This window comes from Hermetia illucens, chromosome 2, assembly GCF_905115235.1.
Source record: "Hermetia illucens chromosome 2, iHerIll2.2.curated.20191125, whole genome shotgun sequence".
NCBI lineage: Eukaryota > Metazoa > Arthropoda > Insecta > Diptera > Stratiomyidae > Hermetia > Hermetia illucens.
Genome location: NC_051850.1, coordinates 55,980,838 through 56,052,926, shown reverse-complemented (window position 1 = coordinate 56,052,926; position 72,089 = coordinate 55,980,838). Strand labels below are relative to the sequence as shown.

Below are 72,089 nucleotides of genomic sequence, written 5' to 3'. Positions count from 1 at the left end.
ACCGAATTGGCTATCGCTCGGCGTATTAACAACACTAGATTCGCCTTCATTGCCTTATCTAAAAGCTAGCAATGTAGTTATCTCAACACCAAGATCTCTGAGACTGCCCAAAAGCTCAAAACCTTCATAAACACCTGTTGCGACATATCATTGGAATTCTCTGGCTTGACACTATTTCAAACAAAGAACTTACTCGGCGCTCAAGCCAGTTACCAGTAGGCGATGTGATTGGAAGGCCGAAGTGGCAGTGGATAGATCACACATTAAGGAGGGCTACAATTTCATTGCTTCATCATGATCCCTAAATAAGGGAGGCCGGTAGGTAGGGCGATACAACAATGGATTAAAAAGGTTTCAACCCAGCCACAACGACAAAACAAACTACTTTGACTTGTTCTGGTAGAAGCAGGATTAAAACTCCATCGCCCGCAAAAGTGAGCCCAGCATAGGCCCCCCTGCGAAAGTGAGCCCTGTATAGACCCCTTCCGGAGGGTTCCTGGCTGAGATACGGTAGTGGGGAGTATTCATTCAAATAAACGCCGTTTCGATGGACTACCAGGGTGGCGAGAATATTACACAGATGGTTTGGAATCCCTAAGGCCTTCTGCAGTAACGTCTACAGCATCTACCCATCTACCCCCACCCTAATTGCATCGACGCAATAGGAGTCACTGCTTTGTTCCGGATAACATCAAGTCTCGCCGCTCGCTTGTTGGGACAAGGTATGTTCTCTGAATTGGATACTTTAGTTGCTTTAACCACTAAAGTTTGCTGTCGGACAACTCTTCCCCTAGTTCACGGTTAATTCAGACGGAATTTATCATCAAGACAAATGCATATTTATTGAAAGAGTTATCGTTCTATTGTGCGCAGAATCACAATGGCAGATTCTGCGCCATATGCGGGCTTTGACCGCAGGGAACCCACCACACACCCGCGCTCATCAGCTGCAGATAAACAGCCCAACAACTACCAAGTGGAGGTGAAGATGAGGTTTGGTAACAGAGCTATAGTTAGTAAACCAGAGTACATTTCCCAGATTTTATCACAGTATGCCGTGTCGTCAATATGTATTTATGCCTTTCTTCCAAACTGTGAATAGGCAGGTGTTTGCCCATCTCTAGTGCATTATCCCAAACAGTTCCAATTCGTCCATGATCCTCATTTGCCATGCCTCGGTGGGGGCACATTAGCCGCCCTAACATCTAATACTGCTAGCAACATTGAAATGTTTGTGTTTGACCAAAGTACGTAACTCAATAGAATACCAATAACAATGGTCCAGAAGGTTATGCAAAGGGAAAGTCCTGAAAGACACAATAGTCGTAGGGGGTACTTTATGGGCTGAATTCATTTAAAAGAAGCTCATCTATTATCTGAAAGTCTTAAGAATAGACTAAGGTCTTCCTTGCTTATCGTAAAAGGCGACAAAAAGGGACGGAAATTTGCTGGCTAGCTACGACTATTAGCTATCGAAACGAACTATTATATGACACGTTCTTCGACAAGCCATTAAGGGAATACCCTGATGGAACAAGAACATAGCCAGTTTGGGAACGGGTGTCAGAAAACTCTTCAACTCAGGGCTGGCAAAGGTACAAAATTGTACTGATACCATCAGGGAAGCGAAACGAAATGGCTTGAGGGAGCATTGTGAAAGGGTCGAACAAACTACAGAAGCATCCAGGGTACACAAGGCTATAGCCAAATAGCAATGCCTTCTATCTGTTTGAGGAAGGAATATAGAGCATTTACCGAGAATGAGGAGGACAGGGTACATTTGCTTATCAGAACTCACTTCTCGCAGTTCTACTGCACAACAGAAGACAACAACATTCAGTCTGACACCCAACCAACAACAAACAAAAGGGGAAAAAAGGTGAATTGGAAACTATCAACAAAGGTATGCTCAGAAGCTAGAGTGCGGTACACAGTGGGAACATTTTTTAATCTACTAAAATCAGCCAGAGTAGATGACATTTTCCCAGCAATACTCCAGAAAGGCCTAGAGATTATCTTAGGATCTCTCTTCTAAGGATGATAAGGAGCAACATGCCCTCGGGATATATACCCAAGGCATAGAGGCAGGCAAAAGTGGTCTTCATTCCGAAAGCGGGTAAAAAGGTTACCCTAAGTCTTTCAGATCTAGCCGACATCGTTTGTACTCAAAACGATGAAGAATGCCATAAACAACTATATTAGAACTTATGCTCTAATGCGTAATCCCCAACATGTCAACACACTTACCAAGCAGAACGGTCAACCAAAACTGCCCGATATCAGCAACTGGCTGCATTACGGAATCCATAGAAGCAAAGGAAACAGCCGTATGTGCGTCCTTGGATATCAAGGAGGCGCTTGACAACACATTGTCCACAGAGATATGAGATGCCCTAATACGCGAGGGAGTAGGAATCCTTGCCTTCCGGATGCAAGGATGTTGGAGAGTAAACAAATATAAGTGCCAACAGACACAACTTCTATTGCCGTGAACATTACTCTAGGTTGTACACAGGGCGGGGTACAATAATCGCTAATGTGGAGCATGGTGTCTGACGAACTCCAAGAAGAGTTAACAAATACTAGAATAACAATCCAGGGTTGCGCTGACTACATTGTTTTAATCTGTTCGAGCAAATATGAGGATACCCTATGTGGCAGAATTCAAACCGGGCTGCGAATCACTAGTAACTGGTGCAGAAAGGCGGAGCTGCGCATAGATTTATCCAAGGCGAATATAATACCATTCACTGAAACCGTAAGCTTGATCACATGAGAGCCAGACAGAAATCAAATATTTAAAAATCGTACGAGACCAAAAACTATTCTGGATATTGAAAACATATGTCTGGTGGCTACAAGCGATGGCTTGCAGGTCCGTAGCAGGAAAAAAGTTGCTCTATATACACACTGCAATAATAAGACCAATGATTACCTATGGAGTGGTAATCTAGGCAGACAGAGTCGAATTCAACACAAAATCCAGGAAGTTACGCCAACTTCAAAGATTGGCTTGCATGTGCATCAGTGAGACAATGAGGATGCAATTCACTTCTTTCGAAGAACACCGGCAGGGAAGGGGCCTACCTAAATCGAGAGAAGATTGATATTCATTCTAGGCCGTATCCCGAATTACTGATACCAAAGAATAACATGACAACGTGGTTTCATTTTGACAAGTTTGAAACACGTTGGAGGAGCAGGGCAGATTGAGAAAGCGTGACACTGACATACGGCCTAAACCCTCACACCGACCGATCCTTCAAAGCAGAGAGAGTGGGCGCCGAGGTCAAGGAAAATGTACTTGAAGCCAATGGGTAAGCAATGGTGACTGTGACATACAGCTTAAAACCAGCAACTGATTACTTGGTATACTGATGGATCCCTCACAGCGAGGGAGGGGGTGTCAGGGCCATTGGCCCAACGAAAACCTACTTTGAACCAATAGGTAAGCACGCTAACATATTCCAGGCGGAAAAATACGCCAACTTCGAAAGCAACTGTAGGGATCAGAACATTGCTACTCTAACCAAGAGTCAAGCGACTACTAAGGTACTTAGATCCTACCACGTGATTTCCAAACTGGTATGGGAATGCCTTAACAGACTGAATGCACTCGGCTCGCTCAATAAGGTCTGGATGATCTGGATTCCAGGCCACATTGAGTAAGACGGCAATGAGGCAGCGAACGAACTGGTCCTTTACCATGGATGCCATAGCTACGACACTGAAAAACGAAGAGGAATGACCGAAGGAACTGTACTGAGCGAACTTATCAAGAATGAAACAGTCCTGAGTGCTCATTGGTGGATACGCACCTAAGCGCCTGCTAGATTGTTCAAACTTCAGCAAGAAGAGTCTCCGGATCATACTCACTGGTCACTACAAGGTAAATTATCACTTGGAGAAGCTACGGATATCTATGAGCGCTGCCTGCAGATTCTGTGAAGAGAGTGAGAAAAGCTCCACATATGTTCAGGGTTATTGTCCGGCACCTGTGCAAACTAGATTGTGGCACCAGCGTGAATGCTATCATCGGTGGACGGGTGGCGAGTCGTAGAAGACTTCTCGGCAAGTGATCATCAGTACATTGCGTTCGAAGTGTTTGACGCTACTTGCGGGCGAGCACCAACACGACGTTCCCCCTGCGTGTGGAATGTCACTAGGGTGAAAATCGGAAAGTTCGTCGAAGCTCTTGGAGCAGGTAGGGCCGCGCTGGGGGGCACTCCGGGGGGTGGTAGTGTCGCAGCTAACACCGTCGTAAATTCAGTGATGAATCTGATAACGATGGCGTGTGAGGCTTCCATGCCCCAGGCGCGACAATTCTTCTATGCACTGGTGGACGGCAGAAATTTCCGACCTACGGAAGGAGTGTCATAAGCTCCGCCGTTTGGCACAACGTTTGCACCCCAACGAGGAGGCATGTGCCATAAAGGCACAATATAGATCAGCAAAAAGGAGACTCCACAGCGCTAAATAAAAGCAAATCTCGCAGCTGGCAGAATCTTGTTAATGAGGTGAATGAGGACCCGTGGGGACTTGGCTATAAGCTTGTCACTCAGAAAATCGGGGCTCTGCAGAAGCCCTGCATACTGAGCACCGACCAGATGGACCGCATTGTGCGGGCATTATTCCCCAAACACCCTGTACGGATTGATGTAAATAGCGCGGAAAGCGTCGTGGATTGCCCCCTTTTCACAATGAGAGAGCTCGAAGAAGCGGTTCTCACTATGAAAAACAGGAAGGCAACAGGTCCTGATGGCATCCAGGCGGAAGTTTACAAACTGGTGTTCCGCCAAAGGCCAGAATTGCTGCTTGGAGTGTTCAACGCGTGCTTGAAGGAGAGCATTTTTCCTTGGCCAGACTCGCGTTGATCAGTGAGGGTAAAGAAGACCCAGAGCTCCCGTCTGCATACCGACCGTTGTGTATGCTTGACACGGCCGGAAAAGTGCTCGAGAAGCTCGTCAGGGGCGTCAGCGATCCGTGCTGCCGGGGACTTATCCGCAAGGCAGTTCGGGTTTAGAACATGGAAATCTACAGTGGATGCTGTTATGGAGGTCGTAGATACGTTTAATCGAGCCGGGGCACACAACCGCCGATCTCGACGGAAAGTGCTCCTCATAATGCTTGATGTCACAAATGCCTTCAATTCCGTAAGATGGACGGATAAGCTAGGCACACTAGAGAACTCCTTTCACGTGCCAAGCTATATCTTGCGGATATTGAGGGATTATCTGAAAGACCGCTCCCTGCTCTATGAGACGCTTGAGGGCCAGAGGAAGATGGAAATCACGTCGGGACTAGCACAGGGATCCATCCTAGGGCCGGACCTCTGGAACACTTCCTACGATAGTCTACTGAGCCTCGATATGCCCGAAGAGTCTCGCCTGGTCGGTTATGCAGACAACGTTGCGGCACTTCTTGCCGGAAGCACTGTTGAACAGGCGCAAAGCAGACTTGGCATATTGATGCGACGGGTAAGCGGATGGATGACTGCTCACGGTTTCAACCTTGCGCTGGAAAAAACCGAAGTAGTCATCCTGTCCAGAAGGAGAATCCCGACCCTGCGTCCCATGTCGATCGGCGAGTTGACTATAGAGTCAAAACCTATGGTTAAATACCTTGATTTAATGCTCGACTCGAAGATGAGCTTCTTCGAGCAAATCAAAGCAGCAGCGGACAGGGCTGCAGCTGGAGCCGCGGCCTTGAGTGGGCTAATGGCGAATATCGGGGGCCCTATATCAACTAGGAGACGTCTCCTCATGGGAGCAACGCAGTCCGTTCTTCTCTATGGTGCGGAGGTATGGGCTGATGCCCTTGACAAGCAGATACATCGTAAACGCCTCGCTCAAGTGCAAAGGCGGGGAGCTTTGCGAGTGACATCTGCTTATCACACCGTCTCCGAACCGGCTGTGATGGTGATTGCAGGAGTGATCCCCGTTGCCCCCCTTGCCAAGGAGCGCAAAGCTATCTATCGCCGTAAGGGCGAAAACTTAAGAGAAGTGGTTGCCCGTGAAGAACGTCAACGCACCCTTAGCGAGTGCAACTTTCTTGGCAAAATGAGACAAGGGGCTTGTGGACTTCGCGGCTCATCGACAAATTAGACCCATGGTTGAACAGAACGCACGGTGAGATTGATTACTTCCTTACCCAACTTCTAAGTGGGCATGGAGGTTTTCAGTCTTGCCTGCACAGGATTGGGAAGGCGCGATCTCCTGATTGTGTGTTCTGCAATGGAGTGGCGGATGACGCTGAACACACCTTTTTCTCTTGCGAGAGGTGGGACGGCCTCCGCCAGTAGCTTTATGCAGACGCAGGGAAGCTCTCTCCAGACAACCTTGTCAGAGAGATGCTGAAGAGCGCTGGCAGCTGGAATCGTATTGCACATTATGTTCGGGCTCTTCTTATTACCGAGAAGATTGAACTCGACCGGCGGAGGGATCGGACGGTAAGGGGTTCCCTGAGCTAACAACAACTCCCTTCCTCCCCTCCCCTCCCGTTGGTGAAAGGAATTCCCTGACTTGAAGGCTCCCAAAGCCGGGAGAGCGGGAGGGCTAGCCCGAAGTAATGTGTCAAACGGTTCCAGGCTAGTTCTCTGATGCCAGGGAGGTGTTTAGTTGGTAGTCCGCCAGCGTGCTGTTGCGGGAGTCCAAGACTCTGTGCGTAAACGCATTCACCTACCCTACTCCCACAAAAAAAAAAAAAACAGCGTGAATACTTAATATCAGATGGCAGTTTCAAATACTTGGAAATAGAGAACATAATGAAGCTCCTATCGGTTTTAGCCTTGAACGACATAAAATAGCCAACAGGTGAACTATAACAAGTAAAAAGGCATACGACGCAATGCGACTCCTCTTGGCAATATTATTATTAAGGCGGTCCCAGCAGTTGCACCGGGGGCGCCTGGTACCTTGGGGTCACTGTTCACCAACAGATTTTGAGCCTTGCAACTGAGCCCTCGTAACTACAAACTGATTTGAGATTTGGATACCTTTTAGCGCCACGTTTCCCCCTTGGTTTCCCAAGGAATCTTCCTTACTGAACTCCCTCACTATCCAAGCTAATCGTCTAAGGAATCGGTTTGTCTTTAATAAGCAGCAAAAAGAATATTTACGGTTTATAACTTTTAATAAACTTCACAGAACTCAAAAGAATTCCAGAAATTTGGTACATTAGGGAAAAATTCACTCAAAATAATGAAGCATATAATCTCTTCCTTTTGTGAGGGAGGAAACGTGTAGGACGCGATGCTCCTGAATGGCAAATACAAGAACTTTTCCTAGAAAGTGGGAATACAGGAATTCCTTACTTATTAGCTAATTGTCATTTCCAGCAAATTACAGTTCCATGAAGTATGCCACCACCATCAATTAAATTCCTCGAAATATAGAATGTCAATTACCACGAGAAAATCTTGAAGAGCCTTCCAAACTCTGGGCGAATTCGAAATATTTAATTAACGCCTGAGAATGGTTGGAATTACTTCCCTCCATGTAATTTATACCGCATGATATTTTCACTTTCCACTGATTGCTTGCTCCTTCGAATTTATCTTTGCCATTAATTTATTAGAGTAATAAAAATAAAATCAATAAAATTTATTGAAAAACTTGCCTCCACTTGATTGCTGATGGCGGAGCTAAAAGTATTTGTTTTCGGGGTGGTGGTGGCGATGTTAGAAGACCAAACGATGCCATGACACTTCTCCCCCAGCGATTACAATCACATTTATATATCTGGAATTCAATTTAATCTGTAAGTGCGGCTATAAAATTGAAAAGCTGTAAACGCAGAAAAACCAGGGAATTTAGCACAAGTGGATGCGGCATGCATACATGGGTGCTTAGGAAGGACTCAGGTAAGAGTGAAGATGAAGTGGAGTCATTAAGTCGATCCTTAATCGATTCGGGGACTGGTGGGAAGTGGTTAAACACTTCACATCAGTAATGGGATCATTACCAACGTATCCTATTACTCCCGCTTCAGGAGGTGAGCCTCCCTGAAACCTTTTCGTGATTTCTCCCGTTTCCTAATTTACAAGCACTGAGCTCCCTGAGAAGCTCTCCCGTCGGCCTAATCTGCTGCATGTGCGGATCGTAAATGAGCCTTGTAGGATAAAAAAAACATCCCTCCAGAACCTGCTCATTCCGCGGTTTTACTTGAGCGCTTAGGCAAATTGTCGTGCGATTGTAAGATGGTCCCATCAAAAGAAACAGATAGAATTTCCGAATTCATGGCAGTCACCTTTCCATCTGCTTTCAATAGGGAAAGTTTGCAGGTGGGTATTTCTTTTCTCACCTCTCCTGCTTCCCAGTCGCGTCGTGAGCTGGTGGCAGTTTATCTTGTTGCTCGGCGGAGCAAAGAAACAATTTACATTTTTGATGGAATAACATCAATCAGGAGCTTATAATTTTGCTGGATTCATGCAATGTGTTCCTTGTAACTGTGATGATTTACGTGGGAAATTCGCGGCTTGAAGCCACAAGTAATAGCACCGAAGAATGGAAGGAGCTTTACAAAAAGGAATTAATTTACTTGCAAGATGCGAAGATAAAGTACCAAGATTCAATTTGGGTTCATGCAGTAGTATAATCACCCCTTTACTTAGGCAAGTAGATCCAGATTAAGGACGGTCAAGCTTTCATGTCCTGAACCCATCAGGGCAGCACTCATGCAAACCTACAACAATATTCTAATATACCCATGCACTCCTTCACTCAGAAATCTTCGACCTTATCGCACAAACAGCATCATTTTCACCAAATTAATTACGTCCTCATGAATTCATTAGTATGATACACTCTCCAAGGAAGCCGGTAAATTCCGACATTCCATCTCTTGCGTCCGTCCGCAGATTCGGTACATCAATGTGCTCCTTCATTAATCCATCTACTTAAGAAAGTGGAAATTATGATAGCGAAGAGCGAAAGCAACTTCATCGAATTACGAGATGGACTAGATTGCCAGTAAGTATCCTGCCATTAACCTCCCGACGGACCGGTCGGTCGGGTACCAGAGCGTGGAGTTTAAAAACGTGAAAATGCTCTGAAGCCGGTTCAATGTCTAAACTTATCTGTGATCAAAAAGGTCTAGGAAACACTTAGCGAGCGAATGTGCTAAGATGAAAACGATGACAACAAGAAGGTGGGCACGACCTGTCTCTAACGCTCGCTGAATGAGAAAAGTCAGAAGATGTTGATGTGAAAAATCACCTCCAAGGATAAAAGGGTTCCCCAACCCTCCCTCTCGTCACACTTCCACTCTATCTTAGTCGAGAAAGATCAGAAATGGAAAAGTAAGAAGATATCCCAGGAGACTGAAAAATGAAGAAAAATTCATTTAAATGCAAATTTCCACGTTGCTTGCCGAGTCCAGAGATTCCATCCCCGTCGTCCTGCCATCACTCCAGCCCTTCATTCCACCTCTAAACAAGACACACGCTTTTAGCTAGAACAAAACACAAAACAACACAATGAATTCTGTTGCCGAAAAATGTAGGTGACAATGATCCGGAGTGACATGGAACAGCATTATTATCCTCGTTGCCGGGTCGGCCGTTTACTCTCCTTTCTGCCCGTTTGCTCGGCCATTCACAACTTGTCTGGAGTTAATTAAAATGAAGTTATGTCACGCTTTCGCTGTTTTCGAGACGGGCTCCAAGGATTGCTTCTTGCCTAGTTGCTACTACAATAATGTTTGTAAAAGGACGATGAAGCTATGGTTGAAGGCGAAAATGATTTGCATAAGGCTGATGTCGAGCTAGAAATATTCAGCGTATTATCAAGTAGCTTGTCAGATGGAGAGGACCATTTGCTGGTCTGGAAATGGGAAGCAAAGTCCTCGTCGAAATCAACCATTTAAAAGACTCTTTGCCCGCAAGCAGATATTAAAGCACTTCTTGCGCTCAAGTTTACAAGTTCAGGGACAGTTCTATGTGTATGTTTGCCGATTCGAAATCTGTGTTTCAGGATTTTTATGCAGGGACAATATTCAAATTAGCAGAGAATACTAAGGAAAATTAGGGTAGTCGTCGAGGGCTCGTTACTGAGGTAAGGAAAAATAGCGAGCGCTGAGTGTAAATGACCTAAAGTAAGGGAATTAGTATAACAATTTGCATAGCTTCTATTTGGGGCTGCAGTATCTTAAGAACCACAAAAAGCACTTTAAAACTCCTTCTAAATTTTGGAATACCTCGCGGTTATCATGACGCACGAATCTTCCACATGGGGGTTCGCTGAATGCTTTTAGGGTAAATTACATAAATAATGAAACTAACTTATCAGAGCGGTAGCGAAAAATACGCTTCCCTGGTATAATTTTATTCGAATGTTGTAGAACTCCTCTATGTCGGTGTTCTGAATTTTATGATTCCTGAATTAATAGAGATAAGAAGCTAAAGGACATCGAGGTTGTCATCCGGCAGAAGGTTGGCCTTTCAATTGATGTGTGAGTGCAGATTCTATATCCTTATCGTTAGGACAGCGCTTACTAGAAATACAATGAATAAATGGAACAATGACGACTATCCAGACAATGCCAATAAAGCTGGGACACACAGAGTAACATCTCTAGTTGGCAAGCATCCTTACAGCCGCTGGACCCTTTACAGCCATCAACCGGTCTGGTGGTGTTTTAACCTGAGCAAAAACTATGAGCCGACTTCATGTGGATATAAAATAAGAAGACATTAACATTATGCACTCGAGGCGATACCACTTTTTCAATGCATGAAGAAGCTAAAGTTTGAAAGACTTTGTTATACTAGATTGCAACAGTGTATAATATTGACATCCAATATAACCACCTATCGCGCTATTGAGCATCGTGTCTGTGAGCAAAGGACCAGAGGGAAGCCAGAACATCGGCAGTCGGAGAAGGAATACCGCGATCTTCGAAGTAGCCTTAAGAAGGCTATACAGGAAAGTAAGCGGAATTGCTAGAAGCAGTTGTGCCTTGTTCCAAATACGAACCCGTAGGGTGCTACTTATAAGGTTGTAATGAGTAAGATTCGTGGACAAAAATCATCCCAAGTGACGTGCCCGCGACTCTTATTCAAAATAATCGCAATTCTTTTCCCACAACGGGAAGAAAGTGGACCTTAACCAACGGTGCAACGGGACGTCTTCACGATTCCAGGGGTTACCAAGGAGGAACTACAGAAGATCTGTGGACAAATTGGGGATAATAATAATGGGATTTCGAACAAAGCCCTGAAATTGGGAGCTAAAATTAGGCCCGCATGGTTCATAAGTACGTCTGAATCGTGGACATTGCAAGGAGTGTTTCTCGCAGTGGAAAAAGCGCATCCTCTTCATATCGCCTTATCTGTCCTTTAGACACTATGGGGAAGATGTTGGAGAGGGTGATATACAACAGGCGGCTTCCGTTCATCAAACTAGCGGGTGGTCTATCGGAGCGGCAGTACGGGTTTCGTAAAACGGTCCAGAGTCGATGCCATGTCAACGGTGATAGACCTCGCCAGGGAAGCATCGACCACAGGTAAGAGCTGCGAAGTGGTGACGCTAAATGTCAGGAATGCCTTTAACCCGACCAACTGGGGTTGGATTAAGAGCACCCCGGCTAAACTTGGTGTCCCTGGTTACTTAGCTCGAATAATCAAGAGTTACCTTTCGAAAAGACTTCTTAGGTACAGCAGGTCCTGTACTGGGGTCTCTGCTGTGGAACATAATGTACGACGGAGTGCTTGGCCTTCGCGTGCCAAAGGAGGCAACCTTGATTGGTTTTGCAGACGACCTGGCAGTGGTAGCAGTTGCGAGACACCACCAGGACGTGAACTGTATGCAAGCGAAACCTTTCACGCCATCAAAGCATGGCTGCAAATGGTGAAATTGAACCTGGCGGAAGATAGACGGAGGCGGTCAACACTCAAAATCTGAGTTGGCAATCACGAGGTCGTTTCAAAATCAATCATTAGATACCTAGGGGTAATGAACGATGCCAAGTTGAGCGTCAAGGGGCACCTGGATTATGCGCGCGAAAAAGCAGCAAAGGCTAGTTCCTGTCTAGCAAGATGATGCTTAATATTGGAGGGCCAAAGTCTAGTCGCCGGCTGCTTATCGCAGGGGTGGTGAAATCCATCCTGCTATATGCGGCTCCTGTATGGGCGTGCGCACTAGATAACACAGTGAACCAGGAAAGGGTAACCTCGGCATACTCGCCAATCGCGCTGAAAGTGTGCAGTGCATATAGGACGGTATCTGATGGGGCAGTGTGTGTCATCGCGGGATGATTCCCTTGGATCTTCTAGCGAATTAAGCACACTGTTTCTATCGGAGAAGGAGGGCAAATCTGGCTAAAGTCGCTTCGGGCTTCCGGAAAACAACTAGGAGGGAACTGTAAAGGAGGTGGCAGCAATGGTGAGATAATCTCGAAAAAGATCGCTGGAAGCATACACTAATCCTGTGTATTGAGGGATGGGTGGAGCGCAAGCATGGAGAATTGAACTACCACCTAACGCAATCCTTGCGGAACACGATGAATATATGTAGAAAGTTCTTGCATCGCTTCGAATTGAATGAGGCCCCACACTGTCCCAAATGCGCCGCTACATCCGAGGACCCGGAGCATGTTATGTTCCATTGTCGAGATTCACGAATGAAAGAGGAAGGTTAAACGGCGCCCTCAACGCAGTTGCTGGACCCCATAATTTCATGGAGGAGATGCTGAGGTCCACAGCAAATTGGAGTGCGATGAACGCAACAGTAACTGTGATACAGGAAAAGCTGCAGGAACTGGAACGAGCCCGGAAAACCTGGCGCAGCAGCGTCTTTTTAAGATTTCCGTCTTTTTAAGATGTTAATACGTCAAGCAACAACAAATACAATACCGACGTCCGATCTACGTCAAAATGAGGACCTTGTTTTTGTGAGTGTTTACCTTCAGTTAGATCTTCTTACCTCCTCCAAATCCACTTGACCATGGTCCATAACACAGTGAGAAAGCAAGATAAGGTTTTTGAAGAAAGGTGGATGATAAACCAGGACCGTCCTCCAGCCAAGGCAACACGAAGGACACATCCGATAACGATAAGAAAAAGTTTCAGCGCCAATGTGCTACCCCGATTGACTCCGCTTTTGACCTCAAACTCCTCTAAGATTTTACGTTGATAACTTACGTGACATCTTGCACCATTACACTTTCATCATAGCTATTAGTTTCTCTTAGATGCACTTCCTGAGTCTAGCATACATACACTCCCTGTTCACGCTGTCGAACACTTTCTCGAAATTGATGAAAAACAAGTAGAGTGATGATCTAAACTCTGCAAATTTCTTCACAATGATCCGAAGGGTATTAAGAACAGAACCCAGCATGCTGTCTGTCGAAAACCCGAAATACCCCTTCAATTGTCGCACTCAGTACTCATTGGGAAAAACCTCAGACTACCAGAGAGAACGTCAAGATCGGTGACTTTCCTCCATTTGAGGACGTTGACGACAAAAAACAATTCATCAACTGCTTATCATCGGGGATGAGAAGTCTATGATTAACATCCCTCCCAGGACAATGGAAGGACTTAGAACCACCTGAAAGCTCTTTCATGATACGGTATACGGTGGCAAAATCGTTGTTACTTGCGGCAACTTCTGCTTCCCCTCACCAGCGCAATAGTAGACTTTCTTTTTTCATGCCGCACACTACGTTGATCTTCTCGCAATTTTTCACGATAACGAAGTTCCATGGTGTCTCGTTTACCTCCGCTGGAACCACCAACGCAGCTCTCAGCACCCCACCGATTGACCGCCTTCCACGTTTCCGCAGTCAGCCCAGTCTTTCGATAATTTTCGCACCACCAGAGACAAAGCCAGTTTTGATGGTGGCTCAGTGCTCATCAATATTCTCATTCGGGTTGTTGAAAGATTGTGCCGCTTGTGTAGCAAAAATTTTCAGTCTGCTGGATGACAGCGGATCGCAGAGACGGTCCCTATCGAGATTGATGTCAGCACCGATCTTGTTTCGTACCTTTAGAAGACAATTCCTAAATATGTTAGTGATCGCAATACAATCAATCTGCTTTGATCTTTGTGGCCAATCAACGGAAACCCAACCAACGTATGGCAGGCCCCGTGTTCCTATAATGCTACCGATGACGAGTTAGTGAAAGTTTCAGAAATCTACAAACCTTTCACCGTTGTTGCTAGTCACCAAGACCATGCTTTTCTATTAGCAAACATGCCCGAGAAAGCTGCTCACCTTTGGCATTCAGATCACAATGTCACCTTCAGAAAGCCGCTCCTGAATTACGTGCTGCTACGCACTGAACAATTAATCTCCAACTGGAATCCTGCAGTCAATATTCTACAGAAACCGGCCAATTAGCCGGTGACGCTATCGGATTGTACACTGGATTTGAATAAAACTTTATATAAACTGACCAAAATAAAACGGGGAAGTTCGAGTATATTTTTTTAACCGCATCGGCAACTACTTCAAAATTCCGCGCCTTGCGGTGGTATGTCACCGGATTCACGCCTCCTTCAGTACAAAAGCACAGTGCCACTCATGGCAGGAAGGAGATGAGTATTCTCCGGAGTCCCATCCTCTCAATTCACTTAGGTCTTAAATGTCCTGCTTATATCGCCGAAATTCTCGATCTAGTTGGAGAAAGCAAGCATTCTCGAAGCCTTCAATACCGTTGTTAACGCTCATTCACAAATTCGATCATAAACGGTTTCCGATAGCCAAAGGGCATAGCCGTGAGATAAGTCCCCATTTGAGGCGTTGTTGACATTTCCATAGCAATAAAATTGCAAAATTTGCATTACTTTCTAGGTACAAATGTTTTTATATAGGAAATACATAAAATCTTTCATACCTGAAGCATCTAGCTTCCGGTTCCCTGACTTGTTTGAGATAAATATTCAAATTTTCAAATAAGTAGCTGACTGTTTTGTCCAAGGCTCAAAAAAGAAAGCTCCGTGGACCACAAATGTGTAAGGAAAGTTTCTCCCCAATTAGTCCGATCCGACATCAACTGGATGCGGACTTAAGGCTCCCTCAAACCTTAAATAAAATAATTTCGTTTCGGCAGTTTGGGTCCGAATATAAAGCCGGATTTCACTTGATTATAATTCGCACTCATGTCCTGTTTATGGTTATATATAAAGGGGTGATTACAACCTGTAGCCACTTTCGCTCCCGCGGCTCTCAAGGTAGGGGTGAAGCAGCATCTGATAAGTTGCCTCTGCCCTGAACGAAGCCGTCAGTCACTCTTCTGAACTAAACTTTGAGGTCACGTGTTCATATTCAAAAATTTCGCCGACTTTCTCTTGCCTCTTCTAAGTCCTCAAATATTGTGTCGTTTTCAAGACAATCAGGAGACTCAACCAACCCAAATCGATTATCACCACAGCTTATACGAAATGGAGTTGTTGTCTTTCTCAAAGTATTACCTATCCGTACGCCAAGGAAGTTTTTCATTTGTTTGGAGAAAGTTAGCGATTTGACAAACCAAAGCCTAAAATCGAGGCTCATACCACCGTCGGTTGTCATTTCAGAGTGCTATGTAGCCGGGGGTGAAAAATTGGGAATCAAAATTGAACATGGAGGAAATAAAATGGTTACCGTGCTAACTTCAAAACTGTTTAAACTCTAGACCATTATGTTCCTTTTCAGATGATGTAGACAGTCTAGAAAGCTTAACTTCGAATTATTTTCTTTCAAGGCAAATGAATAATCATATAGAAGATAATTTCACCGGCACTTCAGATAACTTACTTCAAAAGATGGTACAAACCCGTTTGAGGTAGAAGGAGGGAAGAGACATTACCGTGTGAATGGTCATGTAGAATTGAAGATCCTCAAAAGACCATCCTGAGTGGCGGAGGCGACCAAGATGGGAGAGCTATTCCAAAAGCCTAAGCAGATGGCGAAATTAACCGCAAATATTAAAGCTTCACCAATGTACTCCGTCGACCAGTGCTTGCATGCCAGAAATACGTAGCACAGAAAAGTAAAGGAAGAATTTAGGCTTTGCGAGAAAACCTGGAGAGGGCTAACGCACATTTTTTGCAAACAGACAATACGTGTGTGTAATTAACGCCCTACACCCAATTTGGGAGATAATGGCAGTCATATACTATATATGTATGTGAAAAAGCGATGGAAAATATGCGAATAAAATAGAATATTCTCTAGGACCTCTCGGAAGAATATTTCAAGATTCTAAAATCTGAGGTATCTGAGCGGTTATACAGAGTGAAAAACGAGGGAACATACGATTATTTTAAAAAGAAAATTGCTACTGGTGTACCGCGGGATATGTTTCGGATTCAACACTTGCAGATGAAACTTCATGCAGGAGAAACTGCCAAAGGACTAAAGCTTGTGAGGAACAACCAGTTCTCTAGTAGTTAGTCAACCAAGATGCTGCTTTTGGTTAGGGTTTTAATAAGTAAAAGTTTTTTCTTCTGAAGGCACGTTAAACTTGGACTTAGACTTTTCAAAATTTTACAAAAAAAAGGATAAACTGCACACTCGGCACGGAGACACCAGTGTACACAGGATATTGGGCACTTCTGCATTGTTAATAATAAGGAAAGTACGTTGCTTCCCGATCGACGAGTTGTGACGGACAGATAGAATCATTGCTCATTGACAACTTCCGCAAGCATAGACCCCATTTGGAGCTACTCCACCTGTCGCCTATCTATTAATTTGTCCAGAATGCACCTTCTATCTAGATAACACAGACAAACCCCCTAACGAAAGTCTTCTCGAAATCGGTGGAAAGTAGCTGAAATGGAGATTTAAGCGCCACGCACCCTTCCGGAATGATCCGAAGGATGTTGATGTGGTCGGTAGAGGAGAATCCGGGGCGGAGACAAGCCTGCTCTTTGCCGATCAAGATTTTAAGGTGTTCGGATGTGTTTCAGGATGAGTTTTGTTAGTGTATTTGCGACACCAGAAAGCAGATTCCCAGCGTTTATAAATAAGGGAAAGTAACAACCCTGCATAAATTCCTTCACTTAATTTGAACGTGTTCAAAATAATTTCACTTCTACTGGGAAGATATCCACAGATTAAAGCAATATGCCACATTAGTCACAAGCGGTGGAACTAATGTTATACAATACAGAATCTAGCTGAAGTGCGAAGTGTCGAAAATCTCAAGCTCTTTCGTGATGAGATATGCAGTAGCGAAATTGTTATTTAGATCAGACTCTGCTTCTTTGACCAAAGCAATGGTGGAATCTTTTTGACATTCTGTCTCCAGCTCCTTACGTTTTTCGATCCGCCTCCAATTTTTCAAAATCGACCAGGTCTTGTAACATCCTCTTAAGATGTGGTGGAAAACTTCACCCGGGAAATTTTGAAAGGCTTCACAGCAAGAAGTAGAATTGATCGCAGTTTTAGGTGGTGATACCCTAGGTTAAAAAACTCATAGTGTGGGCAAACATTACTCCATCAGTGTCGCTGATTGTTTGGCTCGTGCCGTTTCACTTCTTTATTTTACTAGCTTCCCTTCTGATAACCATACCCTTATATTTCGGCCAATAATGCATTGAAGCTCTCCTCTTTAAGGGTTTTTGGAGGTGATGAATTTTGATTTGGATTTATATGATACCCAACGATTACTAAAATTAGACAAGTGAGTTTCCTTTTTGGAGCATTACTTACAACTTTAGTACAAACCTTTTCTTTTTAATTTTCATTTTTGACGGCTGACCAAGTTCAACGTCTTTATTAATACAGATACGGTCATTTTCTCCTTTATCTTCATCTTCGCGAATTGCATTTTTTTCTTTTCAGAGGTGCAAACATCTTCAAAAGACTAAACGTTGTTAGGCTCAGCCCACGTATCTCAATACCCGAAATGAGGGGTATTTTTCAGAGTTGTGTTTTTCTTCGTTCTTAATAGCTTTCCAGAAGTCCGTAGTTACATCAGATGAAATTGTTTTCCTTCTCTGAAAGAATAGCACATCTCAATTGCCAGATCTTTAAGGATTATTCCAACAGTGGCAAAAGCTCTACCAACTCCCATGTAGTTATCAACGCACGGTATACTGAACTCACTCTTTATATATATTACGATGGTTCGTACCTCTCTAACTTCGCGTTTGTGACTACACCTCGCTCACCAGGATTAGACACCATCGTCTCTTCGTTCAGGCGTTCTGTGGGCCAGTTTAGCCTTTCATTTCGTGATTTAGTAGTGAATATCATTGAATCCTACGAAGAGCGTTAGTTAGTTCACGGCAAATGTAATCGAGGCGCCCAAAGAGCTTTTTGAAATGCATATACTCTTCCGCCACTTTTATACTCTATATAATTCTGGGGTAACCTAAACGAACACACAACCGAAGAAATAACCTTACAGTCGACCCATCTATTTTCAATTCGCTCTACCGGGGTACTCTTATGCTCTGTCTGTTCATGAGAGCTACTTTGCCTCTCTTACCCCTTGTAAGGCGCACATAGACCTCCACACCAGAATACCTCCTACTATCACAAATGTCACAGGCTTGGGAACAGTGCACCCCGCCGTTGTGGTTGCACTAGATGCTTGGGGTATATCTATTTATTGAGGTCATCAGCCCACGCTTCAGAACCGTAGAAAAGACGGCTGCACCTATCCCAGTAAGCGTTGAGCCTTTTCGATCAATTGTACGATGACTAGTGCCGCAGCAATGGTGAGGAAAGTGCAGGAACTTTGCAGTCTTGCAGATTACTCACTAAAGAAGCTATCCCAACACCTGGCAGCTACGGATAAAATGCACCACCAAAAATGAGAAGAAGAAGAAATTTGAGGTCCGGTATGGGTAACCCGCGAGAGTCGTCTGACTTGGTGACTGGGTCGGGCTCTCGTAATGGACAGCACGGCATCGAAACCGCTAGTCGTGATGCGGTTAGAGGTATAGGCGCCACGACGACCAGGAGCATAGCTCCGCCGGCTGCAGCTGTTTCGCCACAATCTGTGGCGACCACTTCAGCAGGTTCGCGTAGGCAGCGGATGAAATGGACTGACGAAATGAACCTCTTCATTATCCGCTCCTACTACGAAATAACGGCGGGGGCGGGTACAACATCTTACCGCCCTTTGTTGCACCAGAGATTCGTCCAGCGTTTCCCGCAATTCGCGCACGTGACTGTGCAGCGAGTCGCAGACCAGTACCGCTTTATTACTCGCAGCGACACAATCCCGGCGACCATCAGGGAGCGTGTTCGACTTGAGGTCATCGGGGAAACTGGTGACCAAGAGTCGGTGGGGGCAGAGGCGGCGGCATCAACAACACGCCGCCGCACTACAGGCAACAGTTTCAGTACTCGCCGAAGCACTTTTCTCCACCGTCCAGCTGAGGTTTCCGCTGAGATTCGGGACGCATTCCAAAGAGCGTGTATAGAATTCTCGGATATGGATCCTTTGCATAGACCAGGTATTCCCAGGCTCTATGCATCTCCAGCAACTCCGGGAATTCTATCTCAAATCAATCATGAGATTGCATCTCGGCTATGTGCTGATATGCTGCTGCTGCAACTACAATCACTTGTGTATTGTGGTGCAGTTGCGGCTATCAAATTGCACGGTCACAAGATTCGCTTTCGTGTTATTTTTTTGAGTGACCAAAGAGATCCACCATGGAAAATTCATCTGGAACGTCGGCGGGACTCACTAAGGTAGGACATTGCTAGACTGATTCAGATCAGCACTGGCAATGACAGCAGACGGGTGAGAAATAAAGTCCAGAGGGTTTACCGGAACTATGCCATCCCCAGTGAGATACCCGTAGTTGAAATTCTGGACACACTAAAACAGAAACTTTCTGTCATAAGCAGTCGGTTACGACGGTATGGCGAAAGTCATTCCAGACGTGTCCAGAATGCAACATACGCGAGGAACCAGCGGAGCTTTTTCAGATCTCTCAACGAATCCCAACAGAGCGTCCAGACAAGACAGTTCTCGGTGACGGAAGCGAAAGAATATTGGAGTGGACTTTAATGGTTACCCGCCCAGCATGCTGAGCATGCTGAGTGGATCACCGCCGAAGGCACCCGCCATGCTAATACGCCTGGCATGAATTTTGCGGATGTTACCGAAGAGGAAGTTCGACGAGCCCTAAACAGCTCGAAGAACTGGAGGGCCCCAGGTCTGGATCGGGTGCAGAATTCCTGGTATAAGAAATTTACCAGCGTACACAGTCGGTTGGCACGCAGTATAAATGAGGTCATGAGTCGGCCGGAGGAATTTCCACCTTTCCTCACTGCGGGGACTACCTACCTTATCCCTAAGGACACGGTGCAGAACCCCGCAGACACAAGACCGATTACTTGCTTACCAACCATCTACAAATTCATCACATCCATTATTAGTGGAAGGATCAATGCGCACCTCGAGACCAGCAACGTTATGTCCGAGGAGCAAAAGGGCTGCCGAGTTGGGTCAAGAGGTTGCAAAGAGCAACTCATTATCGACTCGGTAGTTTTAGGGCAAGCAACTAGAGGCCAAAGAAACCTCTTTAGTTGCTACATCGATTATGCCAAGGCTTTTGATAGCGTTCCGCATACCTGGCTAATCGATGACCTACATCTGTATCGCATTGATCCGAAGCTAATAAAATTTTTGGCGACAGTCATGGAAGGGTGGCATACCATCTTATCGGTGCGTACATGTCATTGTGCTAATACCTCAGAGCCCATCCGTATACAGAGGGGCATCTTCCAGGGGGATTCGCTGAGTCCCCTTTGATTTTGTATGGCACTGAACCCTCTTTCATGGCTACTGAATGATGCTAGAGGGCATGGTTTTGCAATAAAGTATGGCCTACGTGCTAAGTGAGAACTGACACACTTGATGTATAATACTTAGATGACATCAAGCTGTATGCTGGTACTGACAACCATCTTAGAAGTCTGTTGCGAATAATGGACATGTTCAACCGTGATATTCGGTCAGTCCGGTGTCCGAATTCCTGCGACATGTAAAGCTGGTGCTGAAATTGCATCTCTCGGGGAAGAATAAAATAAGCGCGTTGAATGTATTTGCTATCCCTTCACTGGCTTATGCATTCGGAATATTGCCGTGGACGAAGACCGATCTGGAAAACGTCCAGCGGCGGATACGGACAACTATGTACAAATTCCGAATGCATCATCCAAAGTCTGCCGTGGAGCGGATGAACCCGCCTCGTGACATCGGCACAACGTTATCGCCAAGCCGACTCGCTGCGCGCTTATTTTTACACAAAGAGCAGGCGAGTCCCTTGCATGCGGCTGTCTATAAGGCAGACTGTGGGCTGATTCCACTTAACTTGAAGAATCGATCGTTCAATCCTCTGAGTGTGGTGAAGTCGGATCAAGAGCGGATCGATGAATGGAAGTCGAAGGCAATGCATGATAAACACATGAATTGTCTTTGGCAGCCATTTGTCGATTTGCATTTGTCGAACAGATGGCTGTGTGCTGGGGAGCTCTTTGCTGAGGGGTTCATGTGTGTCATTCAGGACGGCGTGGTCGCCACCCGAGCTTATAAAAAGCTCATCATGAAAGAACGGGTGGAGAACGACCAGTGCAGAATGTGTGGTTCGGCGTTAGAGACGTTGGATCATCTCATTTCTGGCTGTACTGTTATGGCACCGGTGCAATCCATCACCAGGCATAATGCTGTATGTAAGGTTATCCATCAAAACCTTGCATACAAGCATGGGCTGATCACGGGAACATGCCCGGTTTACCAATATGAGCCGCAAGCAGTACTTGATAGTTCTGCTTGCAGCATGTATTGGGACCGGCAAGTTCTAACTGATCGCCATACTGCACATAACAAGCCAGACGTACTGTTAGTTGACAAGACGGGTCACTCCGCGTATGTTATTGATGTTGCTATCCCCCCATAATAGCAACATTGAACGAAAATACGTGGAGAAGAAGGTAAACTATGAGCCATTGGGTCGGAAAATCAAAGAAATTTGGCGTCTCGAGCTGGTGGTTGTAGTTCCAATAATATTGTCAGCTACACGTATTGTACCTAAATCCCTCACGGCTTCCCTTGATGTCCTGGAACTTTCGCCCACTTTGGTTCAAACCAAGCAAAAGTACACCATTCTGCATACGTGCTCGATATTGCGGGGAGTCCTCGACGGATTCTCCCATTGACCTACCACTGGCCACCACCACCAGCGCCCCTTTAGTTTTTAAGTAGATAGGATGGTCCGAGCCTAAATGCTTGGCATTTAGTGCTAGTGTTAGGTAAAATCCGGCATCTGCCGATATTGGGATAACCCAGATAATAATCGTTGGTGCAACAATCCATATTGGACCAGGGCCTTGAAGTGTGTTAGAGCACTTCATTAAAGACCGTAACGGTACACTACAGAAACACTGTAGGAGGCAATGTGGTCAGCATTGCGCGAGATTCAATTATGTCGACCCAATTCGCACAATTGAATGAAGATAGTAAAACTGAAGCTCAGTGTTATTGAACATAAAAATATGAAAAAAGGTTATAGTTCGAAAAAAAATACTGTGGGGATGCCTTAATTACCCCAATTGAGCCATTGAGCCAATAAATAAACACACAAGCATATTTCATTCGGAATTATAGATGTGCCTCCTTCAATCTTCAACGGACAGAACATTGCGATTCCAACTGGCAGCCAGGCGGCTGGTTATTTCTAAACTATTATGGAAGTGCCTTAATAGGCTGAGTACGCTCACTCGCTGACTTAATAGGCTGAACACGCTTGCCTATGCCCTCCATGGAGTTAATCAAAAACGTGTGGTTTGGATTAACCACCTTTTAATCTGCAGTGAAGGACGGTAGTTTCTATCACTAAGTGAGCTAAAAAATACCATGAGGAAAACATGGTCGACATCGACCAAAGTTACATCACAGATTTGTATTCCTCTTTAATAAAATGGATGCCCCGGGTCTAGTCATTATTGAGACCCAAACACGCATTTCCAGCAATCAAAGGTAGTATGCGTTCCAGGGCGAAACGTGGATTGGTACTCACGATGGTGCATAAAACCTGGGAAGCGCCTGCTGAACCAACACCAACAGCTCTACTACTAAACCCTACCTCCACCTCCACGTGGTGATTGCTGGGAGTCCTCTCTTAATGAAAAACTGCAGGAGGAGAAGGATGAAGGTGAGTTTCCGGCACCTAACAATGGGACAAATTGTACAAACTGGTCCTCCAGGTTGGAAGTTGGGTAGGGCCAACAACCCCAAACGGAAAACCCAAGTCACGAAGCCAAGGAAGAAGTCTCGGACAAGTTGGACGTGCGCTCCCTGTACAGACCGAGTGTACCCTGTCCCAATGTAAGGCTGGTGTAACAGCGTTGCAAGAGATGCACAAGGTCGCTGTGTGTGTAGTGACATGAATTAATTACAGTAAATAAATGCGGGTCGAAACCAAATAGTTTAACTTTGAAGTAAACTCACTTACCTTTCACATATTTTCATTATTTCGTGTGCAAGAGCTAATTAACTGCAGCGCAAAATCTGAAGAAACACAAATAAAAGGCAACGCGGGAATTCTCGGCCAGCATCACTTTACTTCGGTTTAAAGCAGAAGCAATTGATAACATTTCACTTTCACTTGGAATATTAATCAATATTAATCACATTTCTCGCGTTTCGGATGGAACTTATTCGCGTTTAACTAAAAATGCACAAGAGAATTGCGCGCGAAACGAAATTTGCTCGAAACGTCACATCCTTAAATAATAAACTTCAACCGAGTCGAGCTTCCTATTTACGCCATTGTGAATGGACAGAGTTCCGGTTTGTGCAGTTGCTTAAGATGATTCTTTTAAGTAATCCTAATTGGTTATGTTGAGCACGTAAACATCAACTATTGTCACCATTAAGTTCAGCGGACTAAATTCCCTTCACGAAGGCTTTTGTTAGCAAAAAACAATCAACATTTTCAACATTCTGTACTCGCTCTTTGAACAATACTACATATGGCAACCCGATCGGCGGCTCCCCCTATTCCGACAATCCATGACAATTCTAATATCAAAGTGACAGCAAAGTGCACCGATCTCTCGGTCAAGTGAAATTGCATTTTGTTTGCGGCAAAATTCCTTGCAAAGTCCTCCCCGTTTTACCTGTGAATTTCGTGAAATTGTACCTATCGTGGTCGTGAGTGCTAGGAAGTGAGTGGTGTTGTTAAAATGGAGGCGGCTCCACGGCTTCCCATGCTATGGTTCCCGTTGAAATTCAGTCCGGAGGGAACGTCGTTCAATAGCTTGAAAAAGGTGTGTACTCCCCTTTCAGCGTCGCATATCTCGGCAAATTCGTGTAAATAACGCAAAAGGATAAGTGCAAAGTGTTTTGAGTTGTTCAGATAATGATTTGTGGCGATAAACAACGGCCGAGGCTGCTTATTGGACTGCGGTTGTCGCTTTGTATCCACATCGCCGTCGATAAGCAAATTTTCTTTATCGAATTTTTCCAGCCAATTGTTCGGGGACGTGACTCATGGAATGAATATTGAATGCAATTCGGTGTCAGCCGACAAATTGCGCGGAGTTTGTTTACTGTTAAGTGCCAAGACAGAGGCCTAATTGGATTACAACGTCTGCTGGCAGCTACAGGGTCGACTGGGGCTTCTGGGCTTTCTGTGGGGAGCGAGAAGAGCCGTGGGAAGATTCGGTGTCAGCTGACAAGGGCGAGGGTTTGTGTATATTTTTGGATCGTGTAACAGTCGCCGAAAGAATTACACAAAGCATAGATTCAGCGATTTTCTCACGGTGAATAATTGCGCAATGCAACAAGTGTTTATATCAGATGGATCATGTCCAAATTGGAGCGATTCATCGAGGATACTTTCTGTGATATTGCTTAAGTTATGGACAAGAAAAAATTCAATTGAGTTTTGTAGTCGCTTTTAGCACTTTACAACGATGAGGCGAACAAGGTCCAACCCCATTAAATTGTGTTATCCGCGAAACCAAATTGGTGATAGTTTGCAAGGCTAGAGGCGAACCTTCAGATGCTACCTCACCTCTGCCCTGCGAGGCAGCGTGACTGAATGCAGCCACTGGTGCCGTTAGCTCCGATGGCAATGGATGATATATTCAAAGTGGGCATGAATCATATCGAGCTACACACGGTCGCTTCTGGCCTTAGCTAGTCTAAGCTTAGGAAAAAAAATTTGTTGAAGGTTTTGTGTTGGTCTTGAGTCTTGGTGCTTGGCCTAGGGATAACATAGGGCACAACTTTAGGAAGTTTAACAGAAATCCAACTGTTATTAACCAAGTTACAGAAGGTGAAACTTTTTTATTTTGAGTGAGTTTCGTGCATTCTAAAACGTATATGACGTCATCATAACATATCAATTCTTCAATACCACAACAAAGTGAGCTCACGTGAATGGGAGGTCCCAGGGAAACATTTCGTTTTAGTTTTTTAATCATTTTTATATTAATATCAATTACTCCAGACATAAGTTTAGGTGGAGTTTAAAGGAGGGCTCGCCATACATGCATTTCACCGTATACAGACGTGTGGGATATCAAATGAAAGGTCTCCATTAGCATTTTCCGAAACTATTATTAGTTTCGACATGAATTTATTAAGATCGGTTCAATGTCTGTCTGTCTGTCTGTCTGTCTGTCTGTCTGTCTGTCACAGACACTTTTCTCAGAAACGGCTGTATCGATTTACGCAAAATTTGGTGAGAAGGTGGGAACTGTGGACGCCCAGACATGCAGTGAGTGATATCCGTATACGCTGAGATTTAGAGGAGGTCCCCATACACGTAAAAGGGGGGTATAACATTTTTTTTTCACCAAATCTAGTCATATGGGGTATCAAATGAAAAGTCTCGATTAGTACTTTTCTAAGCCAGTTTTGAGATTTATTAGAAAGGCGGGGAGTGGAAGGGGTGGAAAGTGATGATTTCTTTAACGGACCTATTCTCAGAAACTACCCAGCCTCCTCTATATGGTGCCCAGGCCTCAAAATACTCTCCATATCGATATCCGTTCAAACTAAGTTAATAATAGTATTTTATCACATTTTGGGAGAAGTTGAGTAAAACCCCCCTTAAGTGTATCCCAGAGTTATAAAAGTTGTTGGTAGTATAAAATATAATATGAAGCATATTATCCCCAAGTTTGATCAAAATCGTACTATTAGTAACAAAGTTACAGTAGCTCAAAGTTGACTTTACCGTGTAAATTTACTGCCACTGAATATCAATATCACACTAAAGTGGGTAGTCAGACATGCTAAATGCATATACATAACGGGCTACGTACAAATGGGATAGTTCTGCACTTAAATATACTCACAGAAGAAGCAAACAAAACCTTTCATACCTGAAGCGCCCAGCTCCGGGTTCTCGACTTGTTTGTATCTGCTGTAGGTTAAATTCTTCACATTTACTAATAATATTAAACTCCGGGTTTGAAGCGTATGAGGCTGACTATTATCAATACAGTGCTTTCCATCAAATGATTTATATGAAACGCTTTCTAAAAAATAGAGGGTAATGGAATTTCTACACATGGAACTGTCATGCATTCATGGTTCCTCACATAGGGAAACATAAAACCTTTTATACCTGAAGCGTCCGGTTCAGATATATATATATTTGTACATTGAATAAGCGGTATTGAATATACGTACTTTATATGTATATGTATATATGTTATGCACGAAGTAAATCGAAAATAGATGTACGTTCAATTTATGTACATGCATATAGCAATGTTTGTTTATTTTGCATGAGCATAATATCTACGTCTGTAATATGTACGCATTTCTTGTAGGTTGAAAAAAATATTATGGAATATTTTGGGTTTTTACGCATATACTAATGGGAAAATGTGCATAGAAAGAGAAAGATGAACACAAAACCGGGTTATTTTAACCCGGTTTTGTGTGAAACAAAATTTTATTAAAATCGGTTCAATGTCGGTCTGTTTGTCTGTCACACCTGATTTACTTGGAAGCGGCTGAATGGATTGTAACGAAATTTGGTGGGAAAATATGGGCTGTGTGTCCCTTTACATGCAGCGAGTGGCGCCTTTTGTATTGAGTTGAGGAGGGGGCTCTTCAAGGGAGTGTAAATGTTGTTTCACCAAATATGATCTTGTGGATTATCAATGAAAAAGCTCGATTAGTGCTTTCTGAAACTGATCGTCTTTCTTATATTGGGTGGAACATAGGGGAGATATGGCTCAAAATGTGTGCCCCAAAAAGTGAAACAGGTCTCGTTCTCAAAACCTACCCAAAAGAAAAATCTGAAAAAAAACACAGAGGTGTATCTAAACGAAATATAAGCCTCAAAATACATCCCATTCCGATATCTACGTAAATAAAGTCAATAATAGTACACTACCATGTCGTTGATATGTATGTACATATGAGTATCTTGGAGTTTGGCAAACTATGTCGGAATATTTTTTATTCGAGCTTATGTACAAACGGAAAAACATGCATAGAGAGTTTCTCACATAAGATGAACACAAAACCTTTATACCCGAAGCGCCCAGCTTCCGGTATACCGAGTTTTTTATGTAATAAGATGGAAATCTTGAAGAGATACTGGCCAACGTGTAGAACTTTTACTCACTAAAACCATCCATGACTCCCCCATGCCCCGTGGAAGCCACCCACGTGAAGTCAGATCACTCTAGCTTGGTCACCTTACGTCTCTACGCGTAAGTAACCGCGCTTCTCGTTTCCTCTGCCTTTCGAACTTTGGTCTGGACAGATGCGAACATGGAGTCAATAGCATCCAATTCTAGAACCTCCTCTAGCATCTTTCTTCCTTCCACAAAGTTTGTACCATCGCAGTTTAGACAATGGGTCTTCAAATCTAAAACACTTATGCCACCGTAGCATATCGAGGGACGGGGAAGCCCGCTTACTCACTCCCAAAGCCGCCGGTACTGGGGTTCCGAGCCCCTGCAAAGTAAGTTTATTCCTCCTCACTGTTACAATCAAAATAAATAGATCGAAATTGAGGCATGTTAGGTGCAAGACAGGCAGTGATCTGTGGATTCCGTGAGAACATTGCGTTCCACACGTTTATTCGACACTGCTGACTGCATGGAAGTATGCGTGGAACACTATGTCGGCAATAATTATGTATCTAAGCGGCTGATCTGCCCGGCTCCTGACTATTTCGAGCTTTTCACAAGCCTTAAATCTAATTGTGGACGCACTTTGTTTGCCCCTTGCAGGGAACTACTTCCATATACACATTGGTTGGCGGTGGTGTAGTTCCCAATCAAAAGGCTCCAGCATTGTAGTTATCCTATTTCGAATACTGCAATTCCTATTCTTTACCCCTTACCATGGTGTTTTTTATAAAGGTTACCTTAGATAGGAGTTGGAGCGGATGTATTCACTCTTGGGCTATAGGAGCCATAATCCCTTAGCTTTGTTTTCCCATATTTTCTCTCAAAATATAATATCACTTCCATGATTTTATTTTCTGGGTGTCCTTCCCATAGTCATTTTAGTCCACGTACCAGAGATGAACAAACACGTACCCATGCACAGGTAGGAAAGAAAAGTATGGGAACACATATTTACAAATCATTAGGTATGCCCGTCTCCGCCAGAAGATCTAGCAATTCCTCACAGGTCCGTCTGTCTATCTGTCTGCCACACGCTCTTTTCGCGAAAACGGTTGCACACATTGACACTATAGTATGTCAAGCAAGCCTATAACCGTCAGGAGGTTTAATCTTTTCATTAAATGAACTTGCCCAGGTGCTTCGAACTATTTTGCACTAGTGCCGAACTCTGTCCCAGAACGTGTATGAAGGTTTCAACATACTTCGCACAGTACCTGCGGGCGTTATCCCTAGCTTCCCACAATAATCCCTATTTTATTTTTTGTGAGGTTCAAATAGTCCTATGTGCGCTTAAGTTCGTGTTCCACTTATTACTTGACTATCTTAGCCGGACAGCTGGCCTCATATGCATCAGTGTTGACGCTGTTGAGGCCTTTCACCACCATTTCTGGCTCTATTTTGCTCTTGACGGGGGGGGGGGGGGGTCTAGTATAGGGATTTCAGTCTATTCTCCTGGAATTCCTTATTATTCTACTTCCGAGTTGCTCTCAATGTTGGAGCTGATTATTCTGTGATCTAACATAGAAGGATTACCCGGCACCGTCCAATTCTTGACTAAGTCGCTCATGAAAGTGTTTCCTTTAGTTATGTCAGGTGTCTCTTGCCTGGCGCTAGTCACGAATTTTGGCGTATTCCCTACACCATGTATTACTGACTTATTACTGAGAACGTAGATGAATTCCGGAATGTATTCAAGCCATCAATTAGTGTCGCTGCTTCGCCAGATTTCGTGATAGCCATCGGCATCGCAGCCGAGGAGAAGTGGTAGCGCCTTCCTCTCACAAGACTTCATCAAATTAGTGAGTGGTTTAGTGGGATCTGGATGTCGTCTCCTGGGAAGTATCCGATGCCACGACTGCCTCCCGAGTTCTCCCCCGGGTTTGAGTGAAACTTGGACCGCCACAAGTTCTCCGGTCAGGAACTCTGAAAAACATCATACTTCAAATTGATTTTAAGAATAATGCAAGCTCTCAACTTTTCGCAAGAGGAGTCCCAAATTATCTACATATTTCAACTTTGCAAACCACGAATTTGCCCCCGTTCTCCCAGGGCTCTTGAGCCAGAACTATTTCAGTGCTGTCCTTGGAGATTGTCGAGCAATCATTGCAGATGCAGTTCTTATACTTATTGACAGCTATTGGCTCCGTGAGTGTCTGGAACACTTCTCGCTTGTCGACGTATCTCCTTCCTCCTCCGGGATGGTGCTTTCCTGCATGTCGCTGGCCACCCTGAGCCCTAGAAGAACCAGGTCTAGGTTGCCCAGCTTCTCCTCAGTGGCCAACAGGTATGTTTTCTTATATGCTTCTGTCCTTTCAGCCTCTATGGCCATCGAGATTCCTCTAGTAGCTTCGATAGGTTTTCCACCCGATGTTTTCTCCTAAGTGTCTTTCCTCGGCTTCTTCCTTTGCGCATGCACAGGTATATTGCCAAATTTATAGTTGATATAGCAATTTTAACGTTTGCCTCCAGGGATCAGTCACCTAACCTAATCATGAGGAGTTTGCTTTTGCTTTCCACACCGCGTATGGAGATCATCATTTCGAGCAATTAGGGGACCCATTAGAGCATCCGCACTGCCGCTTTGGGAAGAAACACTGTTACTACCATATATGCCCCTGACATATCATCCGCAACACAACTCGACAATTCTGCTCCTTTTCAACCTAGCAATTTAGGGACGATAGTCCTAAGCCACTCTGCAGTTTTCTTCGTCGCGCAGTCCACAGTATATTCCTTGCACATCTGCCTGACGATACTTGCCTTTCTTTTCAGAGCAGATTGTACCTATTTTTGGTGAAAGCCAGGAGACTGCTGTGGTTTATCGTGAAATTTCCTGTTCACACTACTATTTTTTTAGACTCAGAGATTGTTGTACCAGCTCTAGGATCGTTGACACTTTCCTAATATCCAACGTCCAGCGCCCTACACACTGCTTTATGCAGATGATGTTTTCCTAGCATCTGATAGCAAAAATGATCTCGAGCAACTTGTTCAAAAATGGAATGATCGCCTCATGCAACACGGTCTCAGATTGAATTTAAACAAAACTGAATTTTTGACGACCGATCCCCATGAAACAGGCACAATCACTGTCAGCGGCAGTGATCTGCCCAGAACTGAGCGATTTAAATACCTCGGGTCAACGCTATCAGCCAATGGAGAACTGCGTTATGAAATTGCTTCACGCATTAACGCAACCTGGATGAAGTGGCGTTCCACAACTGGTGTCCTTTGTGATCGACGTATCAACGAACGTCTCAAATCTAAAATTTACCGCATTGTCGTCCGTCCAGTCGCTCTCTATGATTCTGAGTGTCGGCCGACCATAAAAGACGATGAACGGCGTCTTGCGGTAATGGAGACGAAGATGCTACGTTGGACTAGTGGCGTCACACGTTTAGATCACCGATCGTGGGAAAGTTGCGAGAGAGGCGTCTTCGATGGTATGGTCACGCAATTCGTGCAAACGAGAATTCTCTTGCCAAGATTGGTCTGAACATCGAAGTCGATGGTAAACGACCAAAAGGCAGACCTAAGCAACGGTGGCTTGATACGCTGTATGGGGATTTGAAAGCCTCGAGATTGCACCCAGATCAGGCATTCGATAGAGCCAAATGGCGAGGCCGATCACGATGAGCCGATCCCGCTTGTGAACGGGACAAAGGCTGAGGAAAAAGAAGATGAACTTACGGATGCCATCACCATGCTCTTGGGCCAATACCGCACTCCCTTCAGAAAGACTAGTAGTCATTCCTTACCAGGTTCCACAATAGAAACGAAGTAAACAGTCTTGTCATACAGATGTGCTTGAGCTAACCTTTTCTGCCATACCTCTTGGCGAATGAAATCATTGATCCAAAGGAGTTATTGAAGGCGCCTGCTATATTCATCATTATTACCATGTAGTCCTCTCCCTCATGTATCTGTCAACCTGTTCCCAAGAGTCTTAACAAGGAAGAAGTTGAGATATATTGGGCTTTAAACTTTAGCCTATGTTTGATCTCGCCCTGATTCTAATGCACCTCAAAGTTGTCGGTATATAGCCCAATGCAAGTGACTATATATTTTCACCAAATGTATGTATGGTCATCATTTACCACTTTATGGTGGATAGCTCGTCAACCACGCTAGCGCCACTGTTCGCGGTTACCTGAAGACCCAAGACGCCTGTACTCGTTCTCCCTTGTTCTGCGCCTAGTACTCTTGGAGCGACAGACCCGTCGGTCATCTTGGGAGAGTGGACTCCACTGCATAAAGTAGCCAGCAATGCAATTGTATTGTATGATGCATGGTCGACAGCCTAGTTCTTCGTTTGTGATAGTGTTAGGCCAGCGTATTCGGATGAGCCGTCGACAGGTGTTCATGAAAGCTTGGAGCCTTTGAGTGACAGTGCAGCAACATAGAAAGAATACTAGCACAGACCAGTCTCAACTTGATTTTGGTGTTGAGATAACTGCATTTCCAGATTTTAGACAAGGCGGCGGAAACGGATCTAGAACTGTTAATGCGTCGAACAACATTCAGTTTGGTGTCACCGATAACAAGAAAAAATACAAAATACCGGGACAGGATGTGAACGCACTCCATTTTGGACCTCGAAATCCTCTGAGATTTTACCTCGGTGACATTTTGCGCCATTATACATATGTCACTCTGACAATGTTTATTAGTTTCTCCAGAATGTCCTTCCTGTGTAGGGCAGATGCACTCCCTGTTGACACTATCGAAACCTTTCTCGAAATCGATGAAGAGCATGTCAAGCGAAGATCTAAACTCCGCGCACTGTTCCAAAACGATCCGTATGGTGTTGATGTGGTCAATGCAGGAGGATCTGTAGGGGAAACCAGTCTGTTCTGTCGATGAAAAGTTCCAGAATTATTTTAGCTATCAACTTTGTGACGGCAGGGAGCGCGCAGATACCCCTCCAATTCGCGCTCAAAAAATGCTCCTCTTTGTAATCTTGTCAATCATTATCTTCTTCCGCTCCCTGGGGAAGGAATTGGATTATAAAATTTCCCTACGAGTGGAAGTACCAGTCTATAATAACTGCAGAGGGCCCAACTTCACTGGCTGTGATGCGGTTAAGAGCTTTAGTGAAGTTTTCTTTCAACCTCCTGGATGCAACACGCAAGGAAACGTAAGCCACCATTAGATGGTGATCCCTTTCCAGGTCGATATCACCGCCTCTCTTATTACGCCTATCCGGGAGACAATTTCTAAATCTACTGCTGATCGCAATCAATCTGATTGCTTGTGCGGTGTCGGTTAGTTGAAATCCAACTGACCTTATGACAGGTTCTGTACTGGAAGCATTAATTATGCATTATACATAAAAATCAACCTTAAATTGAAAAAAAAAATAACCTTCAAACCGTGACTTAACACTTTAAATGTTCTTAGCATTTAGTGATAATTGCAATGGGATCTCACCTCTGGAGTTTCATGACCAATAAAAGATATGTAAACGTGATAACACAACACCAATGACGAGGCAATGGAGCTGCAGAAACCCACAAACCTGCTTCTATTATCGTTACGGTCGCCAAGATTGCGTTTCTTCATCCCAGCTTCTAGGTCAAGAGGGCAGGCCTTGCAGTAGCCGTCAGAAACAAAACCAGATTCGCTCTGCTAGCACTCGACTTTCCAGAGTACGAAAACACATTGCCACAAGAGAGAGAGGATAACTCTCCTGAGTCCCAACAACTTGTTTCACTTAGGCCCAGAATGTCCAGCTTATAACATGGAATTGCCGCTCTAGTTGGAAAAAGCGAGCATTCTGAGTACCCTCGCTGGTTTTCTTCATGAGGTCAGTCTCTATGCGAGGCGTTGTTGACGGTACCAATAAAGTTTTAAAATTTGTCGATTGCTAACCCATAAATTTATATCCCTTTTAGTCGCCTCTTACGGTAAGCAGGGAAGACTTTCAATATATTCTTAATCCCCAAAAACAGACACCAACTCACAGAGCGAAAATGAAAGCAAATTGGAACCAAAAAACTCCAAATGAAACTGAAGGGAGAAAATCCACAGTTGCTATTTGCGAAAAACACGAAGAATGCTTTTGAGTTTCCTGGTTACTCCTTTGTGGAGTATAGGTCATCAGTATATTCGCTGTTACTGTATTTTTTCCGTATTTTATTTTCATTGAGACTTTGCTTCCATTTTATTATTATCGACACTTAATGCTGTACAAGGGATTAACCTACAGCAAGGGAGACAACTTCAAAGAAGAACACAACACATCCTGTATGGCCGGGATTCGAATATGGAGCAACGGGATCGAGGGGCTAACGCTCTAACCCCTTAGCTATCGCGCCGTTATAATCAAACCGGAACGGACCTTCGGTATTCAGATTTGGGGCGCAGAAAATCCCACTACACACTAATCGTACAAATCATCCAAATGAACTGACCTAATATCTATTACAACCTCCATCTCACAGGCGATTCAATAGAAAATATCCCGTTGATTTGCGAGTCCATTTAGAACTAGACTACGCCACCGTTTGTAAACCTCGAACAAATTGATTTGACCTAAGCAATGGCTCAAGATCAGCCCATCCCGTGTAAATTATAAGCTTTGTTCCTTTCTGTATGTTTTTTTTGGAGAAGATTCAGAAATTATTGAAATATCGATAAAGAAGTATTTGAAAATGTGCATGAAAAAGGCTTAATTGTAAATAAAATAAGGATTTGATGTAGGACGCTAAATGCTAAATAATCTATTTATTTTTCGCACCCTGTTCTGTATTTATATTTTCTCTTTTACAGTACATTGCAGAATGCTACCAAGAAAACCCAGATTCATTCTCCAAAGAAGTGTATGCCCTCGAAACCCTTCGAAATGCAGCCATGCATCCAACAAAAGATGTCGCAGGCTGCGCCACACTCAAAAGATATTACTGTCAACTCCATTCACTCGCGAATCGCTTCCCCCAAGTTCTAGAGCGAAATTTATTCACATTCACATGGAAAGATTTGTATGTTAACAACGCCTACGAAGTATCTGACTTTCGCTATGAAATGGCTGCAGTCCTGTTTAATATCGCCGGCCATCACACACAATTGGGAGCCTCAGTGAATCGATCGGATCCGGATGGAATGAAGTTAGCTTGCACACATTTCCAAATTGCCGCTTGGTCTTACGGCGAACTGCGCGAGAAATATCAAGGAATTAATTCAAATAATGATTTTATGACTCCGGAACTATTGCTGTTTATGCAACAGGTTTCATTTGCACAGGCTCAAGAGTGCATTTTAGAAAAATCATTGATCGATAACCGGAAACCGGCCATTGTAGCTAAGGTGACTGCTCAAATCGTCAGCTACTACGGAGCGGCACTGGCTGCAATGTTGTCAGGTGGCGATGACGGAACCATTGGTGATATCGTAGGCAGTAGTGTTTTCAAAGACTGGAAGAAATATGTTCGGTTCAAAATTGCTTATTTGAATAGCATCCTCTTTTTATACCAAGGCCAACAGGCAGAGGAACAGCAAAAAATGGGTGAACGAGTTACATTGTTTCAAGCTGCTTCCGACAACCTAGAAGAGGCTCGAAAAGAAAGCAAAGGATTGTCCGATCAAAAGGAAATCATTGAAGCACTTACATTCACCACCGATGTTGTAGAGGGCAAGCGAAAAGCTGCCAAAAACGAAAATGAGTATATTTACCACGAAGCTGTACCTGAACTGAAGGATATTTCTGCCGTACAGGGAGCAAATTTAGTGAACGGAATCAATTTCAGCGTTACAGATCCAGACGTTGCAGGTGAAGATATTTTCGCACGACTGATACCCATGAAAGCACATGAGGCGAGCTCAATGTACAGCGAAGAGAAAGCTCAACTACTTCGCCAAGTAGGCGGCAAGGTAACTGAAAAGGATAACGAGCTGAATACTTTCATGAGCTCGCTTAACGTTGACAATCTCAATGTGAGTGAGGAGCGTGCAAATAAAATCCCTCAAGGGATAGTTGATCGTTGCGCAGCGATTAACGCAAAACCTAACGCCATTCCTGATTTGATTACTTCGATGTCGAGCCTTGCTGAAATTTGCGCCGATGTAGAAACTAGTCTGAAGGAAATCAAGGAACTGTTGAACAAGGAAGACATAAATGAGAGGAAATACCAGCAAGAGTCTGGAGTTCATAGAACTAATGCACATTTTACAGAGCTTTCAAGAGAATTCCAGAAGTATATGGAAGCGCATCAAAAGGCAGGCGATAGTAATGATACTCTACGACGGGCTATGGAACTCCACGTGAATAATCTACGTATCCTGGCCAAACCTTTACAGGAAATACAACAAAGTGTGCCTAAGCTTAGCGGTGAAGTAAATGAGAATGTATTTCACGATCTAAAATTGATTCTTAACAAGGTCAATGAGATGAAAGCACAACGTGCTCAGTTCTGTGCGGATTTACGAATCGCTATCAACGATGACGACATTACCTCGAAAATTATCGCACACGGCGAGGAAAACGATGTGAAAGAGCTTTTCAAGAAGGAAATCGGAAAGCATGACAAATTGGTTGCTTTAATTGAGCAGAATTTGAAAGCACAAGATAATATTCTCGCTGCACTTACCGAGCATTATGCACAGACGGCTCCCGTTTTAAAAACTATAAATGATGTTAAACACAAGCGCGATAATTTCTTTTCGTCGCTAGCAGCTTCGTACGATGTTTACGAAGATCTTCTTGCCAAGAGTGCAAAAGGATTGGAATTTTACAAGAAGTTGCAAGGCAATGTACAAAAATTGCTAGCGCGTGTAAAAGCGGCATGTGATGTTCAAAACGAAGATCGTCAGCAACGAATGAATTCTATGAGGCCGAAAGCAAGCACCAATGTTGGTCTTGGAATTACTACTCCAGCTTCAAAGTCAACGGCACCCAAACTCAAAGACTATTTGAAATCGGGGAAGCTACCAACCTCTGATGCAACATATATTCCACCGATTCGCCCTAGTCCACTTGGCTCGGAAGCGACTCCTTCGTCGGCGTGTGCTACTTCAACTCCAACGTATTACACAGCACAATCACAGATGCCTCACATACCAAACGATTATCCACCACCACCATATACGCCTCCCACGCAACAGTATTACGATACTAATGGATATACTAATCCCATCTACCAAAACAATCAAATACCGGCTGCAGGAGTGAAGTATGATTACAACTACTCAGGCTACGATCAACAGATGCAATATCAAAACCAAATGCAGGCCTATCAAAATCCGCAGACCTCAGCAGCATCCTCAATTTCCAGTCATTCCATTACACAAGCAAACACTGCGACGGCACAACCAACAAACCAGCATTATCAGTATCCGCCAGCTGTAACCCCTGAGCAACCAGCTAACATGTCATATCAAGCTAATGCGAACTATTCGTATGGCACTCACGCAACGGATGCACAGACATCCTACCCCAACCAGACTGCAAATTATATGCAACCCTATCAACAACCAACTTCTCAGCAACAGAGCCAACAACCGCAGCAATATCATTACCCTCAACAGGTACAGCAGCCTCAATTAACCCCAGCACCTTCTCCTTCTCCATCGTTCTCTTCAATAACACCACAAATAAACCAAACGCCAACCCAATCGACCTGGACACCGACCTCAATGACTACTGCTTTCGAGAATTTGTCGATTCAAAACAGTGCGCCAGCCGTAACGAACTTTCCAAGTACTTGGAACACGAATGTGGCACAGCCAGCTGCAGTTCCAGTTGATACTGTAAGTCAACAACAAAATGCAGTACAATTGCCTGGAACAGTGGTACCGTCAACAAATACTTGGAATTCTGCTGTTCCTAGTACAGCAGCTCCAGTGCAAGAGACTCAGCAACCAAACTCTGCCACAATATCTTATCCTACGTATCCCGCCACTAATCAAGGGCAGACAAATGAATCTCAAAATGTTGGAGTATACCCTCAGCAACCTCAACAACAGCCTATTGAGTACGTTCAGTCTCATGCCGCTGCTCATCAGATACCGTATGTGTCTCAGCCCGCAGTTTACAGTTACACTCAAGCTGAAACTGCTCAGTATAATGGAACTGGGTATCAGGTAGTTAGCACAAATAAATGTTACCGTAGAAGCAATTTTATAGTTTTGTATTTGGCAGGATGCTGTTGTGCCACCCAGCGCGTACCCGTCTTACACCACAGCGACGGCAACAAACACGGTCGATAGTATTTCAACCACTCCTGCGATGGGAGCAACAGTCACAAATCAAGTAAGTTCGATCAAACATGAGTAACGACCACCTTTCTGAATTTCTATGTCGATTGTCAATATTGAAAAAATTACAATAACTTAGTATGTGTTGATAGAAATAGTAAATTTCCCAATAAAAATTACAAATGGCTCAAAGGGTCAATTTTAATTAGTATGATTTGCCATTTTACGCAAATGACCTTACGAAGACTGCAAAAAAAATCAGAAAGCTTCTCCAGACCAGAATCTCTACAATAAACATTGCTTCCACAGCATTAACAAAGCAAGCACGCTCTCATTGAAAATCAAATAGGAAGAGACTTTGTAGACGTCCTCAACTCTATATAACGATTGGCTGTTATGATGGAATAAAGACCCCATATGAAACTGAATGCCGGTCATAAGGGCAGAGCTGTATCTCACAATATTTATTGTAGTCAGTTACCATTTACGATAGAAGCACCAAAATTTGGTTAAGTAAATAACTCTTGATTGTACCCGTAAAGTCTAAAGAAGCTTCTCAATGAAAACGAGAGAAACACGGTCGATCACGAAATCATTAAGAACGAAAAACGAACTGACCCTTCTCTAGAACTTGCCCTTGATAAAGCGGGCGATAATGCATCCAAGGCAATTCAGTTTCCGAAAGATGTCAGCGTAGCACACAACTCCTACCTTGAAAATAATTGTTGTTTCCGGACGGATCTGCTATTTGTCCTTTTTCGCTTCTTGGCACTTGCCTCCACATCCGACTTTTGTATCAAAAATATTAATGTCGATATCTTTCCAATCTCGACTGCCGAGGTTAATGCCATCCTTGATGATGACCTCCAATGCTTTGAACTATTCCAAAAAGGATCTGGTATGGTTTTTTTTTTTCATTATAGCAATAAACACAACAGAAACGGAGCTTTCAACCATTGAGAAGGAGAAATTCGGTAGCCTTACACCGTAAATAAACTTGCTTCCTCCTCTTTCATATCGGGATTAATTTTTTTGGATATCGTTCACATACCCAATTTTTATCCAAACTCTGAGAATTCGCCCTTCTCTGAGTCTCAGCATGCCTACTGCATAGGCAAATTGAGCAGTATCTACAGTACAAACAATATACTCTGTCTTCCTGGAGTAAGAAGGAGCATACAACAACGATAGTACCAACGCTATCAAGGAAGCCTGAATAGGATTGGAGAGGCATTGAATAGAGTCCAGTCTGATATGAGAAGTAACCACTTGACCAGACCTATGAGTGGAGGGTACGATGGGGACATCCCTTCGGTGCTCTGGTTGATAGTGAAGCTATTAACCTCCCGCGGCTAAACGAACAAACATTGTTCCAATGTAAAGTATCTAGATGTGATTCTCGATCCTAAATTGAACTGAAGATTGAACATAGAACTGAGGGGTAAGAAAATGTGTATAGCTTTCTGCGTCCGCAAAAGGACCTTTAAAGAGAAATGAGGCCTTCGGGCGGAGATAGTTCTCTGAACATACACTGCCGCGGTTCATCCCATCCTAACGTACCCTTCTATTGTGTGGTGACAGACGTTTAGCATAAATTACAATTAAGAAAGTTCAATAGGATTCGAAGAAACGCGTATGCAGATCCTATCGGAGCCCTTCAGTCATGCCCGGCAAATGCTCTTAATGTACTCCTATACTTCTTCCCCTGGGTCTGCACATCAAATACGCTGTAGCGTGGAATACTGTCAGAGTACGTCAGCCCGGGTGTTGGACAGTGAAGCCCTACAGCCATAGTAACATTCTAAATGAAGCACCTCCAGAATTCTGGGCATTCCCAACGGACTACGCCACACGCAAGCAGAACCTCACAAGGAACTTTGTTGTGGATTTCTTAACCAGGGCATGCATCGTTTTTTGCAAGTTGTACTTCTTCCTATATGAAAAGAGCCTGTTTGTTTTGACATGTGGTTCCTCGTATTATAATTTAATCACATTTCGCACCTCAAGACTAAGATTAACATTGGTATTGACAAATACCTGGTTAGTTTGTCTCGTTCATTAATCGGCTTAGTGTCTACGGTTGATATTGAACGCATTTTATCCGCAGTAATCGTTTGATGAACTATTATGGGATTATGTTGAGCACTTAGAGTACGAGATCTTGTGCAAGTCCCGGCCTTGGGTTTGACAATATCTTTAATGGCGCAAACTTTATTTTAGCTGTCAATAGTTGAAATGTTCATCGATTAATTTCGAACAGATTAAAACAGCAATGGCCTCGCTGGATGCCCCGTAGAATCCATACAACTGTACAGTAGCCATATTCAAGGCGCTGCAGCGGGTTTTAGGTATCCAACTAGAGCTTTAGATTTTCTCTCGTAACTCTTAATCCCAGTCTATTTTGACTAACCGCAATTGCTAAATTTCAATTTTGGTGGTAATGATGCAAGGCTGCAGCCAACCCAAAGGTTCCTATAGTGTTGCTGCTTCTTATAAAATAACGCATTTATTCGACTTCTCAAAGGTACCATTGCTAATGGAAACCTAGTCCTTTAACTTCTTCGGTTGACTTAAAATCTAGTGGCAAAAGAGTTTTTTGATCTTTCGATGCAATATGTATTAAAAGGTTTGTATAATCAACTATCCATTTTCGAAGATGAAAATTCCTCTTCCCCCTCAAATCGATCTCAGCGATTTAGTCGGCCTGACTCGCTGAAATCCGTCAGTACGTCATCAACATAGAAATCTTTCAAAATTCATTCGCTGGTCTGCGTATAATAGAGGTACTCGACCATTGCTTACTGCTGCAATGTACGTATTGTTAAGAGTAGAGTGCAAGCTGTACCATAGGATACGGCTCGTAATCTATAATGGTCAATTCATTTATTTGCGTCAATTCGGCATTAAATGTTCATAACTCCGGCTATTCTCCTTTCCCTCAATCTACCGATATATTGACAAACCTATAACTCCAGCATCGCATTAGCCAATGCAAGAAATTAATTTGGATCGTTGGTCCGACATGAAGTAAATCATTGATTTTCCTTCAGATGATTTTTGGAAGGCATGCTGCCCTTAATGACCTAGTGGTGTGGAAGAAAAATAATCTTTGGTATGTATATGACTTTCTAGAAGCTTTCCATGTGGCCAAGTCGAAGATATTCCTCCTCCTACACCAGGCATGGAACTCACTTAACAGGCACGTTTCGAAATAATGTTAAGTTCCTCAACAATTTCGTGTATAGTGTGGCATCATAACAGCGCACCATAGCGTTTATATCTATCTACCTTGTCCGTGAAAGAGTGCTTTCTCTGTATTGTTTCGATAAGCGACGACGATAACTAAACAGGATTCGAAGTAGGTTAGGACTTCTTAATAATATTCGCTATCGATCTATTGCGTCCTTACCCCACTGAGATAGTAACTCCAATGAGACAGGGATTGAAATTTCACTCAAAGTATCCCCTGTTTGCTGCAGAAGGAGACTAACAGGTACCCATGCCTCGGATAAAGACGAAATTACCTTTGGTGATCGTATCAGGACATGAATTAGGCTTTGGAATGTGCGTACGCTCCTCACCAGCGATATCGACTACCCCCAGAATGGTCACTTTTTCCAACTTGAGCGTGAAAGTTCTAAGCTGAACATTCTGGAATTAAACGAGGTTAGATCGTGGGACTCCTCTTCCTCTTGCGACCCTGTGCTATTGTGCTTCAGAAATACTGCCGGAAGCGTGTGGGTCCGGAATCGATGCTAATGACGACCGTTAGGCCCATACTCATTACTTGGGAACATTTCAATGTTGCAGTGTTACGTAGCAACGTAGACTTCCGATTCAGGAGAGAAGGAATGCAGCCCAGAAAAGGCTTCCTAGAGGTGACACTTTCATCGTGATGGGTGATCTGAATGCCAAGGTGGGCTCTCACAACAATATGCTCAGCCATATGTTGAATGTGTCCTGATAGCTGAGTGGTTAGGCTGTCGTACGGAAGGTCGCGGTTCAAATCTCGCTGGCGGCAGTAGGATTTGTATCGTGATTTGACGTCGGATACCAGTCGACTCAGCTGTGAATGAGTACCTGAGTCAAAATCAGGGTAATAGTCTCGGGCGAGCGTAATGCTGACCACATTGCCTCCTACAGTGTTCTGTAGTGTACCGTTACGGTCTTAAATGAAGTGCTCTAATACACTTCAAGGCCCTGATCCAATATGGATTGTTGTGTGTTATTATTATTATATATGTTGAACGTGACAGTAACGATGAAAGTGCTGTTTTCATCGCCTTGTTATATTCAGGCACAGAGCTTGCCTTAAGGTCGGAATTAGCAGTAGTTGTCTGTAGCAGTGTAAAAGTTGTCTTCTGGATGTGCGTCGCAAGACAGGCGCCGTCATCTGCTACCTGTTACGGTCGGTACTTCTTGTAGGATGGCAGAGATCTTGAAAAATATGCCTGGAATATTTATGAACGCTGGGTTGCCATTAAAATGCTCTACTCTCAGGCGCTACTTAGTCCAGCGCGTTCGAAAAGGGTGCCACAAAATCTGGTAGACTGCGAAATCATTGAAACGGACTGGTAAACGAAGAGGATTGAACGCTCTATTGACCGGCTAATGTGCGCCGTGGCAGAAGGGATTTTTTTATTGCGCTGGTCAAAGACGCTGCTGCAGACAGCAATAATTTCAGAATCGCATCATGAAAGAATTCCCACGTGGTCGTAAATCTTTCTATGTTCCTATGGTCATGGTGATGGTGAACATTTGCAAAGGCAAAGGTTGTGGGGGGGGCTACAAAAGGGTCAATTATATAAAAAATTATGGTGATCCATGCACATGGCACTTAGACCTCAAAATACTCTCCATCGAAGGGACCAGATAAAGGTTGTCGATTCACGTCAAACTATTTCACCCTAAGACCGGGCATATTCAACGCGTATGCACTACGAGCTATGTATAATTGGAACCATCTTACCATCTGAAGCGCCGTAGTTCCGTTTTCAGACTTATTATGGTCGAAATTATATCTGCAGGTATCGTTGATAATTGAATACTGACTAAAATTTATTTTCTACGTTGAAAACAACTTCAATTCAAACAGCCACGGTCACTGTTCATCGAATATTGATAAAAACCACTTTCCCCAATGGGGCATTCTAGACGCAAACGCAAGTTTATACCTCGAAGGTGGACTGCTTCGGGCACCCGACAATTATTGAGCTTTTGTTAATCAAGTTTCCCATAGCAGAGTCATATATCGAAAAAAATTTTAGAACGATGACAATTTTTCAGCGACGATTTTCGCATATACCATACCGAGGATCCCAATTAGCGCTGGGGTGCGCCATTTTGATACCACAAATTTCTTAAACCATAACAGCTTTCGCACATTACAACCAGAGATCTCTTTGAGGTCCGCAAAGAATTCTTTACCTAGTGTGTGTCCGCAGCCTGATCCAAGTTAGAGCTAGATAACCGCAGGAGAAGTACTTGAGTGTTCCTCTCTCCCTTCCGAAACTTCAACAATGCAAATTGTAAGGTGTGCGAGTCTGGCGGCACGATTACCTATAAACAAATACCCAGAGCATACCGCCGTGAGTCTGTAATGCGGTCGGGTCTTGTTATCCTCTACTACATAGTAATAAGTGTTCGCCACATGAAGTGAGCAACTGTCAAGTAGTCCAAATAGCTTCCATCCTTCACAGTCGCCAGCGGTACATCGACCCCGCCCACCGAGAGAATGTCAAGAGCGGAGTCTCACTTGGCCAGCGTCTTCGACCCATTTATTCTCTTGTATATTCCTATGACCAAGAATTCAGAGAAGGACTGGGTACAAAGTTTCATCGGCCGCTTGACTATCAGTCAGAATGACTATGCTATGCCTGGGGCTCGGATTACATCCCAACCATCGATAGGCCTCCAGTATCGTCAGTACCTCCGCTTGGAATACGCTGACGAATCCCTGCTGCACTGTGCATACCCGAGAATATCGACTCCGCTGACCATCTTGTATCGGTAAAGAATACTGTGTCATAACCGCCGAAATTTCTCTTGAAACTCATGTGACTACCAATATTGTTTGTACACTACGGAAAATTGTTCTAAGAGAAAGGAAAAACGCTTCAGACAATACAATGAAAACACCAACATATTTATTCCCACTCAAACAAAGAAAGGAAAATGAACACAACCAAGTGCAACCAAATTATTTGCACAACACGAAAAATGAAGGGATTCTAATTATGATAAAAACCAATGACATTCGATCTCCCGTTTTAATTTTAATGTTATGTATTATGGTTGTAAAGCAGTTATGCATCGGATTGGAGAGATATTCAATCATATCGGGGCAAATTTCATTGCCAACTTCCCACAATGTTTTCCGGAAATCATTTCTTTACCAACTGTACCGTTTATGGACCCGGAGTTCTGACAATTGATACAGTTTTTCAACCAGGCTAAGGTTTACTGATTGGGGAGATATGGAGATTTGGCATGGACTTTATACAACAGCCATTCTCGCGCCGAAAAGGAAGTGTACTTATGGTCGATGTGCCGCTGAAAGACAAACGCTTGTTGTACGCCTAAGGTCGCGTTTTGTAAAAAATTAAGGCACAATGCATTACAGTACACTCGCTTTTCATATTCTAGTCAATAAATACCAATCCACTCATGCTCACTTTGAAGCCCCAAGTTAACTGATTTTTACTACCATGCTTGACAGTTGTATGTATGTCGCTAGTTCTAAACTCGGTATAATCTTATAGACATACAAACAGGCCACTGAACTGAATACCAAATGTCTATGATTTTTATAGCACGGTCTCTCACAAAAGCCGGCTGTTTTCCTGGTTATTTTCAGAGATGAACGACAATGAAACTTCACTACAAACAATATTCTGCTCTAACATGAAAGTGTCCACCTACGGATCTTGTGACATCTTCCTCCAATGTCATAACGCTTTTGAACAAGCTTTACTGTGAATCGCGAATGAGGTCGCACTGTTTTCGAACTGGCAGTTTCCGCAGGAGGTCATTCCACTTTATGTTCAACTTAATGAGTTATTTCATCCCTTTTATGATGTAATGGACAGCATTCATGAAAACCACGACATTGTTTTTGCGATTTTACGGAAATTTTACGAAGGGATGACAGGCGAAATAGCATTACCAGTTCAAATTTTCATCATTTTGTCATTCACAAAATGTGATATTGTCAAATATTAACTTCGTTTTGATTTCTGTTGAAAAGTCCTGGAAAGTACATATTTCACTGAAAAAGTATTGGAAAATGAAAAAAAGTACTGAGGTACTCATGAACTTCAACACCGACAACGGCAGAAATCAGATTTCACGGCAGAGCCAGAAAAAATGAAGATATTCTTGAAGAACGTTTGAATTACTATCTTTTAGGCGAATTTTTACGGAGCAAAATGATTATAAGGAAGACAGTTTGCCTAAATAGTGGATTTAACCACTTTTTGCAGGCAACCGGCGACATTTTCTCCTCCACTCAGGTCTGGGCGTTTGCCATTGAGGAAGAGAAAAGTAATTTTTCTTATTGCAGCCATTCAGTCAAACTTACTCGGAAATATGCTCACTAAACTACAACAGTGAATGCTATTTTTCTGATACAAATGAAATTATAGTTAAGCATAATAACTTCCAACGATTTTATTGGACACCTACTTCAAAGGTAAGTCCTTGTCGGTTTAACGCGGGTTGTATCGTGTACTAAAAATGTATTGCACAACTCATTTTCTACATAACCCAATTACAACTCAACAGCTCCAACCGGTATGTCCACCAAATTTCCAATCCGCCCTCTGCAAATCCTTTGCACATAGGCTGCCCTATTGTCGTTCGGATTAATTTAGATTAGCTCCGCTAAGTTGATTACCTGTTTGTCAATGAAAATTTAACTTGACCGTTTGAGTATAAAAATGAAATCTCCTAAATTTTATTGAGAACAATGTGAACAAATATACAATTCTCATTAGTATACTAAAAAACGTAAAACTAATGTAAGCTTTCATTTCTCCATAAATTTAAATTTTAGTATTCTGCGACAACTAACGACACAATCCCGCAAACTTATCCACAACAAATGCAATCTACTGATAACTTAAATCAGGGAGTTACTTCAGGTTATTATAACGCAGCGAATGCTTACCAAGCCGCAGGTGTGCCTTACTCACAACCTACACCCGATCCAATGATCAGTGCGAACTTGCAACAAAATTATAACAACTCAAACCTCCCGAACGCAACGAGTTATAGTCATAGCACTGTAAACGCATCAGCACCACAAGCCACTCCTCAAGGTACTTTCGAATAGACTAATAAATAAATCGGTTAATAGGAATGTATTCCCTACAGCTGCTCCTGCTCCTTCCAATCAACAACAGTCTGTGACGAAAAAACCGGCGCCCAAATCAAAGACAACTAAGAAATCATCAAATATCGACCTTTTATCGGAAATTGACTTTTCTGCCAATTTACCCACGCCGCCTCTTCAACCACAAGTGGCGTCCTCAAAGAAAGCTGAAAGTCCAACTCCTAGTGGTCAAGAACCTTTGAAATCCACTCCATTACAACCAGAACCCGTTGCCCCATCCCTCACACAACCGAAGCCTCCTGAACAACCACCAAGCAAAGTTGAACCCCCACCAACTCCTACCATACCATCATCAATTGACCGCAAGCAAAGCTGTGATAACATTTCAATATGCTCAGACCTGAGCTCCCTCGCCGATCACAGTTTCGATTGGGATAGTGTTTCGTTACGTAGTGAAGCAATTCAGTCAAACGTTCCCTCATCCGCCAATCAGCAAATTGGAACTGAAGGCAGCGGAGCGGCTACTACTACTACTACAATTCGAAACCCTTTCGATGACCCCAAAATTCTCAAATATTTCCACAAGGAGGTGGAACGCTATGAAAAGATGATTGAAAGTCTCAACGTGAAAATGTTGAATGGCAATACACCGCTGGTGAATAAGTGGAAGGATTTACAGGACCTGCTAGTACGCGACGAAGCGAAACGCACGACAGCTATTGCAAGATTGTTCCCCGAGAAAAATCGTTCCACCGATTGCATTCCCTTCGACCATGCCCGTGTTGTTTTGCAACGAAGTACGGATGACTACATAAATGCGGCTTATGTGAAGGTGAGTCCTAGCAGTTATTAAAGACAGTGCACTGCCAAAGTAGGAGCTTTTTATTGATTTGTTTATTATCTTGAATCAACGTAAAGTCTTATTGATTGCCTTTCTACAGTAAGTAAAATTTGATGATCTGAATTTTTATAAATTCACATTTTCATTTTTTCGTCCTATCGAAGTTTGACAAGGACACAAATTTGGTAAGTAGTGTTAGAAGGTAGCACTTTTGAACCCTTGCACAACTTCGATATTATAATTTGCCCCATCAAAATGATTCACTTAGTATATTTTCTGCGAGAATTTTATTTTTTAACATACCAATTACAGGATCTAGGACCTGGCTGCCCAACGTTCATTATGGCCCAAACGCCACTACAGAATACGGTAAATGACTTCTGGTCTATGATTTGGACACAAAAGGCGAGGACAGTGGTTTGCTTGCACACCCCCAACGAAGTAGGTGCACTGTTTAATGTAGTGACATCCTGGCAGAAATAGATTTCGTGTTTGTTTACAGATTTTGGACACTTTTTGGCCCAAGGAACTCAACAAAGAAATGAACTTCGATGATTTCTCTGTCACGCTGGTTAAGCAATTCGATTTGTCACATTGCACTGAATTGAACTTGAAATTGACCATGAATGGGGCCGACGCTATTTTGGATTTGTCTCTGATACAGATCAAGGCTTGGACGAAAAGGTAAATTTTGATTTATCTTTCAGATACATAGACGGTACCAATTTCCATTCTCAATTCTAGTTCGCCGGCACAGATATTAGGCATAGCGCAAAATATCCTTGTAGCCTACAAGCAACGAAGTCAAGAATTCAATTCGCACGCTCCACTGATTATGAACTGTTTAACAGGCTCGGAACGATCTGGTCTGATAGCTTTGGCAATTTGTGCTATTTTGGCAACACAAACGAAGCGACCAATCTTAATAAGTGAGTATAAATGGGAAAGATATTTATGTTACAAATAAGCAGGGTTTTATGTCATGATTTCCGTTGGTGAAGTGTGGTTTGAAAAAAAATAATTCTTGTCAAAGGATCACCCCCAATTTGAAAAAAAAAAATTCAATTCTACCCACAATCAAGCGTATTTACAGAGAAGCGGGCATTCCTCCCTAGATCCAAATATTTATATCTAGCAGACATTCGGAGTAGATTGTTTTCGAATCATTAAACTAAATAGTTCTATAAAATGATATAGAACCTAGAATCAAAAACCAGCAACAGAAACGTCCCCATTGTTGAGCTACAGTCAAAAAATTGTTAGTTGGTTGCGAGTGAACTATACCCAGAAGTGACAGCACCGCCTACAGCGCAGCGAATATCGTGTGCACGTCTAGCGAAGACATAGTTTGAGGATTTCATAGAATAAACATGTTGAGGGTGAAAATTTCATCATTGCGTTATTTCAAATCAATTTCTTGGAGATATTTCTCCCAAGCCAAAAAACACTCCAGGCGTTTTTCCATATTAAAAAAGAATCGTCTACGCAAATCAAATCGAATTCATCGGGAATAAATTAAGAATTAATGTCTAACTTTCCATTTAACGAAATTCGGTCAAATCACTTAAAACTGTTCCTCATGAAATGAGTAAACTTATCTCCTCTTTGAAAAAGCAAAAATTAGAGTCATAAACACCACAACCCGGCAAAAAGGGACGACGATTTGCCCCTTTTCTCCTTAACTTGCGTTCCGTGTGTTGGCCGAAAGCTATTCGGCAGCTAGCCAATACACTGTTCCAATATAAGGCCGATATCATTGCGTTGCAAAAAAATGTGCTGAACGGAGATCGGTCTCCTGGAAAAGGGTCACCATACGATATATTTTAGCGACCATCGTGTAAACCCTGCATTCGGAGTAGGTTTCCTACTGTTATTGGCTTCGAAAAGATTAACAAACAGGCATTCACACTGCGTGAGTCACATTCCGAACATAAGCCCCATTAAAATTATATTCAGAGACTTCAAGATTACCAATGACAACCGACTTCGGATTATTCAACTAGCAATGTTACACGAAATTGGCTACGTCTTAATTGAATGTAACCACCTCTTAGCTTGAATGTCGCAGCATATAATAGGGTCAATATAGGCTGGAATCACTATCTCGTTGGAATGGTGCTCTGACCTCGAATAACAATACCATCTCGAACCCCCTCCGAGAACCAGGTGAGTAGTTATTATTGGTATGCCGCAAACTTATGGCATTTGGCACCAGTGACAAAGAAAGTTCGAATAACTGATTCGATGATAATTGTAAGCTAGTAAAATGCTACATACCGAGTAATACAGGAATCTCAAACATCTCGGGCACGCACAAAAATTTACCAAAAACTTTGTTGCGCGGAGAAAAAGGCAGTCTAAGAAAATAAACAAGTCTGTAAACTCGAGGGTTACGATCAGGTGTGGAAGTTTTTTCCAACAAGTCAGCAGAATAAAGCGATACAGCCCCACCTAGGCATAGGCATATTAGAGCGATGGATTGAGTATATTTATGAACTACTCAACAACCAGATTATAGAAGAGTTGAAGGACTTGCCAACTGAAGACAAAAAATGTTACCGCCATCAAGCAATTCATCGGCATAAGGACTATAGCCTGACAGGAGTCGATGAAATCGCAGCCGAACTATTTAAATACGAAGATTGCCAACAATACCAAGCAATTCATCAACTTACGCTCAAGCTCTGAGGTTTCAGTGCAGGCGATTCAGCAATAGATCAGATTTTCTCTTTGTGATAATCGATGGAAACTCTGTTAAAAGATGGTTATCATCTTTTCTGAGAAATTTTCTTTTCATCGACTTTCATGCGAAGCCAGATAAAAGCAGCAGAATCACTTTGTAAATGTAAATGCCAGAGGTACTGTCATTTTTAAATCCACCCAACTTCTGGCTTATGCAGACAAAAATGAATGGGAAGAACAGCCCGGGAATGCAAGGTGCCCTCATCCAGGTCAAATTCTTGGACTGCATCTCAATGAAGGCAACATGTAGCGAAGTCAGCACCATAAGCGAAATAGCACTAACAAAGTGAAAGCACTAAATATAGGAGATCAAAACTCTGAAACCGTTGAGAATTCGTCGTATCTAAGGTCGAAGATCATAACCGATACCACGACAAAAGCCGCACGTTCGTTGGTAGCCAAAAAAGCACATTTCAGCAAATCTTCTGCTGTACAAGACAGTGATATTGCCAGTCCTTATATATTCCTCAGAAACTTGGGTTCTTAGCACGAAAAATTGCAAATCCTTCGCCATCAAAAACGAAGAATGGGTCTAGTAAGAGGACAATGATCTCGAGCATCGAATTCGATTCTATACTACTGAAGTCATTCCACGAGTACGACCCCTCAGACTGAGAACTTTGGTTTGGTTTTTGTTTATCTTCAGTCTAACTCTACCTACCTCTCTTCCCAACTTCGGAGCCATTTGGCTAAAGGTCAATGACCTAGTAAGAAAGCAAACTACTCGTCGTAGTCGAGATGTGTGAAGAGAGATGTCATCATCCATTGAACTCCCTTATGTCCTTCTAACGGAGCAGCATAAAAAACGTCACCGATAACAGGAAGAAATAATATCGGTAGCAAATACAAACCTGGGGCCCTCGTCTTTGGATCTAAAATCCCTCTGAAGCACGTCACATTGCCATCATATGTCGCTTTGATAATAGCTATTTATTTCTTCGGAATACCCCTCCTGCGTTGAGCACGCGAGATGCACTCCCTGTTCACGCTGCCGAAAACAAGTGAAGCGAAGATCGCGCACTGTTCGAAAATGATCCGTAGGGTGTTAATGTGGTCAATGCAGGAGAATCCGGAGCGGAAAATAGCCTCCTCTCTATCGATCAAGCTTTCGAAGTGTTCTTTGACGCGTTCCAGTTATTTTAGCTATTGTCTTTGCAACGGCAGGGAGCAGACAGATACACCTCCAATTGCCACACTCAAAACGGGTGCCCTTTTTTGGAGTCTTAACGATCATTCGCTTTGGTCACGGGGTACACTACGTCGAATTTCCCGAGATTTTGCTCGGTATCGGATTTTGAACGCCATCACTCCCAGTAGTCAATAGAGCCATCCATTAATCGATCCCGTTCTACGATTCCGCAGTCAATCAGAACTTATTGCCACTTCGAAACGTGGCCAACGTCCTACGTTGCACTCGAGGAAAGAGCATTTTTAATGGCGGTCCAATAATAATAATAATAATCTAAGAGGTTAGATATTTTCTTCTATTTGTAGTTAAGTCTAAAATTGATAGACCAATAGCTTACTCCAAACTACAATTTTATTTTATTATGTATATATATTTCGGGAGCAAGTTACTCCCTTCATCAGTACAAAGCTAAAATTGTAGTTTGGAGTAAGCTACTGGTCTATCAATTTTAATAATAACAATCATTGGCGCAACAATCCATGTTGGATCAGGGCCTTGAAGTGTATTAAAGCACTTCATTCAAGAGCGTAACGGTACACTACAGGATAGCCTGTAGGAGGCAATGTGGTCAGCAATGCGCTCGCCCTAGATTATTAGCCTGATTTGAGTTAGGTACTCATTCACAGCTGAGTCGACTGGTATCCGACGGCAAATCACGATACAAATTCCACTGCCATCAGTATGATTTGAACTGCGATCTTCTGTACGACAGCCTTTTGCTCATCTATCCGGACACGGCGGTCCAATGGTCATCGCTATTCTCAGACGAATTACTCAGTGTATCTGCCTTCCGATCAACAAGATAGGACTAACACTTAGCGACAGTTGGATCATACAAACGGTCGATGTTAAACTTGGAAGGGCCTAGATCTCCAATCCTGCGTACAACACGCAAGTGAATTTAAGCGATCATCAAATGCTGATCTCTTGTTACGCATATCCAGGTGAAAATTCCTAATCTACTGCTGGCTCTGCGATCCATCAATTCGATTGCTCGCACGGTGTTGGTCAGTTGAAACCCAACGATCCTTATAACAGGCTCTGTGCTCGAACAATATATCACCAATGACGAGACGGTGAAAGATGTAGAAATCCAAAAACCACCCACCATTAGAATCAAAGTAAATAAAAACTATTAATTGATTTCTAAAACTATGCTATTTTATTTGAATGTACGTCAGGTCACCAATTGTGCCCTTCCTCAGGGCATAATGTGGAGTTGATTATGTACTGTGGAAGGGCACAACCGGCTCCAGAAATACGTTTATACAAATAAAATAATTGTCCTTACGGTCGTCAAGACGGTTCTTCTCCATCACATTTCCAAACAAGGTGTTGTCAGAGCCCACCTTGGCATTCAGATCACCCACCACGATCACAATGTCACCTTTAGGAAGCCTCTTCTGAGCTGCGTGTAATTGCTCGTAGAAAGCATCCTTCTCCACTATATCAGGAGTCTTCGTTGGTGCTTAGAATTGTAGAATTCTAATGTTCTTTAACGTGAACCGGAATCTTGCAGTTAGAAGTCTCAAAAACCGGCTCGTAGGTCAAGAGAGATACTAAATTCGCGTCTGCTACCACTTGGCTTTCCAGAATGCAAAAGCACATTACCATTAGCGTGACAAGAGGGAGGGGAGTACTCTGCAGAGTCCCACCAGTTTACTTCGCTAAGGTCCACAATGTCCAGCTTATATCATTGAAATTTTCGGTCGAATTGAGAGAGAACCCTCGCTGTCGTTTTCGGGGAGTGTACACACATTCCATTTGTAGCAGCGTCTTCAGTCCCTATGCAACATTTTGTTGACGTTTCGATAACAGGAAAATTCAAAAATTTGCAGGTTGCTAGCCTATAAATTTCTATCCCTTTTAGTCACCTCTTCCGACAAGCGGAGGAGCTTTGAATGTGTTCTTAAGCCCCAAATCACAAGGCTAAGACCTCAAAGTGTAGAGCCTCAACTTGACCAACTTGTATACCTAGGAAGCGTGGTTTCTGCTGACAGTGGCACCAAACTTAAGGTTAGACGGATTCATTTGTGCATCGTAGGATTTCTGTTAAAGGATGTGGTGTTACCCGCTGCAGCTAGAGCACATCAGCACCAAAAATCGGATGTCTGATGTATCCATCCACTGAAAATGTTCCGTGGATCCCGCTTCCTCTTGGAGAATTCCTATTCTGAACAAATACCCAACTAGGAATGCCCACAATATTTCTGCAAGTCTTCCTGCTTTTCAACAGGATAAACTTTTCAGTGTGTTCGTTTGGTCCTGACAGGAAGAGTTTGGTGGGTCTAGCAGCATCAAGGCTGACCTGACCCCTCTTTTGTTAACGCATCCGAGATTTCCTCCCCATTATAACTAGAAATAGAGTTCAGTCTGTTTCTACATTTCTGATCAATTTTTGAAGTGATCAAAGGACTACTCAACGCCCACAATGCAGTTTCACTATTACCACAGATTGTATTGTATCCTATTGCCATAGGATCGCATACACTTCAGCCTGAAAGAACGTTCCATATTGTCCCAAAGAAAAAGCCCACTTCTCGTTTTTATTCGAAAGGCATCGGTCAGCCACCGGTCTTGAATATGTTATGTATCCTTCTCTAGGTTTCAAAATAGCTTCATATCTTTTGTCAAACAGATGTATGGAGATCCGAGAATTAGGCATTGAATTTAGTTGTTCAAATAACTTTTCTAATGCTCTGTGCCCTTCACGTCCATTGCTTTCCCGTAGATCTAATAAGATTCGTCTATGAGTTGCTCTCATTGCAGTGCCCTGAATAAACACAAATAAAGCATCGTTCCGAGATTCCGACCAAAAACTAGCATGGCCACGTCATCCGCATACGCGGAGCGTGTATTGACAGGTTTTATAGTTCACATAGTAGTGAGTTGATCAACATACTTCGCAGAAGCGACGGTAGCGCCCTTCTTTGGGAGCAGACTTTCGTCTCCCACCGGGTACTCGCTTTTTAGAGTTGCGCTCTCTATCTTTGAAACCAGAAAATGACGAGCAAACTTACTGGACTTTTCGCGCTGGTAAGTATATTGGTTTTCATTTAGTGAGTGCAACCTTAGCGCCTTTTCACGAATACGACATTCAACCAGTCTCTCCAGACATTTCAGCGAAGGTGATGTTAAGCTAATTCTTCTGAAGTTCTTTGGGTTCGAATAGTCACCTTTCGTAGAGTTCGGTATGAAGGCTATCCTGACCTTCGATCAAGAGCTAGACACTTAGCCCAAAGCAAAATACCCTCGAACAATATTTCTTAGAAGTCCTGGGGGATTGAAACGCATTTGAGTGACCGTTGGCACATTGGCATGGTTGACGCTCTATTTTCCATTAAGGGATGAATGGCAACCATAATAAATAGAGCCTATTTCAGTTTATAAAAAAATCTGCGTCAGGAGAGAGAGTAGAGCCGCCACACGAGAGAAAAGCGTGGGTTGTATATTCCGACTTATTACGAGAATTTTTTATCTTATGTGACTAAGCAGCGGATTGAAAGGTTCGAAGGAACCGAATCGCCACAAAAAACACGGCCTTAATGTCTCAAAAGAATTATACGCACTGTAGATTCCAAAATTTGTCCACGCGAATCCGAGTTATTGATTCATAAACGTTCCTTTTCTTTTAATTTTTGCACCCTTACATCCCTTTAAGATACAATTTTACAAACAAAATGTTTAATGTCTTCAATAACATTCTTTGGAGCTAACTTTTATGTTAACTGTTTCGTAAAATCGCAGTCGGGATTAGACTGCAAAGAGCCCCCATCTAAAGCATAGAAGCCACTTGATCCAAAGTTAGGGCTTGGGCTGAAATCACAAGCTTAGATCTAGTCGGACCGCTTTTATTTGAAGAAATTCGTAAGTGAGTAGTAACCGATCATTCAAACTGGTACATTAGCTATGCTGATGAATTTTTTGAATTCAAAAATGAAAGAATCACAAAGCTACAACAGGAACACTTGATTGAACAGAAGGAGTATGGAGCCACGTACCACACTTCATATAAGAGCACATACGTAGTATGCTATCTCTGGCACTGATTTCACGGAAAGGTAATATATCCTAGCTCCTGGGGGGCCCCGAATGAAGTACAAACAACTTTTTGTTGTGGAAACATCTTCCAAGCGAGGTGTACCTGAATAATCCGACAACATTGCTGTGATTGAAACTGAATATACAGCAAGAAATGGAATCCATTTCCAAAGAAGCTTTAAGAAAAGTTTTTCAAAGTTTTCGTGTTTTATTCCCATCAAGAAAGTCATCTATGTGGGTAATTTGATTTTGAAAATATAAAGTTACGTATAATCAATTTTACATTGTAAAACTTAAATACATTTCCGGACGCCTTATATTATAACTACTGAATATATAAATTATATTATAGTTCGTACAGTAAACGGTTCAATCTTCATTTTTTACAGATGTAGTCGACGTTTGGTATCGAATCTGCTCACAACGAAAGAGTGCACTTCGAGACACCAACAATCTCGAACTCTCCATGCAAGTGGTTCTAAGTCATGGCCACGATTTATTGAATAAACGTAAGACCACAGAATTTAGTTTCTCAGTTTTCCTCAATTATATCTTCCCCCAATAATTCCAGGCGGCATAATGACATCCTATCAAATGAAGAACATCCAAAAAACAGCTGCAGTCGAGAAAGAGGAAATCAAAGACCCTTTTAGCGATCTCGACCCTCTATGGAAGCTGAAACAGAAAACTTAGACATGCATTTACTCCATTGTTTTTAATTTAAATATAACGACTGGAAAAGTTCAACGCAGGCATATGAACGGACGAATGCAGGAGAGGAGTTATCTTTTTAGATGGAAAATTATAATTAACGTTAACAAACAAAATGGATACACATTGCGATTTAGGAAACGAACAAAGTGAAAGCTGCTAATGAACGTTGTAAACGTACGGAAAACATGGACTGCTAATGGTATCAGTGATAAACGCCAGAAGAAAAAAGACTAATAATTGGTTAAACAATACAATCGGATTGCATTGCATATTTCTTATTGATAATTATTCAAATTACTCTAAACACCGTTACTTTTCCGTTTTATTATTATTTATGATCAAATAGTGATTGTTGTTAAATTCTGAAGCTAACTTTCTACACACATTCACGTTATTATTTAATCTAATGCAATTTTAGAGGGAATATATTAGAAAGGAGCAAAAAAATTGAAATAATTATACAAAATGTATTATTTACAAACAAAAATGGAATACCTGTAACTGTGCTATGTAATAATAAATGATATTCTATATCAACTGAATTCTTTTCTTCTTGCAAAGTAATAGGTCGAATAATGGAGATTTTCTAATAATTCTTCAGGGAGAAAAAAGTCGAATAGGGTTTGGCTCTCGATGATTTGAGCCTTCAGCTGTTAGAACAAGTTTCAACAAGTACCACGAATTAATACTGAGAGTAGTGAACAGCGCTATAGCCCTGACCGGGTGCGGTGATGAAGAATGGATCAGTTCGATGTCACCGCCGGCAGACACCATGCTTCTTAGATATACAAATTGATCTACGCCTTCGATGCTCTGCCAAATAATGCGGACAGGAGTGAATCAGGTGACCTGTCAGACTGAAAACCTTAGTTTTGTTGTTGTCTTCAATCTACCTACCTCTATTTCCAAATCCACAGCCATTTGACCAAAGGTTCTCATCCTGACCCGGTGAGAGAGAAAACAGCCCGTCATAGTCGAGGTGTTTGGAGAGAGATGCCATGGTCCATTGAACTCCTCCACGTGCTCCCTAACAGGGTAGCAGGAAGAACGTCACAGGATTTCCATACGAGTGAAAGTAGCAGATCTATAGAAACTGCGGGTCCAGTCATAAATAACCGTCGAGCCCAGCGGCTTTTCTCCGTTTGAGTGCATTAATGGCCGAGATGGTTTCTCTTCTGGTTGGCGGATCCGTCGAAGTTACGGTGACTAGTCATTTCATTCAAAAATCGTAGAACTTCGCCGAATGTGACACGGTTAAGAACCGTGGTGAAGTGTTCTTTTCACCTGTTAAACTGCTCGTCATCGTGGATAAGGGATCGATCGTTAACATCCTTCACAGTACCATCAAAAGAATCGTGAGCACGTGCAAGTTCTTTAGTGATGCGGAATACACTTCTGAAATCATCGCGATCTGCGACATATTCCGCTTCCCTGGCCAGCGCTATAGCAAATTCCCTTTTGTCACGGCGTATACTAAACTGAACTTCTCGGGATTTTGCTGTTGGCCATGCTTTAGGGACAAGCGGATCTGGACGCTAATGAACCAGAGCAAAAGCCAGGGGATTGTCGTGCCTATATTAATTGTTAGTAGGACCATAAGCTAAGATTAAACAACATACTCCAAGGTTGCATGGCCAATGGGAAGCCTGGTCTCTCGTATGGGGACTCTGGATATCATAGGCACATTCAGTTCCAAGTAACACCCTTGCTCTGATGGCCGAACTATCTACCCCAAATTACTCGTGGGACGAAGACATGTATTCAAATTTTATAAGGTAACAAAATAAAAACGGACGACAAGAGAGGAAGAAGTTCCATAATCGGATTTCCCGACAAAACAACTACGCCCAATCCACTTTGGCCGTCGGTGGAGATTAGTAACTTTGCAATCCCAAGAGACTCGTGAGCATTTATCCACCATTCTTCACTTTTGCTGATTATGACAGAGTATGTTTTTTCAGAGACGAATCTGGGCCAGCACCTTCCTACTGTTCGCAAAGTTTAGCCTCTTAAGCAGAGTGCTGTTAAGGCCCACATTCTTCTTCTTTTTTTTCAGTTTTTGTCTGGTTCGTCTTGCCGTGATCGGTTGCGCCATTTTATTTTAGCAAAAGCTTGATCCGCATGCAATCCCAAGGCTTTTAAATCTCCATCCAGCGTATGAAATCACCGTTGTTTCAGCCGGCCTTTGGGCCGCTTATCATCGACTTCGATGTTCAGACCAATCTTGGCAAGTGAATTCTCGTTAGCGCGAATACCATCAAAGACACCTCTCTCGTAATTTTTCCATGATCGGTGCAACTCCATATCGATCGCGGATATCCTCATTTCGGATGTGAGTCCTTGAGGGTTTTACGTGAGCACCTGTCTGAATGACTGAATCCCATGGTCTTCTTAAGACACGGATTGACTTTGTGACCACAATCAGAACCCCGCTGAAACAAGCAACAACGGTACCAGTCTATACCAAGTGCATGGCTTAGCATTCATACTGGTGCATGCAAGACCTACCTAAATCTCTGCCGAACTAAGGAGTACGGCACCCATGTTGGAATGCAATACCACGCCGAGGCCCGAAGGTCTCTTCTCGCTTGAGCATAACCAACAACCCCCATGAAGCTCCCACTAGGGGGCCAACCGCAAATAACCGAGCTGTACACACATACAACGAGAGTTCACCCGGAGTATGAGAGTCCAGGGGCTATCTCGGTTCCCATGGTACCAGTATACCCCTGGTGAGATTTCGTGACCAATTCGCCACTTCAGATGAGTCCCCGTGCAGACTCGGATCTGATTGCCCTGATAAGGCCTTTGGAGCATTCGCTTACCTTTTCCGAAAGGCTCTTGCAAGTTCCAGTTAGGGTGCCAACATTTAGCGTGCAGAGACATATTTGTTTTGCTCGGACTAACTTACTTACGTCCTGAAGCTGTCCATGCGTCAAGAACCCTTCCTCATTTCTCAACAGGACCGGAGCCCGTCCTACCGCGTTGACTGAAGTGGACGACCTAGCACTTTTCCGAGGCTTGTTACTGGATCCGATCATGTTGTTTCTAACGACATTGGGTGCATTTTCTTGGTCGGCTGTCGTGGGACCTGTCACCAAGAAAGATCAGGTAGGTGGAATAACTTCAACTATACTTTGGGCTTGTGACCAACATACTATATAGCATGGCAGAGTTTGTTAAAGTTCACACTGACATACACAATTATTTTTATTTCCGAGTTATGACAATCTCGGCAGATGCCGCATTTTACCTAATACTAGCACTAAGTGCCAAGCATTTAGGCTCGGACGATCCTGCCTACTTAAAAACTAAAAGGGGCACTGGTGGTGGTGGCCGGTGGTAGGTCAGTGGGAGAATCCGTCGAGTACTCCCCGCAACATCGAGCACGTATGCAGAATGGTGTACTTCTGCATGGTTTGAACCAGACTGTGCGAAAGTCCCAGGACATCAAGGCAAGCCGTGAGGGATTTAGGTACAATACCTGTAGCTGACAATATTATGGGAACTACAACCACCCGCTCGAGACGCCAAATTTCTTTGATTTCCCGAGCCAATGGCTCATAGTTCACCTTCTTCTCCACGTATTTCCGTTCAATGTTGCTATTATGGGGGATAGCAACATTAATAATATACGCGGAGCGACCCGTCTTGTCAACTAACAGTACGTCAGGCTTGTTGTGTGCTGTATAACGATCAGTCAGAACTTGCCGGTCCCAATACATGCTGTAAGCAGAACTATCAAGTACTGCTTGCGGCTCATATCGGTAAACCGGACATGTCCCCGTGATCAGCCCATGCTTATATGCAAGGTTTTGATGGATAACCTTACATACAGCATTATGCCTGGTGATGTATTGCACCGGTGCCATAACAGTACAGCCAGAAATGAAATGGTCCAACGTCTCTAACGCCGAACCACACATTCTGCACTGGTCGTTCTCCACCCGTTCTTTCATGATGAGCTTTTTATAAGCTCGGGTGGCGACCACGCCATCCTGAATGGCACACATGAACCCCTCCGTTTCAGCAAAGAGCTCCCCAGCACACAGCCACCTGTTCGACAGATGCAAATCGACAAATGGCTGCCAAAGACAATTCACGTGTTTACCGTGCATTGCCTTCGACTTCCATTCCTCGATCCGCTCCTGGTCCGACTTCACCCCACTCAGAGGATTGAAAGATCGATCCTTCAAGTTTAGTGGAGTCAGTCCACAGTCTGCCTTACAGACAGCCGCATGCAAGGGGCTCGCCTGCTCTTTACTGTAAAAATAAGCGCGCAGCGAGTCGACTTGGCGATGATGTTGTGCCGCCACGTCAACCACGCCCCTACCTCCGATGTCACGAGGCAGGTTCATCCGCTCCACGGCAGACTTTGGGTGATGCATTCGGAATTTGGACATAGTTGTCCGTATCCGCCGCTGGACGTTTTCCAGGTCGGTCTTCGTCCACGGCAATATTCCGAATGCATAAGCCAGTGAAGGGATAGCGAATACATTCAACGCGCTTATTTTATTCTTCCCCGAGAGATGCGATTTCAGCACCAGCTTCACACGTCGCAGGAATTCGGACAGCAGAGCTTCCTTCAGATCACCAACTCGAGCATGGGTTCCTTGCAGAATTCCTAGGTACTTGTAGAAGTCTGTCTCGGTCATAGCTTCGATGTGGAGGTCACCAATGCTATGTCCGGCATGCGGCTCGTGATGACCTTTGCGAATGGCTTGGATTCGACATTTGTCTAATCCAAACTCCATCCGAATATCACGGCTGAACATGTCTATTATTCGCAACAGACTTCTAAGATGGTTGTCAGTACCAGCATACAGCTTGATGTCATCTAGGTACATCAAGTGTGTCAGTTCGCACTTAGCACGTAGGCCATATTTTATTGCAAAACCATGCCCTCTAGCATCATTCAGTAGCCATGAAAGGGGGTTCAGTGCCATACAAAACCAAAGAGGACTCAATGAATCCCCCTGGAAGATGCCCCTCCGAATACGGATGGGCTCTGAGGTATTAGCACCCTCAGATGTACGGACTGACAAGGTGGTATGCCACCCTTCCATGACTGTCGCCAAAAACTTTATTAGTTTCGGATCAATGCGATACAGATGTAGGATGTCGATTAGCCAGGTATGCGGAACGCTATCAAAAGCCTTGGCATAATCGATATAGCAACTGAAGAGGTTTCTTTGGCCTCTAGTTGCTTGTCCTACAACTACCGAGTCGATAATGAGTTGCTCTTTGCAACCCCTTGACCCAACTCGGCAGCCCTTCTGCTCTTCGGACAGAATGTTGTTGGTCTCGAGGTGCGCATTGATCCTTCCACTAATAATGGACGTGATGAATTTGTAGAGGGTTGGTAAGCAAGTGATCGGTCTTGTGTCTGCGGGGTCCTGCACCGTGTCCTTCTTAGGGATAAGGTAGGTAATTCCCGCAGTGAGGAAAGGTGGAAATTCCTCCGGCCGACTCATGACCTCATTTATACTGCGTGCCAACCGACTGTGTACGCTGGTAAATTTCTTATACCAGAAATTCTGCACCCGATCCAGACCTGGGCCCCTCCAGTTCTTCGAGATGTTTATGGCTCGTCGAACTTCCTCTTCGGTAACATCCGCGAAATTCATGCCAGGTGTATTGGCATGGCGGGTGCCTTCGGCGGTGATCCACTCAGCATGCTCAGCATGCTGGGCAGGTAACCCCCAAAGTCCACCCCAATACTCTTTCGCTTCCGTCACCGAGAACTGTATTGTCTGGGCGCTCTGTTGGGATTCGTTGAGAGATCTGAAAAAGCTCCGCTGGTTCCTCGCGTATGTTGCATTCTGGACACGTCTGGAATAACTTTCGCCATACCGTCGTAACCGACTGCATATGACAGAAAGTTTCTGTTTTAGTGTGTCCAGAATTTCAACTACGGGTGTCTCACAGGGGATGGCATAGTTCCGGTAAACCCTCTGCACTTTATTTCTCACCCGTCGGCTGGCATTGCCAGTGCTGATCTGAATCAGTCTAGCAATGTCCTGCCTTAGTGAGTCCCGCCGACGTTCCAGACGAATTTTCCATGGTGGATCTCTTTTGTCACTCAAACCAATAACGCGAAAGCGAATCTTCTGACCGTGCAATCTGATAGCCGCAACTGCACCACAATACACAAGTGATTGTAGTTGCAGCAGCGACATATCAGCACACAGTCGAGACGCAATCTCATCATTGATTTGAGATAGAATTCGCGGAGTTGCTGGAGATGCATAGAGCCTGGGAATACCTGGTCTATGCAAAGGATCCATATCCGAGAATTCTATACACGCTCTTTGGAATTCGTCCCGAACTTCAGCGGAAACCTCAGCTGGACGGTGGAGAAGAGTGCTTCGGCGAGTACTGAACCTGTTGCCTGCAGTGCGGCGTGGTGTTGTTGATGCCGCCGCCTCTGCCCCCATCGACTCTCGGTCACCAGTTTCCCCGATGACTTCAAGTCGAACACGTGAACACGTGAAGCGGTACTGGTCTGCGACTCGCTGCACAGTCACGTGCGCGAATTGCGGGAAACGCTCGACGAATCTCTGGTGCAATAAGGGGCGGTAAGATGTTATACCCGCCCCCGCCGTTATTTCGTAGTAGGAGCGGATGATGAAGAGGTTCATTTCTTCAGTCCATTTCATCCGATTCCTACGCGAACCTGCTGAAGTGGTCGCCACAGATTGCGGCGAAACAGCTGCAGCAGGCGGAGCTGTGCTCCTGGTCGTCGTGGCGCCTAGACGTCGAACCGCCCCACGACTAGCGGTTTCGACGCCGTGCTGTCCATTACGAGAGCCCGACCCAGTCACCAAGTCAGACGACTCCCGCCGGTTATCCGTACCGGACCTTAAATCTCTCCTTCTTCTCATTTTTTGGTGGTGCATTTTATCCCTAGCTGCCAGGTGTGTAGATAGCTTCCTTAGTGAGTAATCTGCAAGATTGCAAAGTTCCTGCACTTTCCTCACCTACCCCCTGAGACGCTGCGGTGGCGTACAGCCATTCAGACTGAAGCTATCCATCCCTCCTCCTTTCACAACCGGGCTTGGGACCGGCTTCGGCGAAGTTTTATTTCCGAGTTATCACAATCTCGGCAGATGCATTATAGACTATTTTTATTATAGAATATTTTTATTATTATAATATATATTATAATATATTATATTTATTATTATAGACCTGGACTGAAACCTTTTAGTGAAAATCCTGCTAGAAATCGACTTTCAGATTAAAAAACGCCGCTCGCAAGAGCTGTCGACAACACACCGACACCGAAGTCATGTTTACTATTAAATTTTCCTGAGTACAAAAGAACGATATGGCAAGAGGGAAAAAAGTACTTTCCAAAGTCCCACGATCTCACTTCGCTTAGTTCTAGAATGTCCAGCCGACATCGCCGGAATTTTGGGAGGAATCGAGCATTCTGGGAGCCCTCGACACCGTTGCCGAGAAGTGTGCACGCATTCCAGAAACCAGTAAGAAACTGTTTTCGACAGCTAAAGATCCATAAGGTCAGACCCTATTCATGTTGACGTTTCAGTACCAATCAAGTTTCGAAATTTACAGGCTACAAGCCAATAAATTTCGAACCACTTTAGTTGCCTTTTACAACAAGCAGGAAATAATTTGAGTGTACCCTTAAACTCCAGCTCGAAGGGCATTGTTTTACTACTCTATTTTCCGTTGGCTAGTATGTTCTGAAACTCGATTCGTGTCCCAATCAAATTGGTAGCAAGTCACCCCGAAAGGCAGATAGTTCCACATCAATCGTGTTAGCAATTTGGTTCGGCTATCTATAGTAGCCGAAGTGCAACAAGAAAAGAAGTATTACAAGAGCAAGAACCATGGAAGATAAAAACCAGCTACAAAGTTTACTCTGTATATGTTCAGTTCTTCAAGTTTCGGCTCAATAGTAAGCTGATTATAGAGTAAGGTTGATCCACAGCGAGTTCTGGCCTAGCTTATCCAGGGGTACCTACAAGATTTCTCTGGGTTTCTGATCAAAATGTTTAATTAAATAACGTTGGGGACCCGAGGATAACTTCATCATTACTTCTAATGCCTTAAACTCATTTCATTGTCGGCCTCGTAATCGAATTTTAAGTTACTGTCCACAAAAAAATCCTCTCTTGAATTAGCATAAAGCGAATTACTATCTTGGCGAGCTAATAAACGGTTGAAAGTTGAGCTTGTCCTCTATTACGTAGGTGCGCCTAGTTATTCCAATAAGTCACCCACACCTTTACCGCATCCTCATAAGGAACGTTCCGTCGGTTCCATTTCTTCGTTGTAGGATGTACCCGTGTCATCTTGTAGAGTTCCTTTCCTGAACATACATATGTCTCTTCCACATGTCCTGCTGCTTTTCGACTGGATAAACTTCGCAATATGCTTTCGTGGCTCCCACCGTGGTATGTTTACTTGTGTTAAGGCTGCTCAACTTACCATTATAGAAAGTCTCTTCGCAGCAGCATCAGCCAAGGCGAATAACACTCAAAATGGTGGACCTGGTTCCGGCATTGGAGAGGTTTGACTTCCCTTTACTAATCGTCCAAGACTTCATTTCTGTCCACCACATAATGATCAGGTGCCCAGAGTTGCTCTACGGTATTGAATTTAGATATAGAGAATCGAGTTTTACATTCCTGAACAATTTTTAGGGTGATCAAGGGAAAACCCAATGCCTTAGAAACTGCTTGATATTTCCATAAATTGCATCTGTCCTTATTGTCTCACTTGGGATTACATATTCTCCAGCCTAAAGAATGCATGTATATTCCATTCCAAAGAAAAAATTTATTGTTTTGGCCTTTTCTGGTTTCTCTACGATTCAGGCTAACTACTTTTCTACATATATATATACACCAGAATCCGAGAAGGCATAAGACCAAAATCTGCACCGGCGGTCAAAGGGCAGTATAGGTTCTAGGGCGAAAATCTGGATTAGTACACACGATGGAGCATAAAACCTAGGAAACACCTGATGAACAAGCACTAACACTTCTACAGCCAAACCTAACCTCGACCTCTATGTGGTGAGGCTGGGAGTTCTTTTTTAACGAAAAACTGCAGACGCAGAAGGATGATGTTCCCGTGCCTAAAATGGGGACAAATATTACCAACCGGTCCTCCAGATTGGTAGTTGAGTAGGGCTGACATACTTCGAACTGGACGCATTCTACAACAACGAATCCGCAACGAAAACGGACTAACGATTTGCGCGTTTTCTCATGTACAAACGGAATACTGCTCAGCAGCTAGCCGATAACCTATCCCGCTCGCGTTGGACCGGTTTCCTGGAGAAGAGCCACTACACCATATATTAGAGCGGCCATCCAGTAAACCATGTGCTCGGAGTAGGTTTTTTAGTCAGCCAAAGAATGAAACCTGCTGTTATCGGCTTTGAAAACATAAGTAAACGGCTATGCACTCTGCGTAGTCTGCTATAAGCACAGAAACCGCCCTCCACGAGGTAATTGGCACGGTTTAGCGGTCGCTGCAGTACAAGCAGTATACCCTTGCTGCCTTCTTGGATATAGAGGGAGCTTTCAACAACGTCAGTACCAACGCCATCAAGCAAGCCTTGACCGATATTGGATTGGAGGGGTATCTCACGCATTGGATTATATCCATGCTGAGTACCAGGATAATCCAGTCCGATCTGGGAGGCAACCACTTGACCAGAGCTGTGAACAGAGGCACGCCCCAGGGTGGTGCTCTGGTTAATAGTAATGGACAAAATTTTACGTACATTGGACAGCAGCGAGGTGAAGGTGGTGGCGTATGCCGACGACTTGGTGATATTAGTATCAGGGATGTGTCTGTCCATTATGAGAGACATCATGGAAGGAGCGTTGCGAAAGTTGTGCCTGTGGGCGGCAAAATGCGGACTATTGTATGGCAGGCGTTGAAGAAGAAATACAATATAACGAAGCTTAATAGGATTCAAGAACCGCGTGTGCAGGTACCACGGGGGCTCTGCAGTCCTGCAGGCATATGCTCCCAATGTACTCCTGCATCTCCTCCCCCTAGACCTCCACATCAAATATGTTGCAGCGTGCAGTGCCGTCAGACTACGTGAGTCAGGATACTGGACAGCGAAATCCTACGGCCACAGCAACAGATGAAATACCTCGAGAAATCTGGGCATCCTCAACGGACTATGTCACACGCAAGCTGAACTTCACGACAAACTTTGCTGTGAACCTTCCAACCAGGGCAAAGTGAAAGACCGGCGACGTGTTGCAAGACTATGACACGGTATTCTTTACGGACGGATCAAAGATGGCATATGGAGTCGGCGCGGGAGTTTTCTCGAATACACACGATGTATCCAAGTCGTATGGTCTCCCAGGTTTCGCCAGTGTATTCCAGGCGGAAGTACTGGCGATATTGGAAGCCTGTCGATGGCTGGAGCGTGATTCGAGCCCCAAGCGTAACATAGCCATTCTGACCGACAGCCAAGCGGCCATCAAGGCCTTGTACTCAACGACGACATCTTCCTGGCTGGTGGGGCAGTGCATAGACGCGCTCAACCATCTGGGCGGCACGCTCAAGGTCACTCTCCTCTGGGTTCCCGGGCATAGGAACACAGAGCGGAATGAGCGGGCTGACGGATTGGCCAGGCAAGGCTCTGCTCTTGGCAATCCCTCGGCGAATACAGTCGGTGTTCCGCTGACGGCTGTCGGGGGCGGAGTCTACTCGCACTAGCTAGCAGCCGCGGGCCTGAGCTCCTGTGCCAAACGCGTGCAAATGCATTCAAGATTACGGCGGTCTGGACGGGGCACTGGCCCATAGGGGACCATGCCGCTAGGCTCGGCATACCCTACAATTCGCATTGCCGAAGCTGCGGAGAAGGAACTGCACTTTCTCTGCGATTGCCCAGCTCCGGCTAGAGTCAGGCTCCGGACACTGGGTAAACCATCCTTTGGGGACCTCAAAGAGATTTCTAGCTGCTGGGTCGGAGAACTGCTTTCCTTCATGAATGCTACGGGCTGGTTCTGAAGATCCGAGCCGGTTGGACTGTGCTTCCCTACTCCCAGTTGAGAGTTTGTGGCATCAAAACGGCGCACCAAAGCGCTAATTGGGCTCCTCGGAGCGGCCACTGATACCTACCTATCTACCCTTGCTATAAGCTCATCAACGTTTATGCCCTTACAGAGGACACTGCAGAATCAGAGAAGGATACCTTCCGCGGGGCTATTGAACGAATCCTCGAAGCCTGCCATACTTGGAGATCTTAACATTCAGACGATACGTCGGCTCCCTCAGCTTACGTACAAACACCAATGATAATGGACTGCGGATTATTCAGTTAGCAGTATGGCACGAAATGGTTGTTGGAAGTACCTGGATTGACAATCAGGTAAGAGTAAACACTGAAGCCATCCATGGATATCGTGAGAACCGCAGCTTACAGAGATCCTGAACCTGTCCTTCAAAATACCATGAGAAATTCAATGGTGTGCGGATAAGTAAAATCAACTCAATGCAACTTGCCGCAGTTCCTAATAAGAAATCACTCAAACAATCGGCAGCAGATAATGAATAGCACGAACTTAAGATCTGTTAACCAACCGACCTTGGTCCTCGCTAAAAAAAAATCTGCGCCAGCATCCCAAATGTCATTCACCTCTCGATTTTCCAATGTTTACAAACAACTTCTGGGAGCCCGCGAGCATCACGAACTGGTCTAAATCTTGCAATTGGTCGAATCGTCATGTTTTGTCGCCACGTCAAAGTCAGCTGCTCGGAAACTCCACAGCTGTCAACATACGTAACAACCGCGAGAAATGGACAAAACGAAAGATGAAACTCTTTCGCTTTACAATTCACATATTTGCCGGCTGTGCGCCGAAGAAAATCCAAATGGTTACCAGCTTTTCTCTGCCGAAACTGACGAACCGGATCTGAGCGTTTCAATCAATTCATATTTGCCGTTGAAGGTGAGTGCGGAATTCCTGCGTGAGGTAAAGACTTGAATTTGATGCATGCTGTCCTCGATAAACACTTTGCGTTACTTGACTTCCGGCGGGCAGTTGTGATCAACGTTTTTTAGTATTTGTTCTAAGATGCGGTCGAAGGAGGAAATACCTCGTTATTTTTGTGGGGGGAGTGGCGTTTTTAACTTCATTCGATGTTCTATTTTTCCAACTAAGTGAGTTGCTCGTTTCTTAGGTATTCATTCTGTAAATACGTTCGTGTTATAATTGGGAAACCTTTACTGAAATCTTACCTCTATAAAACATCAAGTTTGTTACTTGGAGGTAAATATGTAGTTATGTATTTTAGCTGACGACAAAGTTGCGCCCTGCTGGAATTATTGTACTACTTTAGACGATAGTTCATTGCTTTCACCATTCACCGTATCGTACTGAACCACATTAGCAAATAATCCTGCACCGATATTCGATCCTATTCGTTGGTATCTACAAAGTCCTGCTGCATTGCTGGCCGCTTCATTATACGATAGTATGCAGTCTCTGTTTCAAATAGTTCGATATTCCGTAATGAACTTCTTACTTTGCTGGCATTTCTTTCAATCCGTCATTGTGTTAAAGATAGACTACGGACTACGCAATTTCTAAGGTTTTGATTTGTGATGATCCATAGCTTACGGCTCCGCCCATAAATGTCGAAATTTACCAAAAGTACTTCCACATCATTTATAGGAAAGGAACTGCCGGTTCTTTTCCCCCTCTTTTTTTACAACCAATTAAACAGTTACACTACGATTCTTCAATGTGAGTATGACTGCCATTCACTCCTTGGTGAGGTGTAGCGCGTCAACCACACCTATTCGCCATCATTCGCGGTTGCCCAAAATACGCTTTAGCACCCCCACGACTTCCCGAGATGCTCGCACTCTTCTACTACTCTGCGGCAAGATCCCTTGGGGCGACCCACTCGTCGGCCATTTTGGGAGAGTGGATTCCACTGCATGACTTGTTTTGTCCCTCCTTAATGTGCTACCTATCCATTGCCACTTTCATCTTCCAATCACAGTAAGAATGCCACACCTATACCCCGACTGAGTTCTTCCAATGATACGACGCAGGCACGTATTGACGAAAGCTTGGAGCTTTTGGGTAACAATGAAGTACGCTTTGCTACTCCCATATATCAACAAAGAAAGAAAACTCGCATCGAATAGTGTCAACTTGATCTTGGTATTAAGATAACTGGTTGCCAGAGATTAGATTTGCGGCTGCTACTTTAGTCTAACCTAAAATTAATAGACAAGCTACAATTTTTGGTTTTAAATGTAAATATATATTTCGGGGGCGACTTACCCCCTTCATCAGTGCAAGGTAACTTGTAGCTTTGTACTGATGAAGGGGTTAAGTTGCTCACGAAATATATGCATTGCCAGATTTTATGGCAGCGAAAGCAAATCTAGCGCTGTTAATGCGTCGGGCAACATCCAATTCGGTGCCACCGGGCGTCGGTAGAAACTACGCTGCCTAGATATATGATGCTCTGCCCACTAATGCAGGTAAGGAGAGTGCGATGACAAGTCAGACTGCGAGTCTTGGTTCTGTTGACGTTTATCTTCAGTCCAACTCTACTTGCCTCTCTTTCTAAATCCAGAGCCATTTGGCCAAGGTCCATGATCCGATGAGAAAGCAAACAGATGTCATCATCGTAGTCGAGGTTTTTGAGGAAAGATGTCATGGTCAATTGAATTTCTCCACATCCTCCGGACAAGGCAGCCTGAAGAACGCCACCGATAACAAGAAAAAATAAAATCGGTGATAGGATGCACTTCGCTTTGGACTTCAAAATCCTGCGAGATTTTACCTCGGTGCAGCTAGTGACATTTTGTGCCATCATATGTCACTCTGATAGTAGCTATTAGTTTCTTCGGAATGCCACTCTTGCATAGAAAACTACGGAAACCTAACCTGACAATGCTGTCGAAAGCTTTCACAAATCAATGAAGAGCAGGTGCAGCGAAGACCTAAACTTCGCGCACTATTCCAAAATCATTCATAGGGTGTTAATGTGGGCAATGCAGAAGGATCCGGAGTGGAAACCAATCTCCTCTCTGTCGATCATGCTTTCGAGATGTTCTTTGATGCGTTCCTGGATTATTTTAGTATTATCTTTGCGACGGCAGGGAGCACGCAGATGCCCCTCCACTTGCCACACTCAAAACGGGTACCCTTTTTTGGAATCTTAACGGTCATCCCCATCTTCCACTCTCTGGGAAAAGGTCTCGGTTTTCCAAAAATGTCCGCACGAGTGGAAGCAGAAGATCTGCAGTAACTGCAGATGCAGCGATAAATAATTCTGCGGGGAGACCGTCAGGCTCAGCGACTTTATTCCATTTGAGTGCATTGGTGGCTGAAATGATTTCTTTTCTGCTTGGAGGAACAGTCCGTATCCGCATGTTACAGGGACTAGCCATTTCGTCCATAAGAGGAGGAACCTCATCGAATGTAACACGATTAGGGACAATGGTGAAGTGTTCTTCACACTTCTTCAGTTGTTCATGATCGTAGATGGGAAGTCAACCGTTAATATCCTTCACAGAATCATCGAAATATTTGCGACCACATGCAAGCTCTTTCGTGATGCAGTTCTGCAATCATTGGGATCTGTGGCATCTTCCGCTTCCCTGATCAGCGCCATAGCGAATTCCCTTTTGTCACGGCGTACACTGCGCTGAACTTCCCGGAACTTCCACGATTGCGCAGTCACGCAGATCTTATGGCGCACATTCGGGACGTATCCGACGACCTGTGCAGCACCCAAGAAAAGAGCATTTTTGATGGCGGCCCAATGCTGATTGATATCCTTAGGCGGGTTAGTCAGTATATCTGCCGTTCGATCAGCAAGATAACTTTAAAAAAACGTAAGCGACCATCAGATGGCGATTCTTTTCGAAGCCGATGTCAGCGCCTCTCTTGTTACGCACATCCAGCAGATAACTCCTTAATCTACTTCTGATCGCGAAGTAGTCGATTTAATTGCTCGTACGGCGTCGGTCAGTAAAAACCCTGCTGACCTCATAGCAAGCTCTACGCTCGAACAATGTGCCACCAATGACAAGGTGGTGGAAATTACAAAAATCCGCGAAGCCTCCCCTGAACTGCGTTTATTTGCTCGTAGAAAGTATCCTTCTTGGCTACATTGGAAGTCTGCGTTGGTGCGTAGTATTGTACAATTGAGATACTCCTTAACCTGGACCGGAATCCTGCAGTTAGAAGTCTGCCAAAGACTGGCCCCCAGGTCACGATAAAGTCGCTACCACTTGGCTTTCCAGAGTAAAAAAGCACATTGCCGCAAGAGGGAGGGGAGTACTCTCCAGAATCCCACCATCTTACTACGCTTAGGCCCAGAATGTCCAGTTTATATCGCTGGAATTCCCGCTCAAGCTGGAGAAAGTGAGCATTCTGAGGGCCCCTCTACCGTTATCGAACTGCGTGCGCACATTCCAAAAAGGAATCATAGTTCGTGTTTAATAGTCAAAGGTCGTTGCCGTGAGGTCGCTCATTATCCGTAAGTAAAGTTTTAAAATTTTCAGGTTACTAGTCACCTCTTACGAGAAGCAGGGAAGAATGAGTGTATTCTTAAGCCCCAACTCACAGAGCATGAAGTCGGACTAGATGTACGAAAACTCTGACAGTCGTAATTGTGTAGTGTGTAGTTCTCATCGTTCCAGTACCGCTTGGAGAATCAAGTCTTTGGAGCCGTGCCAGCAGTTTTCTGCTTTTAGCGAAGTTTAGCCTGCATACATCGTATAGGTTTTATTAAGAATATTTACATTCAGTGAAAATTTTCTGGTGAAAGTCCCCAGGTTTAACCTACCGTAGTCCTACAGCGTTAGAACAATCTTCTTATTTTCTCTCTATTCACATTAGTTGGAATTTCATCCCCGGATGGATATTGTGTAGCTGAACAAGTTGACATTCAGCTCCAGAATTGCGCTCATGCGGTCGCAGATCGCGTATCCCGCGACTTCCCAAGTAGTACTACGGTTATATCATCCATACATATTTGCGCCCTTTAGTTCGTAAGTAAGGTGTCCATTACCAAGAGCCATAACAAGGACGTGAGAACCCTAGGATGATACTAAGGCAGAAATAGTGTCATCTGGACCCGTAGATTTGTAGCAATGAAACGAGTTCAATAGCCATTTGACGCGCTATTTTGTATGCAAAATTTAGTCTCCGCATTAAGCGTATAGCGTATAGCGGTCGACCCGCAGTTGCGACTTCGAATGCTGGTTAGAAAGTGGATTTCAAAAAGTTTTCTCATCGCTTTTTGTATCATCATCAACAACAACCGGTATACGGTCTAGGCCTGCCTAAGGAACTCCAGACATCCCGGTTTTGTGCTGAAGTCCACCAATTCGATATCCTTAAAAACTGTCTGGCGTTCTAGCCTACGCCATCGTTCCATCTCAGGTAGCGTCTGCCTCGTCTTCTTTTTTTACCATAGATATTGCCCTTATA

General features: G+C 43.9%; 2 protein-coding genes across 3 annotated transcripts in view; both read left to right on the top strand.

Moving 5' to 3' along the window:
- The first annotated feature begins 23,986 nt into the window (after window positions 1–23,986).
- Window positions 23,987–56,154, top strand: LOC119647862 (tyrosine-protein phosphatase non-receptor type 23). Of its 2 annotated transcripts, XM_038049131.1 has the most exons (11): window positions 23,987–24,228; window positions 34,339–37,644; window positions 37,703–37,813; window positions 45,812–46,076; window positions 46,132–46,922; window positions 47,096–47,116; window positions 47,244–47,372; window positions 47,434–47,615; window positions 47,676–47,860; window positions 55,293–55,412; window positions 55,475–56,154. In XM_038049131.1, exons 1-11 carry the CDS (start codon window positions 24,145–24,147, stop codon window positions 55,594–55,596), a joined length of 5,316 nt encoding a protein of 1,771 aa, XP_037905059.1. In that variant the 5' UTR covers window positions 23,987–24,144; the 3' UTR covers window positions 55,597–56,154. The 2 variants fall into 2 exon arrangements, with proteins under 2 accessions (XP_037905059.1, XP_037905060.1); XM_038049132.1 differs by lacking the exon at window positions 47,096–47,116.
- An 11,253-nt stretch (window positions 56,155–67,407) lies between these two features.
- The window catches only part of LOC119650344 (zinc finger protein 271-like), a 15,308-nt gene continuing 10,626 nt past the window's right edge, over window positions 67,408–72,089 (top strand). Inside the window, exon 1 of the mRNA XM_038053013.1 lies at window positions 67,408–67,574. Coding sequence (XP_037908941.1) covers window positions 67,422–67,574 — 153 coding nt within the window. The 5' untranslated portion in view covers window positions 67,408–67,421. The remainder of the gene's footprint in view (window positions 67,575–72,089) is intronic.

Bases quoted from the DNA above. Each gene is read 5' to 3' on its own strand.
- LOC119647862 (XM_038049131.1), top strand. From the start codon at position 24,145: ATGGAGGCGGCTCCACGGCTTCCCATGCTATGGTTCCCGTTGAAATTC. The intron at 37,814-45,811 runs GTAAGTTCGATC...TTTAAATTTTAG, and splicing joins GAGCAACAGTCACAAATCAA to TATTCTGCGACAACTAACGA. The intron at 47,861-55,292 runs GTGAGTATAAAT...CATTTTTTACAG, and splicing joins GAAGCGACCAATCTTAATAA to ATGTAGTCGACGTTTGGTAT.